General features: G+C 35.9%; 1 protein-coding gene across 1 annotated transcript; it reads right to left on the bottom strand.

Moving 5' to 3' along the window:
- Positions 1 to 13,350: 13,350 nt before the first annotated feature.
- tnfrsf21 (tumor necrosis factor receptor superfamily, member 21) lies at positions 13,351 to 49,309 on the bottom strand. Its single transcript, XM_015351341.2, has 6 exons — positions 48,959 to 49,309; positions 43,049 to 43,694; positions 40,209 to 40,736; positions 32,741 to 33,006; positions 25,461 to 25,674; positions 13,351 to 14,628 (listed from the first exon to the last, which is right to left on the bottom strand). Exons 1-6 carry the CDS (start codon positions 48,995 to 48,997, stop codon positions 14,399 to 14,401), a joined length of 1,923 nt encoding a protein of 640 aa, XP_015206827.1. The 5' UTR covers positions 48,998 to 49,309; the 3' UTR covers positions 13,351 to 14,398.
- Positions 49,310 to 54,188: the final 4,879 nt, after the last annotated feature.

The raw sequence follows: 54,188 nt of genomic DNA, 5'->3' as shown, positions 1-54,188 counted from the left end.
TCTGGCTTCCTCATTTTAACATCTTTGGGTATCACAATACAAGGCTTCAATCCAGATATTCTTTGTTCATTTAGTTTGGTCAACGGTCAAAAGAAAACCTGGAAGATTTTTCTGTAGCATAAATGTCCTCCACGATTTGTCAGCATCCTCTGTTTCATCTCGATGTGTGTGAAATAATCAGTTACAGAGTCCAACAAAATCTGGACTTGAGTCAAACAAAAGAGGGTCATTCCTACTTTATTTCTAACATTTCTAAGTCCCATATCCAATTGATTACATATAAGCTTCCTGCTGGAGTGCACCTGACACATAGTAACAAATGGCTATGTAGTCCACATAAGAGTAAATTATTTAATTTCCAATGACTTCACTCCACTGCTAAAGCCTCCCTAAACCCAACCATTAAATTCTCGTCGATACATGATGTTGCACTATGTAATCTGAAAGAAATAGACAATTGGGCCTTGACTTGAGCAGATAGAGGAAGTATGTCTGGGAAGGAGCACAAAATGTCAGAACGCGGAAGAATAGCAAGAGCTGAACACTATTTTGAAACAAATCATGACTCACAGGGTTCTTCCTTAAACTTTTGGAATGATAAAAAGACAACTGTAGGAGCTGGCTCTTCAGCTCTATTATACATCAAAAGAGAAGGAAACAAAAATTGGAACAGCTGACAAACGAATACACAGACCCAGAAAATAATTTCAGAGACAAGCCATGAACCAATTAAATTTACACTCAATTGTCTAAGAACTAATCAGAACCCCAAAATAGTTAAATATTAAATATATACTACAAAGATTTGTATTTTAGTATTTAGTATAGTAAATGAAAAATTGAGAATGTGATACATTTTAAAAATATACATATTTTGAAACAAGTAGTAAGTCTGGGAAGCTATTCGCTTATAGATTTCAAAGGCAAAAGCGTCATATTTCTAACTAGCAGTACTGTCAAAGGATAATCAGATAAAGAAAAACCCACAGAAAACTAATGAAAAACGTTCTATGAACTGCTTTACATAATTTAAATCATCCCATCTGCAAAAAGACTAGGTTATTTGAAACTCATGGGTGAGGAAAGGAAAAGGCTTGATTTTAATATCTTATGCCTAGTAGTCATTCAGACAATTCAGTGTCTAGCAAGAGGAAAGTCCTCTAGAGCAGCAGCATTAAATTATTTTCTTACTTTGCACTACAATTTTGGGAAGCTGAGGAGGAAGCTGGGCTGGGAACCTGCTGTTAAAACTCACTAAAAATCCCCTTGAATGTGGGAGTTATAGATGTGATAACCACAGTCACAAAAAATTTACATGTGTTCTATCTTGACTATAAAATGCAGTCAATCTGATATGCCCAGATGAAACAAGATTTGTTAAGCACAGGCAGATAGCAGGCAATGTGGTAGATATCATCATGACCCAGGGTGTGTGTGGAAAGTCTAACATTTGTTGTTCACTTGTTGATTGCACTACTCAAGGCCTTATTCTGAAACCTTAAAACAGTGGATGTTATTTAATTACCTGCATATTTTTTAGGAAAAGGATTAACTTCAGCCATTTTAAAGGTTATTGGTACCACTCTGGTGATCAAAAATTCATTTAATAATGTGCAGGCTAAGGTTGGTGCCAATAAAAGTGCTAAGAATCTAGATAAAATGTGTAACACCTGGCAGTTAAGTTCTGGGAAAATGATTGTGTCAATCAACAGTCCTGGAACACACCATATACAGTACGTAAAAGAAGGTTAAATTACACAAGATAGAGGAGACAAAAACAGACAGAACTTGAAGCTTGTACTAGATAAGAGTCTCTTCTTCATGATCATCTAAACAAACCAATTGGAGCTAAGTATTTGAATCTTGCTGACAACTTGCTATTCTAAATCTTTTAGGAAACTTGAAGTTCCGAGTAAAGAATGCTTCGGTTTAATACTGCCTCTCATCCTTCGTGGATATCCTTATATCCTTATAAGGATAATAAGGAGATAAGCTCCCATTTATTCTGTGGCATCCAGTTTAGAGAGAGGGTGATTTAATTGTAGTTTGTATTCAATTTTAATTCCGAAGACAACTTATCTCTTCTTTGGACCCTGTAAGCATTATTTAAGAGTCAAGTAGAGTCGAGACTCAAGGCACTCAAAAGAAGAATGCAGAGGTACAGTACCCAGATGCAGAAAAGAGAATTGTAAATAACGATTTGGACACCACCATGGACAGAGTGACGAGAATGCTCAACTAAACCAAAAACTGGTGGAACAATCTGGTTAAACAAAATACTGTTACTATCCCTGCCTACCAGCAATGGAAGAGGCAGAAGAAGGTGTAGTACTTCTTCATTAGTCTACCTATCAGTGTATGTATTCACCACCACACCCCGATCTCATCTTGTACTTAAGCACTAGTCTTTTCCTACCTCCTCGCTCAGTTTTGGTTTTCCTTTCGAGCTACTTAGTTGCGCTATGCCTTCTTCCTCTTTGTGACTTTCTTGGTTTTCGGACTATGGTTTTTCTTCCCTTTGACTACGGTTTTTCAGATCACGGCTTGGCTTTGGTACTCACTCCCTGTTTTGTATTACTGGCTTCCCCTGGACTCTCAGATTGCTTTTTCGTCTTCGGTTTCAGATTACGGTCTAAGTATAAAATGTTCAATTCAGCACCAGAGCGGGACATTTTAGTAATCTGGCACTGAAAAACAGGCACTGTAACACCACTTGAAGAGGTTGGAAGAAAATATTGTCCAGAGCTTATTGATCCCAAAATCCCAATATCCTGGCAATACTCAAAAGCAGATTTGATAAGGAAATAATGCAATTTAAGATGTAGTAATTGTGAGAAGGTGTACCTTACAAGTATTGTAGTGGAGTCTGGGAGGATGCACCAAAACTGGGAAAAATCTGAAACCAGGAGATTACAGATAGTTTGAAGAGCACCACGAATCAGCAGCACAGCAGGACAGCAGTAGAAGTCAGAATAGCTGTGGTAGTCTGATTTGCAGAGAAAGGGCAATGAAAATAAAAGTTTAGTGGTTACAAAAAAAGAAAAAACTACATGTAAAGTATACAGATAAAAAAATAAAAATATTTTAAATAAAAACTGGTAAGAGGAGCAGCAGCAAAATGCATCTGGAAAACACCTCAAATGGATTTAGAGGGGTTGTTGACTTATACTAATCCATAGCTCAAGGTTAGATCCTATTGCTGACTGATGGAGGAGAAAATGCACCTGAAAGGCATAGATCCACTGGTTTTAAAAGAATTGGCTTGAAGGGAACCCTGCAGTGTGTACGTCTTCTGGTAATAAGACAAGGGGTAGCCAGGGAACATGCCAGGAACTGGAGCTGAGTAAGAGATTGCTCCTGGAATGTGGCCTGGGAAAACCAACTCCTATATAAGGGCGGAAACTGAGTCCTCGGTAAGCGAAATACGATAATCAATGATCCTGCAGGGTGTTATGGAGAGAGAAAATAAAACTTGGTAATGAATGACACAATAATTTATGGTTATGATTAAATGAAAACTTATTAGAGAGATAACCTTGTGAAGCTCGGGGGGTCTGGTTCCTGAGGTAGCACGAATCTACAGCTTGGCTTTGGATTATAGTTTCCTGGAGCATCAACGCCCCAGGTCTGTGTAAGAAGAAATTGAGCTGCTGGTTAGATAAAACGCTACAAAGAAAATTTGAACAGTTGGAACATAGCTGGGATAGTGCAAGTTGCGAATGATTACTGACAGGTAGACATTTGCCGTGGTGCTCGCCCAGTGAAGATTGACTTCGCGCATTTATATTGGCTATGTCTGTTTAATCTTTGTGGTTTTATACCTACTGTTTGAATAAAAGCCAGGTACCAACTGTCGCCAGGTAATTGTTTTGTTTGTTTTTGGAAGACTTTCCTGTGTATCATTTACAGCCTTGTGAGATTCCTGGATTAAGGCCAAAGATGCAAGCCGTTAGAAGTAACAGCAATTCACTAGGAAAATGGAATACTTAAATTCAGAACTCTAGCTTTAACTGAAAAATTATTTTAAAAAATGAAATAAAGAACATCTGGCTTGCCTATGTGCCATAGTAAGTGGGTGAAGACATTGCTTTTGTTTGATCTCAACTTCTTCCAGTCCCAAGAAGCCACACAGAAAAGAGCCAAATGCTCATTGTGTGACGCAGTGGGTTTGCAATATTTTTTGAGCTCCAGAGGGTGACATTGCCATTGCTACAGACGTTGAAGTAGGATGTGAGAGCTTGGAGAAAGTGGGACCTTGTTAGCATGTACCAATGAGAAAATGTTAGTTTTTCTGTTACCAGCAGGTACCAGGTAGAGTAGCTCTATTTTAGATATTAATTGTAACCAACTATTTCTCAAACATTAAAAAATGAAAATGAAATGGTTAAATTTGATCCTATTTTTCTGTATCTTTTAAATCATGTAGAATAGAATTTCTTGTTTCTTTGTTATTGTATAGTTTATTTATTGCACTTTATTTCATTTATGCACATATAATTTTTAAGGAAGAAAAAAGAGAAATAGTAAGCAATATATTTTTAAAAACATTACCTTAACTTTAATTAATTAGTATCGAAAGTTTATTGATAGTTACACAAATAAATGTAATTTTTAATAGGATTATGTGTTTTCCCTGCATTCTTCTCACCATGCTTTTCCATATTATTTTAAGGGCACTTGTTTTCCCTAAAACCATGAATTAAAGGGAGCAGGGCCTTGAAAATATAAGGCTATAAGAGAAATATGCAGTAGTGCTATAGTGGTTGAGTAGCTCAAATATTTAGAGTATTAGCAACCTGGGAATACCCGTCACCCGTCATTTAAGGACAAGCCTAGATGAAAATAAAATAATTCTCTGTATGCAATTCCTAAGGTCTGATTAATATACATATTAGTCCACAGTTTTCATTTTGTCCACAATTTTCATTTTGTATAATCTAATAAAATGTGATGAATAAAGTGTAAAATACAAATAAAAACATTCACCTTTAGAGATATCTTTCAGAACAAAATACTTAATTTACATTTAAATGGAAATATCTATCCCATTTTTTTAATGTAATTTTATATTGTTAGTTTGGCACTTTGACTGTCACAGTGGTCTGGTTTGTTTTTCAGCATGATAATAATACCATCTGGAGATAAAATAAGAAACCATTATATTTAAACTGCTGAAATATTATTATGACCTTGGCACAACTAAATAATCTTTCATACTAATTTGTGAAAATTAATGAAAGACTTGAAAAGCAAAAGAAAACAAAGCATATATTATTCTTGAGGCAGATTAGGGCTGAGCCGGCATTAATGCATGTTATACTGCTTACATTGTCCGACCAAATACATATCATACACACAGTAATAATTAGGAGCAAGCAAGAACAGTCTACAAAAAAGCTCTGCATTATGACACTTGAAAACCATATTGTCTGTTTTATTGTCTTTAAGAAACTTAATGAAATGTAATGTAAATTAGAAAAAGAATAAATACCGAGTTCTGTTACACATTATACTACCCATAAAATACTCTAACAAACTGTCCTGAAACATTCTTCTACTTCATTTGTGCTTTTAGTGTTCTGAAAATCTCTAGGTTTTGTTCTACTGATTATTTATATGGTTTGTAAAAAATAATTTCTGGAAAAATATTTATTTTAAGATTTTAGTAGCAAGTGCTGCAAACAAGAACACATTTGCTATACGAACAAGTTTTTAGTTTTTTCTAGTTTTTGTCTGAAAGCAAACCATTTAATAAAGATGCAGACGATTAACAAAGACAGATCTGTACAAACCAGCTTTAATAAGAAAGACATGCTTAATTGTAAATAAGATCCTTATTGTACCAGTAACCATAAAGCCCTTAATGACTTTTTAAATGCCACATTATCATCAGTTAACAAACTCGTTTGACTAGCTTGAAATGAAAGTAACTTTCTGACTTCTGTTTCTCATTTTTAGAAAGAGTTGATCTCCTTTCCAGCTACTGTTAGTAATTTTCCTCAGGACGTTGTAGTGTGAAATGTACAGTATGAGTGTACATAGAACACAAAACAAAATATTTCAGGTCAAAATATTTCTATGTCAGAGTTTTTCTACCATATTGGGATGAACCGGACCATGTGCTTAAACTAATGCTAGCCTGCTTTAGATTATTTAAAAATTAAAAAGCTAGAAATGCCCTACTTCTATTTTAATGTTGTAAGTACAAAAACTAAAATATAGGTGGGATCATGTTTAAGTAATTCAAAGAAAAAAGTCTGTATCTGTATGAAAGCAAATAAATAAATGCTGTCCCTTGATAAAGTACAGGTTTCGAGCTTAGTTTTTCCATTTGCTTCTCCCTTCTTAGTTATTGTGTTTTCTTTGTCTAGTCAGACTTACTTTGATCTTTCTGATATCCATAGATCTTTTGTTGTCTGTCTGCCAGATACTGAACCCACAGGCTTCTCCGATTTTGGTTAGGGAATTGCCATCTTGAACAAAGGCACTACAAAAAGTTTTTGTTCATCAAAAGAAAATAAATAGGCTTTTGGTGTCCAGTCATTAATCTGTGTGTGTATGCCAACAAAGCATGAAATGTTTTTTTATTAACAAAAAATGTATACTGTCTTGAGAAGAAAATCACTTCACAGAGTTAAACTTAATACTGATACCAGGTTAGGAGTCATAAAGAGGTTTTTAACTGCAATAAATTGTGTAACTAGAAGCTGAAAAATATTGAGGGGGATAATCTGTAGAAATTATTGTAAGAGTGAATTTGATTTGTGAAAGTAAATTTTTATTCAATATGTCATTATATTGATGGTAAAAGTATAAGTTACAATGAAGACAAGATATTGATCCTCAATAAACTAATCCCTTTCATTATATTATGCTTTCGAATTTTTTTCTTTGGCCACATGCAGATGGTTCAATTTAATGCTGGTGTATTTTATGGTTTTCCTGGCACATCTGTATACACGGACACTACAGTGCTGCTGCAGGGATCAACCAAAGTGACAAAGTACAGTTTTCCTTTTGCAATGGAATGACAGACATTCGTGGTGAACTGGGCTGGACACTTTATATTTGCTATTAAGAAGACACCTCCTTTCATGGTTATTTTGTTGACTAGCTCAAATCACCTCAAGTCTTCAATCTGAAAGTCTTGACAGTGACTTAGGCTCCATAATTATGGTGTAACTTTAAAACAGGTCAGAGTTTTAAGTTTCATTTCAGGGAAACATAATAAATGATAGCACTTTAGGTTTTACCACTGCCCTTCTATCCATTTCAGTTTACTTGTCCTGGTGATGGTTGGGTAAGAAGGAGAAGACATTTTTTTTCCTTTGCTAATGATTTCAGCTCCTCTTGGGGGAATTCCTAATCTCCAGGCCAGCCAAGAGATATAGTCCCTCTAGATGTCCTGGGCTATTTGCAACAGCCTCCTATTGGGTCTCTTTACCAGGTGCCCGAAACACCTCACCTGACTTTGGTTTATCATGAGAGTAGCAGTGGATTGCTAAGCTTCTTACCATGTGATTCAATTTCTTAATTGTGATTCAATATGATGCAGGTGATGGAAAGTAAGCCCCACAGCCCTGTAAATAAACCTAGTATAAGCTATTTGTGCTTACAATATTTTATCATTATCCAGAGTTTATGACCATATAGTAGGTGAAGATGATAAATTGACTAGCAAACTAAAATCTTCATTCAATAACCCAGCTACTGCATTATCACTGTAGAACATCTTTATATCCACAACTTTGCAGATACTGCAGTAATCTGCCAGCACACCACTCCCTCTTTTAATTCTTCCACTATTAACAGCCGCTCCATTATCAACTGGAGTGGGGAAAATCAGATTTGGAGGTATAGTACTGATTGTCATTTAGCGTTTCTCATTCAGTAACACAGTATTTGAATTAAATAAATGAAATAGTTTTCATTCCTAAACTATAGTAAACATTCTTAATTTGTTCCAAGATTACTTTTATTTTTACATGAATAAAATACTAAGGGACATTCACCACTGTGTTATTACAACATCGTGTCTTTGAACATCAAAAATAGGATAGAAAACTAGACACATCTTGTGTGTAAGGCCACCTTTATCAAACTTGTTTAGTGCTAAAGAATACCAACACAGATCTCACTCCAAAAATAGAGAGAATATAGGTATTCTATTCCAGGTACTGCCATCTATATGGAGGACATGTCCAACAGATGAAGGAGCTCCACAAAATGCATCTTCCACGTCTGCTGTCTGTACCTGGTGCATTGAATGACTTTCCAAAATAACTTAAGGCTGTCTGGTAGTCATGTTAAATTACCTTTCTTTACTCCACCCAGACCCTGTGTTTTGCTCTAGTAACTGCTGTGACACAACCCTGCTGGCCAATGGATACCAGGTAGCCAAATTAGAAAAACTATGTTTAAGAATTGCTTGAAAGCCCCTGACAATTTGGAATTTAGAATTACAGAGAGGATAGCGGCATTCTAATAAACACCATCTCCATGACGGTTAACTAATTGAGCTGCTGTTAGGCGCTTACTGTAAGTGTCACACTCTGGTACATTCCTGCAGGCCGAATCTGGAGTAGAAAGCTAAATTTGTGAATAAAAGCTGTATAATTTCTGCTGGAATAGCACATTCACATTCAAAGTCACATTCCACATCCTAATACCCAGTTTCAATTGCCAATGAAACATAAGAATAAGAATAATGCAATAAATATTTTTTCATTATTTATACATTATATTTAATTTAGCAAATTGAAAGATCCCTGAATAAATAGTTGTAGTAGTAGTAGTAATAATAATAATAATTTCTAACAAAGTAATAATAATTGTAATTTCTTACAATTACCCACGACAAGCCCTTTTTATAGAGCAGTAAATGATTAATGTCAATCCTATACAACAAGATTTATATCCACCTTTCTGAAGTTGAACTTGTATGACGGTTGTATTCAGAGTCATTTACTGGTACTGTATTCCAGAAATTTTTGCCATTCTCTTTCTTGCTGAACCAGTCTTGCAATCAAGGGACTTTCTAAAGTGTAGACAGACCAACTACTGGGTATGCCAGGAAAAATGACAGATAAACAATAGAAAGCATTTGGAGCAGAAAGTTCTCTAATAGAAAAGATAGGCTGTGATCATGGAGAAATAAAGATTCACAATACACATTTGAGTAATTTATATACTCTGTATATAAATTAGAGTATAGAGTTAATTATAGTACATATTCATATAAAATACACTGTATAGAGTATATTAATTACTCTCTTGTGTTAATAAACAAGTTATTAGACCTTTTATATAATTCCTCTAGTTTTTTTTCATTTTTATGTACTTTAATCTGTCTTCAAAGAGCTGACACATCGAGTTATCAGCTACTGAAATTATGCCTTTGACTTTGATTCTGTAAAACCCAGAAGAAAGAATGAATAAAATATTTTTTTTCCTCTTTAGTGGAGTTATTGATAGTATTTCTATTTTATCTCTTTACATCTTTATTTATTTTTAAATAAAAAATATGATTATATAAAATATAATTTTATTGTATTTATTTTTATTAAAATTGTATTCCTACATTTCATATTCATAAGGAATTATAGATTTCCTCAAATGTACTGTACAGCACAAATAACACAGATTTACAATTATTGACATAGAAATGAGAAAAGTGCAAGGTAAAGTGAGTGTGATATAAAACAATGAATTAATAATAATTGCTTACACTTATATAGCGCTTTTCTGGACACTCCACTCAAAGCACTTTACAGGTAATAGGGACTCCCCTCCACCACCACCAATGTGCAGCATCCACCTGATCCCTTAGCTAGGTAGTGAATTGCAAGCACAGATTAATCTGAAAACTAAGGTGATTTAAAAGAAACTCAGGGATAAAGTTAAACGAAGGCACAGATCATTAGCAGATCTTAAGATCAGAAGTCAGTCATTAAAGTGAAAGGCTCCCAGGCAATGCCTAAATTAGGTTGTCCCTAAAAACTGAGCAGATAGGCAACAAGGAATCTGATGAGGAATAATAATAATAATGAATAATTGCTTACACTTACATAGCGCTTTTATAGACACTCCACTTGGGGACTCCCATCCACCACCAATGTGCAGCCCCCACCTGGATGATGCGATGGCAGCAATAGTGCGCCAGAACGCTCACCACACATCAGCTATCAGTGGGGAGGAGAACAGAGTGATGAAGCCAATTCAAAGATGGGGATTATTAAGAGGCCATGACATGAATTGCTCTGTTTATTAACAGTACCACTCCCTGTAACAAGGGCAACACATACATTCTGACTCTTTTCCGGTAACAGTTGATGAGCTTTCTGAGCAACCACCTGGGCTTGAAGCTCATGACAATCACACCCTAACTAGTAATGAGTGCTGACACAAAGAACAAATATTTTCTTGGGAAAAACAACTACCTACGAACAAGTGCCAGGGGCATGTCTTTTTGTTAAACAATCTAACTGCTAAGAATGAACTCTAAAAACTTTCTTGAAATTTCCCAGGGGCTATGAGGGAAGCAATCAAGTGTACTTACTGACTTGGGAGGGTGATATGTTTTATGTTTTTAGAATCTACAGTAGATATAAAAAGTCTACAAACTCTTATTGAAATTGCAGGTTTTTCCGATGTAAAGCCAGAAATCAAGATAAATCATGTCAGTCATGTTTTCATCTTTAATGTGACCTTGCAACCAACAAAATTCAAGAGAAAAACAAATAGATAATTATTAGGAAAAATAATTAAAATTAAAAGCCCTACAACACCCTGGTTGCATAACAACACAACACAGCTCATCATCCAAAGAACACCATACCTACTGTGAAGCATGGTGGTGGAAGCATCATGTTTTGGGGCTGCTTCTCTTCAGCTGGGACAGGGGCTCTAGTCAAGATAGAAGGGATAATGACTAGCTCCAAATATCAGATATTTTGGCACAAAACCTGCTGGCCTCTGTCAGAAAGCTGAAAATGAAGAAGAATTTCACTTTCCAACATGATAACGACCCAAACGACACATCCAAGTCAACCAAGGTATGGCTTTGGATACTGCACTTTGGTGGAGGGGAGTCCCCATTACCTGTAAAGCGCTTTGAGTGGAGTGTCCAGAAAAGCGCTATATAAGTGTAAGCAATTATTATTATTATTATTATTATTATTAAGATGGAAACATGTCTGACATGACTTATCTTGATTTCTGGCTTTACATCAGAAAAAAGTTCAATAAGGGTGTGTAGACTTTTTACATCCACTGTATGGCCTATTATTATTAAAGATGTAAGTAAAATGTTTTTTACATATGGTTTACATTATATTACCTGTCATCAGTGGTATGCAAATAAAACACTTCCTGTTCTGAAGAGGCAGCAACATACACTATGAGGCTAACTCTTTTGTGTGGCAGTACACAGGCACAATACTGTAATTTTACCTCTGTCAAAGCCAAACTTATAAGGTAAAACTTATAAAGCAATTTGAACTCCTAGAAGAATTAAAAATTTGTATAATAAAGTTAATTTACTCTGTAAAATAATGTATAAATTCCTTACAAGTTAAAATAATACGCCCGTCCATATATTTCCCAGCTAATGCTGTTTAGTTGCACAAGTACATTATGCCATCATTTAAGGATTTATTGAAGACAGTTTCTCATACACATTTATATTAAAAATCACAAAACAAATGTCTCAATGGGACTTTGTAAGCCAGTAGTTTCAATCAGCCGGGTAAACCGCTTAAACAAACAGATGATAGATGTACCTTTTAGTGGAACATTTAGAAATGTATCGCTGCAACAAGAATGCATATACAGTCGTTTGTTGCCTTTTTAGAAAAACAATTTGCAAAGTCAGATACATGCGTCCTCTTTAGAGCCGGTACGGACTTGAAGTGCGTGAGTATTTGAGGGGCACCGCTAAAAGGCTATTGGGACACCCTCGCTGACGTCACCCGCTGGTTTCACGGCTCACGGTGAATATGCTTCCTGTTGTTGATTCTCTTCCAGCGGCAAAGTGCATGTCGGCAGTTATTTTCTTTATATATATATATATTTTTCATTCTAGCAGTTTGATTAAATTGAATTTCATCTTGTCTATCCCTGCACAAAAGTAGTTTTCAATTATATTGAGCAGGCTCGACTCAAAACAGCCGAAGTGATCTAAACTTAATCTTGGTTTAATGAAAGCTTTATACTACTAAATACATTTCATCTTGTCTGTCCCTGTACAAAAATGACAGTACGAGGAACATAACGCGGTCATTCAAAGTAAACTAAGTAAGGTAAACCTCAAAGCTTTGTACTATGAAATACTTGTATATTAAATATTCTATGTACAAAATACACGACAGGTAAACGATTGTTCATCAGTGAATTGGGTTGACGTAATAAAAGCTTTATATCAAAACTTCGCTCCTAGAATATATACAGTATGAATCTAAAGTAGCCTAATTAAATTTTGTTTTTACATAAAATATATGTAAAAGAGTTTTAAAACTGTAAAAATGTTAAATTTTACTAACACGTGAATATTTTATTCTCTATGGTAACATTACTCCGCTTTGATAGGCTAGAACGTGAAACGTCACCATTCCGCAAAGAAATTCCCGGGTTTGATGAGGACTTCAGAGAAGGGCGCATTAAGGGCAATAGTGAGCTCCCTTGTGAAACACAAATTTAGAAATGGGACACCCTAAGCCCTTGCAGACTTGAGCGGGGACGCGCATATGAAGGGCGCAAAACCGCAAATGTGCATATTGGCACACAGTCCATGATGCACTTGCACAGAAACCAATAAGATATTTTTTGTTAAAATATTGATTTTGGCACGGCTATTAAACTTATTTTGGGATACAGGTCAAACATTAATGAATGCATCTACCAATGCCAAAGTTTAAACTACATAATAAATAATAATCCAGGGTCTTGGACCCCTAAACAGATTTTTCTTAAATTTTGATTATTAAAATTATTAATTTATAGTAACGATAAATGTACTGTAACAATAACATGATTTTGAATTGTTTTGGCTACAAAAATACAAGATACAACTGTTCTCGAATACTTGCAAGATATCAATGGAAATTATCTTAGAAGCTGCTAGTGTGTCAGAGAAAAGCCAACTTAAATGAACAGTACTATTACTATTCCCTGATGTGATATGCAAAGGATATTTTTAAAACATTTTTCCTTGGGTGAAACTGACACAGAGGATGGATGATGGAAAAAAAAATATCCTTCTTTAATGTGGTCCTTAAAACCTCCATACAATTTATACATGCATAACATTTGCATTGATGATGTATGGACTGATGTATAAGGAGTCGCCAGAACTATTATGACAAAAGTTTGACCTTTAATTGGTTTGATGTAACATGTTACAATAATACTCTCATTATCTGTTACAAGGGTTAAGTATTAAAAGAATATATGGTGCAAACCAATCCTCAGTAAGAAACACTTCTCATACATACTTCAATAAACTCATAATAGGCTAGAAAGCAAATCTATTTATTCTTCAGTGAATTCAAGAGTAATTTGTTTTTCCCACTGAGGGCAAATTAATGAAGTCAGTAACATCTCAAGTCATCAAACCATTCCTATAGTTTCAAGAGTAAGACTGGTTTACCTTGATATATGACTGGTTCAACAGAATGAAACTTGTATCATCAATATCTTCACCAAAAGCAGGCATTTTTAGACACTGTCCTGCAACATTTTATATTTCAATACTAAATACTTCTCAGTGCCTTTTGAAGTGTGATAAGGAAAGATATCAGGTGTACCTTTTTTTGAACAGTAAAGTAATACAATGCAAAAGTGTGCTAGTCTAATTCAAGTAGTGTATCTTGAATGAGAACCTTTTGTTACATTAAATCATTAACCCAAGAAGTAATCATCTTGAATGCCCATCAGATTTTGTGAAACATTGCGCTGTACAACATACGTGTATAAACTACAAGAATAAAAAAAGATAATACAAAATGAACAAATATGACATTAGTGAACAGCACTTCAAGGAACACTGGCAACTGAAGCAGAGTTGACCAGAGTACCTTAACATTTTTAAAAATGAGTGCATAAATTATTTTACATATCATTAGTCTTAAACAATAACATATATATTTAAATGTAGACCTTGTCTACATTTGTCTGAAGAATGAGAACACTAATAAAATGTACAGTAAGAGAACACTTTGTCAAAGCTACATTGATGCAAGTGCAAGGTATATTTTAATGTGCACATTAAGAAGTAATTGCCCCAAGAAAAAAAAACTTCAGGCTGCCACATGTTCCAGGCTGTACTTGCACATGCAATATTGCCTTTTATAACCTCACCAGCTTGGGATAAGAACAGGACAGGATTTCTCTGGCCATGCGCCTACAGGAGGTCAGGCAGATGGCTATACACAGAGTCTAAAAGCTTTTGGCTGGCCTCCTGGCTCTTGACACCAGCGATCTCGAAGAGTTTATCCAGCTTGTCCTCAGCTGAAGGAATCTCCTCAATTATGTGCAGCTCCTCCGGGTTCAGAATATGCAGCATGTCATCAAAGATGGGTTGTAGGTCACATGGGTCCAGGCGGACCTGGCGCAGCACTGTGTCCTTCTTTTCTGGAGGTAGAGGAATTCACACGAGATCAGGATGGGAAAGAAAAAAGTCCTACAAGTTACCACCATCCTGTTAATTCCCTAAACAGCAAACCTCATTAGAAATGTGTCTCCAATCAAAATACTGCTGTAAATCTTTCTTTCCCTATAGTATTGTACTGCTACCATATTGAAATCGGTCTTTTGCCATTTAAAGAACACTACGATGTGGCAAAATTAAGAACCCTGTACATTAGTTTCTTTTTATTCCCACTGGATTTGTTTTCCACTGGAACATATTAACTGCCACTTGCTATAATTAAAGTACAGCCTAATCACTTTATGATAAAAAATCAGTCAGATAAAAGCAGGCAACAGATCTGTTGTTTGAAAGTGACTAGATCAACTCATGGGATGAATTTGTGATATTCCCCAACAGATGGACATTAGAATACCTGATTGGTACTTCTGTTCTTATACTGTGTAAGGGTATGTATGCCCTTTCACATTCTGTGGTTAAATATATGTTCTATGGTTGTATTGACATTTATGGAACTATAACAGATTAAGCAGTGCCATAAAGCCCTGCGAAAATGACTACATTTACAGCATAGGAAAAGATAACATTTTTTTTCTCTCCAGAAAGGACTAATATGAGAATTAAAAAAAATCACTGAACTGAGATGTAACTTCAAGAAAATTACTGAATAATGTTTCAGGTCTAGAGTGCCAGTGTTGATGTCTGCAATGGGATACAGTTTATTGTAGCCAAAATTGCAAACAATTCATAGTAAAGACTGTACAAATACAGTATGGTTAGCACCAACATTGCTCCATCTAGTAAATAATTAAAATAATACAAAGAAGAATTAAAATATATATAATTATATAATTAACTATAATATAATTAAGTGTTTATAATTAGAGGGCTTTAACAATCTATATTTTTTCAATACACCTTTTATTTCAATAACTTTTAAATACTGTTTTACTACTGTTTTATTTTTAGAAACGTAAACGCAGAACATGCATTTCTATTGTGCAAATTTCACCTTTCAATGCCTTCAAAAGCTGACACAATTGAATAAAATGTGCTCTGGAGCTCAGTCTTTAATGACTCGTTTGAATCAAAATGACACTTTGACTGTAAGCATTGTAATAATGTGCTGAGAAATCGTGTTATACTTCTGAGGTGAAAATTACTATAATAAAAGAACAGTAATTATTACTATTATTCTTTTTAATTCTTTTTTTGGGGGGGATTAAAAATACAGTGTGCAGTGTCATGAGAGTGATGTCACTTGTATGATAACATTGCATGCTGATCTGATTAATGCTGGGATAGGAATTCCCCAAGAAAAATATGTTTGCTGCTGTAAGCAGTGCTTGTAATCCAGTAGATGGCATTCTTCCCACTTGGCCATACTTTCCAAACCAATGCCCCAGTAATGCATCAGTAACATTCCACTGTCCTTCATATACAGCATGAAACTGATGTCTTGACTACTTGGTCAATGCCAATGCTATTTTTGAAAGAGTAAGGTTGGTAACCCTTATCTCCTTGATAAATTATACTTTGAGCCTAAGCAATTTGACCTTCCTAAAGTTAACTTATTAATTGAATTCAATGTGTGAAGCGCTTTCTAATTTCTCTACCTGAACACTGAAACCCCTGCAGTACAGTGGGGCTGCTGGCACATAACGGATGCCATATCACTCAGATGGGAAATGGTGAACGTAAGAGTCCTCTCCTATATGTAAAATGGTTTGGGATCATGTGGCATGTAAAGCACAATACAAATGGAATTAATATGAATGTTACTGAATTCAATTTATAATGAATTAATAATAGGAAAGGACTGCACGAGCAAAGTAAATGTGCATTGATGATGATGATGTTATCCGGTCAGTCGGATCCGACTCTCAACTTTTACCCAACTGTTTTGTATGAATTAATCATTAAAAAATTAAACTTCTGAATATAAAAAAGAAAATAAGTAGCAATACATTGAATTCATAATAAAGAGATGGTTTGGTTTGTACTGTATTAATAATTGAGGTTTTATGTTAATCATGCTCAGTCCCTAAACAAAAATCCCTACATGCCCTGTAGAGAGCACTAATTCCTTGGGAACCCAACAAAAAGAATTGCTACTGAAAAATGCCATAGATACACTGTAATTCGTATCACGTCTAAATACTAAAATCAATTACGTCTTTGTGAAATACTGCAATTCCTAGACTAATGAGTTAAATATTTTCTTATACAAGCAGTGTTATATGACATTTAGTCTGCTAATGGATTTACTTCAACAAAATATCCAGAAGACATTATTCTGGTGAAAAAAAGTTTGATTCCAACAATCACCCAGCCAAAATGTGCATGACTTGAACAAGTCACATCTGTTTTGCAGTTAAAGCAGGCATGACATTAAACCGGAAGGTCGAGGGTTCAAAGCCAAAGTGGTGCATTGGTATTGCATTATTGATCAAGGTTATTCACTTCGATTGCTTCAGTAAAATATCCAGCTGTATAAATGAGTAAAAATGTAACTTGCTTAACATAAAAGCAACAACCAAAACAAAAAGTTATAATTTTTTTATTGATTCTCCATTTTTTAATTAGTCTTGTCCATATACAGATGCAGCCATTCAAAATGCGCGGGCGATACCGCATTATTTTCCGGTACGCTGTACGCAGTCTACCGTGAGTTATCGGTAAATACCGCGAGTTACCGGTAAATACCGCTAGCAAAATAATAGTATCCGGAATTTCCGCAAGGTGGAGCTAATAAAGCTCAACCTCTCATGTTTGAGCTGTCGCCATCAAAGTCTTTAACAAAGATATTACTAATAGTATTAATAATGAATGACCTTGGACAAGCTATAAGTGTAAACTCAAAGTATTGCCCTGGTCCACATTCCTTTTTTCATTGACCGTCTTTGTAAAAGTAACACCACAGCATTTCGCAATCACGCATTTGTTTCCAATCATGCAAAGTACAGTAATTTTTGAGAATCAATTCACCATGCCTTTCGCATGCTCATAAAAGAGATTGATTTAGGAACATAAACATATTACCGTATGCAAACTGTACTGTATACAGTATGTATATGTATATTTAATGTCTTAACTGTGCCCGTTTAACTATTGAATATTCATATGGAATTTTACCACTGAAGGAAAATCTTAGTAGCTGAGCATAAAAAGAATAGGAGCATACTGCAACGCGTGTGAAGGCCATAAACGATATTAATTTTGGAACATAAACATACAGTATATGGCTGGTCTCGGTACTTTAAAGAAAACATACACGAAACATGGTTTCATTATGACCAGAATCGGTCTTGAGATATTTTAAACTTGATTTACAGTATTTGAGAGGTATGTCTTAACACTGATACTACGTAAATACTGCTCACGTATATGTTTCTAGGTTTATATTATGCATTTCATACGGTCAAATTACTTTTGAGCAACTGATAAGAAGCGCGAAACGGTATGCCCAGGGCATTCTAGTGTAACGCTTATGGCCGACAAGCAGTGTGTGTAAGAGCCGGCGTACCAGAGCGGGTGACGTCACCGCCCTTCCCTGTGATAGCAGGACCACAGCTACTGGGCTGTGGAGAGATCTCTCTTTGGCTCACGGGGCTAGGTCGCTGCAGAGAGACGCGGAAGTCCCGGGTACGAGCCTCGGACGGTGCAGGGGCCGACCTGATGCGGCAAGGGCGCCCGCCTCGAGCCCAGTTGCGTTACATTGGTGTCAGAAGCGGGGCGGGATAGCCCTTCGCCGGGGACGGCGATTTAAGCGGGGGAGAGTGTAACGCTTACGGCCGACAAGCAGTGTGTGTAAGAGCCGGCGTACCAGAGCGGGTGACGTCACCGCCCTTCCCTGTGATAGCAGGACCACAGCTACTGGGCTGTGGAGAGATCTCTCTTTGGCTCACGGGGCTAGGTCGCTGCAGAGAGACGCGGAAGTCCCGGGTTCGAGCCCCGGAGGGTGCAGGGGCCGACCAGATGCGGCAAGGGCGCCCGCCTGAGCCCCCGTTGCGTTACACTAGTTTTCGTTTTGTTTTAATGCAGTGCAGTGGATTGATTGGAGATATCAAGTACATACAAGTCATTTTTTAAATGTTGTAGTTCGTCTTGTAAAAATGAGTACATCATCTGTCAACAATTACACAGGTTCTGTTTCCATATTGCGGATTTTGGTTACGTAATATTATTTTCTAATTTCACGTTGTGAATATATGATTTGGGCAAACAGAGCCGCAAAGAAGTACATTATGGGTTGTTGTTTTTTTTTGCAGTTTTATCTAGAACAAGTGATGCTTAAACCTTTGTCTGATTCTTGTAAAACTATCTACACGACAGTTACAGTACCTAGGAGGACTTCAGTGATGTCACTAATGGGATGTTTCTAAAAATCCATCCTCTGTAAAACGTCTTCTCTAGTTGTCCTGCATATGTATTCGCTAATGAAGCTGTGTGTTCTGAGCCTGGATCTCTACATTTCTGTATGAACCAGCTTAGAGGGCTAAAGACAGCTTGTGTTTAAATTGAGTGTAAGGTAATTTATGCTTCTAAAGTCATGGTCAGCATTTATTTTTGTACTGTTCTGTAAACTTGTTCTGTGCCTAGTCACATTATTTTATAGCGTTTTTATAGCATTATCAAATCTGGTGGCGCTGTGCGTTAGTTTCCTGACTCCCATGTCACATGGTCTGTGATTGACTCCCATGGAACTATGACTTTATTTTTTAACAAACATTTCTTTGAAAAAATGAAACGTTTCCCTTGGTCAGAGATTAAATAAAACCTCACTCGCACCAAACAAATTTATATTTCTAAATATCACAACATGATCGAATTTAAGTATTTTTAATAACAATGAATAGTCACCTATGCGTTACAAAATAAACATTTATATTGATTTGAATCCCGTTTTGATTTAAATCGTAAACGCGTGTTTAAATATATGTGTTTAAAGGCGATATACTGTATAAAAGCGCTGATTCTTATGGAATGTGTTCTGCCGGGGATTCAAAAAATTTATTTTTTTTAATCGCGTATCTAAGGAAAATTGCAGTATAACTTTGTTCATGCACAAACAGTGGCATGTTACATTGTAATTTGGGTGTCTCATCTTGCCAGAAAGCTCTAAATTGCATTTTGAGTGCGGTTGTTGACTTTTTCTAAATTGCAACCCATAAATAAAGCTGATAAAGTTTAGACTAACTGTATTCTAAACTGTATTACAACAGCACATTTGAGAGTGCAACGTAAATTGCAAAAATGCACTTGGAATCTGTCCAAGCCCTCCTATGAAAATTATTTAAACTCCGACACTTATCATTCATCTCTAAATAAACTTTATTTTATATAGCATTTTAAGCGAATAGGTAATTAGATTGCTCATAAACCTAATCGCTTTTTCTACATAAACACAGCGTGATTGCTCTCTGAAAATGCTTTTCCTTTATATTTAGGCTCAGATTTCAACTATAGATCGTATTATTATAAACTTTCTTGGAAAAATGTATTTTATGTAAACCATGTTTGCTATTAATTCATTTAGGGCTAAAATACGTTCATTGTCTTCCAATCGAGTCAAGTTGACATTGGAAGCTTGCCACTCCCGAACGGTTACACCAACGCATTAGCATGTTAAAGCGATTTCATTGAGAAGCCTAGCTACCAGTTAACACTGTACTTCCTACTTTGAAAATACCTGTGAAACCGGTTTAATTCATCACAGCCAGCACTCTGGCAGAGAGGGGGTTGTACTCGTTAATGTCCGATGAGATACAAGTGGAAAGATTACAGATTTTAATTGTCTTTTTTTCTGAACCAGGGAAAATCTGATCATGTTTCTCTATAACAATAATAAAAAACTTTATTTTACATTATTTTTCATATCCCGCTTACACATCGCACGACTTTAATAAATCTATTCTTTATTAATACTAAATAAATAATACTAAAGATACTACAGCAAAGAGGTCACTTGATTTTTGGAATAATTCCAAATAGCACAATGATCCACTGGCATCCCTGAAGTCTGTTTAGTACATAATCTTCCAAATACAATCACTAAGCAATTATAAGAATTATACCATCCTATTTCTTTGTGATGTCCTGTGAAAACTAAACCTATTTTTATAAGGCTTTTACTCAAAAGATTTCCAAACACACAAAGCATTTGTGAAGTACTATAGTATTTCTAAAGGTTACTGGGACAACATCAATAATTAAAGCTTAACAATAAAGTTTAGATTGCTGACTATGGACTAACTACATTTTACAAGTAAGAATATCTGGTTGAATTCTTGCATTTGTAGCCAATTTAATGCTAGAGATTTTAAGTTTTCCAATGCAGTTCACTATCATTATACACAAAAGCCAAACCATAAACTTTGAAGCTAGCAGACTTCAAGAAAACACCTGTTGGTGTTAAATGGTGAGGTTTTATTATAATCTTAGCTATGAAAACAAACTAGCTACATTTTTAACACACTTTATAATACACCACTTTTTTGTTGTATCCCAAGTGATTTGAAGCATTTCTGTTTTAATTAAACTTCTAGAGTTATTTCTCCAATGTTAAGGAGGATATCGCCATAATAAGGGCATGCTTGTCATATGCTAAAAAAATAGCTTATAACAGGAAAGGCAAAGTATGTTTTTTTAAAAAAGCTCCTTTAAAGCCTGCGCCCCAGAAGGTCCATTTATGTTGAGCTGTGAAAGTGCTTTACAGTAAAAACCTTGTGTAAATGGTTAAAAGCAATGATCCAGGGACCAAAGGTGATTCAGGAGCCTAGAACCAATATTTGTGTGCTCGGTGCAGTCAGATGTTGAAATTTGTTCCCCGTTTTTGAAAAAGTCCCACTGTATGCTGCTCCTTTTATTTACAATAAGAATCTAGGAACCTCTAGGAGACATCAACTGCAAAGTGACATGACTGAGAGCCTATTGAGTCCTGCAGATACAGGGTACCTCATAATTTTAATGAAATCAAATGTGTACTGTAACAACCATCCCCTTTTCTGCAGAGCGTGTTTAATTGTACTGTTTCAGCACATCAGTTGTTTTTTTTTAATTTTTTAAATAAAGCCTTTAGACAATTAGGAGGTACTGGTATTCACAAGGTAGAAGGTGGTGTTTTCAGAAGCCTAAAGGGAAACTGTTATACCTAATGATTAAATACTTGATGAGACATTTTTTTACTGCATTGTTTATGTATGATCTGTGTATCTCAGCTGAAAAGCTGAGATAAAATAAGATGTATGCATCTAAATAACTGGACCTCAAATAGCAGACCTTATGAGCAATACTGTGTGTATTTATTTAAAATATTTATAGCTCCTCTGGAAGGTTGTTGGGGGGAAAAAAAACCTCACTCGCACCAAACAAATTTATATTTCTAAATATCACAACATGTTCGAATTTAAGTCATTTTAATAACAATGAATAGTCACCTAGGTGTAACAATATAAACATTTATATTGGTTTAAATCAGGTTTAAATCGCCTTTATTTAAAACCCATAAATAAAGCTGATACTGTTTAGACTTTTAATTATTTAAAACTGTATTACAGCAGCACAATGCACAATGCAATGTAAATCGCTTTCTTTGTCTTCTGTGCAATAATGTTCACCTCTCTGTCCAGCAAATTAACAATAGTAATAATAATGAACTTTATTGTACATGGCGCCTTTAAAGGTGGCTCCTCAAAGCGCTTTACAATTTGAAAACAATAACAACAATACTGTTAGACTGGGCAAACGATTTTTTTTTATGAAATACAAAATGAGATATAATGATGTGTTCCGGCTTAGACATTAAGGAAGAGCATAACACGTGGGCGGCGTAGAGGTCGGCTCTGGCTTTCACATCTACTGTATACACTGCAAGTACAACCCCCTCTCTGCAGGAGTGCTGGCTGTGACGAATTAAACCGGTTTCACAGGTATTTTCAAAGTAGAAGCAGGCGAGATTTCCAGTGAAAGACACCCCCCCCCCCCCCATAAACCCAGTAAGTACAGTGCTAGTTAAGAAAGGTGAGGCTCCTCAATGAAATCGCTTTAACATGCTAATATGTTGGTGTAACAGTCCAGGCGTGGCAAGCTTCTAATTTCAACCTGACCACGGCGAAAGGAACCCTTCTTTCATTTGAAGACAATGAACATACTTTAGCCCTGAATGAATTAATAGCAAACATGGTTTACATAAAAGCACTTTTAGCCTTTGTCACTAATGAAACAAAGGTCACTAGCCTTTGTCACTAATGAAACCACTAAATAAAGACATAAATATAAAAATCTTAAGATTTTTAGAATACATGACTTTGCTAAAATTTATTTGAAAATAAAAACGATTACAAACGCCAGGGGAGAGAGAGAACAGGGGAGTGATGTTGGCTTTGCATAAGGGGCGGGGCTATGGAAATGAGGTCTGTTTGGGAATGTGGAGTTACATGTTCTGGCTGTTTGTGAATTATCGTTGTTGAGTATGGAATGTTGAGGTATTGATTTTGTTTAATGCTTTATGTTGAAAATTGAGGTGGATTTTGTTTATGATAAAGAGGATAAACTGGGATGGGAGGAGGGTTTGGTTTTGCATAAGGGGCGGATTATGATAATTGGAGGAATTTGCGAGAGTATAATGGTTTGATATATTTGATTTTGTAGTGTGGTCGTTATCTATGTTTTTGGTTGGTATTATGTTTATATGGTTGTTTTTGTTGGTTGGTTGTTATTATGGTTATTAATAATATGATCTATAGTTGAAATCTGAGCCTAAATAAAAAGAAAAAGCAAGTGATTAGGTTTATGAGCAATCTAATTACTTATTCGTTTAAAACGCTATATAAAATAAAGTTTATTATTAATTTGCTGGACAGAGCAGTGAACATTATTATGCATAAGACAAAGATAACGATCCTGATCAGTTTAGAAATCTGTGTACGCTGTAAGGTTTTTACTTCTTAAACTTTTAAAATACACGTTTCGAATAGAAAGAAATCCTCTTCCAGGTACAGTCGCATGAAGAGAGAGGCGAAACAGCCCTACACAGCCCTGTCGCAGTACACGAATATAATCATATCGTTATTAAATTCTTAAGATACGCGATTCCATATTATATTAGCAGAAAAGCTTAAAACTACCAGTTTTTCACACTCTATTTCACGTTAGTTAAATTTAATTTATTTATATATTATATATTTATATCTCTGACCAAGGGAAACGTTTCATTTTTGAAATGTTTGTTAAAAAAAGAGTCATAGTTTTAGTGGGATTCGATCACAGACCGTGTGACATGGGAGTCAGGAACCTAACACACAGCACCACCGGCAAGGTCACATGCAGACTGCTGAAAAAGCACTACAGAAACATTATCGACAGACAATGTACAGCGTGTACTATTCTTGTGTTGCGGTACATGAATATAATTATATCGTTATTAATTTCGTTAGATACTCGATTCCATATTATATTCCCTTTTAATCAAATTCTAAAAGTATGCTTGTTGACTACGGTATCCCTTTAGTTAAAGACTTCGATGCTTAAAATGTTTAGGGAGAAATGGAATACTGGTGTGTATTTTTTCTTTAAAGTACCAAGACCAACCATATACTGTATGTTTATGTTCCAAAATTAATATCGTTTATGGCCTTCACACGCGTTACAGTATGCTCCTATTCTTTTTATGCTCAGCTACTAAGATTTCCCTTCAGTGGTAAAATTCAATATCTACAACGGGCACAGTAAAGACCTTTATTGTAAGTCTTTCTACGACAGACCAACGGACCACGAGTGCCCCTGTCGGTCAACCAATCACGTACCGCGGTACCCCGTGTCGTCACGATAAGCGACGCCGTAGCCGATTACCTCCGGTACGTGTCTGTACCGCTCACTTTGAATGGCTGCATCTGTAGGACTTTCCACCTTAACTAATTTATTCATTATATTTTAAAAATTTCAACCTAATAACGTAAAATTAGAAACAGAACTTGCTCATTATTAAAAAAAACACTCCAGTAATTTACACAGATGGCTTAATATGACTTCTATGTGGACTATAAATGCATTTCTTTACCCAGATGCTATTTACACACTTTTCATAATATTTTTATTTTTTACAGTAGTTTATGTAAAAACTCAATCATAGTGAATATACTGCAAATAAAACTAATTAGTATTAATCTAATAAAAAAGAAGAAGATTAAAAAATATTTTCTGGGCAAAGAATATTGTTCAGGGTTGTGGGTTTCTTCACCTCAAAAAGACTTTAATAAATCATGATTTTCTGTGTCATAAACACTGGCAATCAGAATTTCCTTTACGCATGACACTAAACACAATTGGCTGTGATAAGCTGACCACTGTCATATATATATACTGTATATACTAATGAAACATCACATACTGTACAATGATTCAATGATCACGGCTGCTTTGTTATTGTAAAAAAACATAAAAGGGTATAATTACTATATATTTTTCCTTATGGGAATTGGTAAAAGGAACTCCTCTTTATTTCAGTGCTGGTGTGTTTGACTGTACTAATAGTAACAGAAATCTGGTGATGCCATTTAAACAATTTTATTTTATGAATTTTAAAAATATAACAACCTTCAAGTTATTTGTGTAAGAAACCATATAATTCCACATTATCACCATTTGTAAACGTATTTTAATCTGCATACCTTTGATTATTAAATCAGTCAGTTAGAAACACTATGTGAATATGTAAAGAAGTGGCAATCAGCTGTTTACTATCAATAGTATGGGGAGCTCTGTAACCTTTTAGTGATTCTAATTGTGTGTATCGAACAACAGGTTATTCACATACCTTTGGTTATAAAAGAACCTGTTCTGCTGAGGGCTGAGTTGTTGCTTGAAGTGGAGTCACAGCGCAGAAGAGGTTCGGATTCGTCAACAAAGAATCCCTTGGTCCTGTCCACAGGAGAGTGCTCCACTACAACACCCATGGACTCTGAAGGCTTGTGGGTAGGGCTGGGGCATTGGGCTACATTCACAGAGGTCATCAGATGGTTCAGATCAAACTGGAAAAAAAAGTACAAAATGCAGGGAGAAACTAAATCACCTAAAAATGTAAAGTTTTAAAATAACCCCATTTATAAACCACAGGGATCTTTAATTTATGGGACACCATATTAAGGAGTCCTGAACCACCGACAGCTATGCCCTCAATTTTCTCCATTCTACGTCAACATGTTATACAAGCAAAATCTATGAAAGAACTCTGTAGATTTACAGAGGAAGAGAATGTGCCACCCACATGCCACATGGCTCATATCAAACTCCCACATGTTCTAATATTATGCATAACTGTAATCTAAATCAAGTTAATTGTAATAATTGCGCAGTATAAAGGGCAAAACATTACAAAAAAATAAGAACTGAAACAGAAAAAATTCAATTTCTTGTGGGCGCTTACTCGAGTCAGCTATCTTATTAGAGACATACTGGTATCGACGTGTAAATTCACTCTGGTTTCTGTGTCTCATACACCGCAGCCAGAGGTTATTGCTGTAGCCTGCCAAAGCACAGACTCCGCAGAGTATCACTTAATTTAAAAGGTTTATTTCAAAGGAAAGGCCTTTTCATCTGATTGCTTAATCAGAGGTATGCAAACTAAAATTAAGTCATCTTATTAACACATAGAAACATTATGTGGATATGTAAAGCAATGGCACTTTTCTACCAATACTATGGGGAGATTTGCACATTTTCTAATTATATGAAGTTACTATTTTACCATCGGTAATAATAGGACAGGGAGACCTACTGTCTTTTCATCAGGGCCCTGTTATTTCTGCCTTTTTTTTCTTTTTTAATCTGTTTTAGTTTGTTCAAACACTGTTTTTTATTTGTATTGTTATATATGGAAAATAATTTAATCCTAAAGTGGTCATAGTTGTATGTTTAGTTTAAAGTTCCCACTCTACATAATCTCAAAATTATGTATAAATGACATAAAGGCAATTGCAAAGTGATGTACACCTTGACAGTCATGGCTATTTATATTTAATTTCAAACTTTAACTAATATGATCTTTATACATACATACAAAACTTAAAGTTAAGGAGAATGTGTATTTATATTTTTTTATTTCATACTATGTTGTAAATGTATAGTAGAATATTAAACAGTACATCTGGAAAATTAAATAAAGCATATATCTGATTCCATTAATGCGACAAAATGCAAAGCTGTACTTAAATGTACCCTAAAAACAATAGAGTATGACAAGAAAATGACCACTCATAAAAATAATGACCAATACTCATAAAAATGATTCAGGATGTGCATACAACATGAAGTCATCTAATATCATCATCGGTCATCTATAAAGATTAACAAAGGCATGTTCTATAGATGACTCTAGTGGCTAAGAATGCAACACATTTTTAAAGGTCAGAACCACTGAACAGTAGAGGAACTCCAGTACAATTAGCTGAAAAAAAAATGTAAGCAATATCCTGAATCCTAAAAACCCTAAAAACAAGAACAGACTCAAACTGAATAATCCTGCCAACAAATATGGCTCATTTAGTTATGCATGTTAGGCAAGGTTAAAACTGACCTATCAAGCATCAGCCACTAATGCAAAATAAAAAACCTTTACAATGATTTTCTGTGGTTTCCCATGGAGACTGTCACTGTATTTTACCGTGGTGAGGCAGCAGTGGGAGATGAATTAATTGGATAAGTGTTGAAGGGTTAGAAGATACATTCACACACGACTGTGATTAAAGGAACTTTGGTATATAAAGGCTTTATGCCATTAGGTAGTGGTTGGCCTTTAGAAGAGTAATACCATAACACTGACTGGACCTTAGCTGTGGACCCCTGGTTGTGGTGTTTGTGTTGCAAGGAACTGACTCATCACTGGGTGGAGTAAACTGACAAAGATCTAGATCGGTGAGGCTGCTGTGTGGAATTTAGACATCACTTGCTCAACTGCCTCAATCCAATAGATCCCAATACACATGCCTCACTAAGCAGGGAAGTGTCTATGATAAGACCAGAGTGGCCCATGACTGTTTTGGGGGTAGCAGAGGAGGTCCCAGGAGGAAAAGGGGTAGGAAATCCAAGATTGGAGACCAGATACTTCTTATTTCCAAAGTACGGGGGGAGCACGCACTAATCCAAGTGTGCGCTGAGCTTGAGTAAGCTTGAGTATGGTCATTTCGATTTGTGCTCAGACAATCTATTAGGGTTATAAAAGTATAACCTGCTTTATTATACTTTTCAAAAAGAGAGACTTTAGTCTCCTCCACTCTTCACCAGGCTAACAGTCACCAGGTTAAGAAAGGTTCCAGGGATTTCAAGGAGAAATCCAGGCGTGTTTAAAGGAGTTGGCATCAAGACACTTTTCAGATACATTTTACCATCTTGGGGACTGCTTCATCTCGGTGTATAGATGAAGTGTATAAGTGTATAGGTGGCTGTTTGTTCTACAGTACGCATGGTTAGCTACCCTGCCCCTGCCAAAATGAAATATTAATCATATGTATTTGCTAAAAAAATGCTTTATCAGTTGTTGATGTTCCTCTCTTTCTCACACCCAAAGGAGGCTCCACAGCTAAAACGTTGTGTTTCTCTTCTTCTCTTTTCAGCATGTAATACACCTTTACTTGTTCCTTTGCAGCCTGTGCATGCAGACACACCTACCTTTTACTAACATGAACAGTTTTGAATATTATGTTAAAGTTCACAAAAAGACATAAATAAGAGTAAAGTAGTAACTTTGTTTTTATTTTTATTGTATGTGCAATTACATTATAAAAGCCAAATGCAAATAAGGAAAACGTCTATGTTTAGGATGTCCTTCCATTATGCATTTGCTTCTGTCTTTAGGGTAATGGTCATGAAATAAACTAAAGCAATGTATTGTAAAAGCTGTTCCTTAGATACACTTCTTTTTTAACTTTCCTTATGTGTCAGCAGGCTGGAGACTTTGTTTACATCAATGTTAATTCGATTACAAAAAGGAGTCCTACGCTGACTCATTGAAAGAACAGGTTATTACAATGATCAGCTAAGCAGTAGGGAACATGCTAAGCCAATTAAAGACATCTTAACAAAGGCATATTCTTTCTGACTTGTATCAGTGGTATTCTAGTAGTACCTAGAAGGATCAGATACTTAAATGATTATATACTTAAAAGTGCTTCCCAAGTTCAATAACTTATTAGCATTCTATAATTGTTTAGTGTAATTGTGTAAAAATTGCCAGTTATTGTAGGGTTCCAGCACTTTTCACCCTGTATTACAAAAAATATTTTAAATTATGATCAACTGTGAATATCTGCAGCACCAAGTGGTACTCAGTCTAGATTTATAGTCACATTGCCTAGTACAATGCACAAAATACTGCTCTAATTACTGTATATTGTAATTGAAATCAAAAAGAAAAAAGCTTTGATAAGTATTTACAAAGAAAGATTACAGACACTTAATCTTTTAAGTAAACATGAAAAATAAATAATTTCAAACCCTTTTGCAATATTTTGTTTTGTAAACTTCAAACTCAAATGTTCAAACTTTTATGAGTAAAAGAAGTTAAATCTGTTTTCACCCCCATTACTATGGCAAACTTAAATTAGTTTAGGTGTGCAAAATGTCTTTGTCAACTTGCATAATTTATTGAACTCCATCTGTGAAATAATAGTAGTTCAATGATTTTGGTACAAATATGCCTGTCTCTGTAATGGTCTCTCAGCCAGGTAGTAAATTTCAAGCAAAGATTAAATTATGAAGAACAAATAGCTGTCAAAACAACTCAGGGATAATACTGTAGAAAGCAAAGATCAGGAGAAGGGTTTAAATAATTTCAAATAGCCTAGGCATACCTCTGAGTACACTGAAATGGATCATTAAGTAGGGGAAGGTGTATCATACCATCCAGATGCTGCCTAGATCACGCTCTCTCTCTAACCTGAGCAGCTGAGAGAGGACAAAACTAGTTTGATCTCCGTTAGGCCAACAGTAACTAGATGAGATGGGATTAATGTCCATCAGTCTACAATATCACTCCATGAAGGTGATTTGGTAAATTTATCTCAAATTAAACATGAAGTTTGCAAGAAAGAATATAAGAGATACAGCAAACAAATGACAACATGTTTTGTTTTAAGACAAAACATTTTTGGAACTTTCTGGTCTAAACGCAAACAGGTACATTCCTGCTGGTATATTCCTGCTGTCAAACGTGGTGGCAGCAGCATTGTGTTTTTGAGCTGCTTCAAATATTGGTCAAGACAGAAGAAAGTGAAGCAAAGTCCCTTCACCCAGAATATTGACTCAAGGAGGTGATGTCATGTTCCACATCCCTTCTCTAGAGGGCACTCCTACTCTTTTCTGTTATCAATTAGGTTCTATATTTCCTGGTGTGTCTTGTTTGTATTTTGGTTTATAAGCCTAGCGTTTCCGCAGTTCCTGGCTCAGCTTTGGAAGACGGACGTCTGAAGGCCTGCCTACCACCAGGCTTGGAGGAAGCCTGAGGGCATAGGCCTTCATCCCTGACGTCCTGACCTGTGAGCCCGGGGCTCGGAGCGCCTGGTCCTGGTGTGCTTTTATCTCTCTGTGTTCCTGGTCTTGGTTCCCCTTCCCGGGGATTTTAATCTTGGATGGATCTCCGAGCTTTTGGATTACGGACTGCACCCTGACTACCCCATTTGGACTTCCCTGGATTTGGTTGCTTTAGCACCAGGCACCTGATCACCACAGTCACCACCCCTTGTCAGTCATCCTGTCCTAACCCTGCTGTGTCTTCCCTGATGTTCTATTCCAGTCACTTCCGGACAATACCGTGTTGCATAGGGTCTTAAACTACGCATTTCACGGAAGTCAGAACAGACTCCCGTGACAGGTGAATACTTATGAAATCAACATATTTTAGTTTTCGACTGGGTGTTGGTGAATACCATTAATAAAAGGCATTATATTTATAAGTACTTCTACTTAACTACTTTATATTAGATCTGGTTGATAAAAAGTAAATAAGACAAATGTGTTGAAAATTTGATTCTTGAATTAGAATTTATCACACTGCCAAGGATGTATGACTCCTCCACATATAAATGTAAAATTCACACTAAAATACTTCTAAAATGGCAGTGGCAGCCATAGGCGCATGTGAAAGGAAGCAGAAAAGGAGTTTCAAAACTTCTTCCAAATATACTAGAATAGCTACACCAATTTCTTTTTTCAAGTCTACTCTCTTCAGCTTGAAGTAGTCTTCCTCTCACATCTGATGACAAGTTAGGTTTTTAAAGCTGATCTCAATATTCAATTATTTAATTTGCTTCACTCTGTACAAGACACAAGAGAGGAAAGTCTCCAATTACAGTACACTGTGAAAACATCAAATCAAAAATAATGTGAGGCTGATAGGAGGCTAAAGAGCACTACAAATGTAATGCCAGGATATAATTTGTGTATATTTCAAAGATTTATAATTGATATAGGTTTAGAGTATTGCAATTTCATCTGGGTCACTTCCATTTATATATCAACTTAATAGGAACAAGTAAAGGTTTATTATAAGCTGAAAAGTGAAGAAAAGAAACAACGTTTCGGCTGTGGAGCCTTCTTTGGGTGCCTTCTTGAACTACTGTATATCAACATAATTGTTTATAAACCACTATTCTGTCCAGCTTTGTAACTTCCATCATTAAGAATGTGTAATATTCTAACAGATTAATTACTTATAATAAATAATGTAAAAAAGTTGTTATAAGAAAGTACTAAAAGAACATAGACAGGGTCTCATTATGTTTTTTTTGGGAGATCGAAGTTAGCATTGGGACATACAAGTTTTATCTAGCCAGCACATTTTTTGAAAACTTGAGTACAGCATGTACCCTTTATACTGTAATGTGCTGCCTTCAATATCCAGTCCAGTAATTGGCATCCATGTTTATTTGCAGTGATCCATTACAAGTACCGACAGCAAGTCTATTAGTGATTTCATAAAGATAAAGCCATTATTAAGAGGTGCTGACAAGCACGCTCTGTGTCAGTGTAGTATTATTAAGCGAAATGAGAATTCCAAGTAAAAACAATGAGGCTTTAATATGTAACCTTGTAGAAATAAGGATACTCTGAAATATAATCTCATGTCTAGATGAGAATAAAAAAGAATAACTTGCTCTTCAAACACTATTGGAGAAGAATGATCTACCTGTATTTTTATGGCAAATAGAGTACATACAGTAAGACATTATGCGGAACATCACTATTCTCTGAGGCAACACTACAACTAAACTGATATTAAACAGGTTTTTATATTTTGGAGTTGTTACAACTGATAGAGTAATCTGCTCACAGACATTTAATATATTAATGGAGTATTTTTAAATGACAGCATTAAACATCATGCTTATACAAGTGGTGTTAACATGCAAATTACATGATCAAAAACACCTGACTAGCATGAACTCAAAAGGATTAATTAAAGAGAATATTAATACAAACTACCTTAAAAGCAATCAGTAAACACAGGATTCACATAGGTTTGTGCTTTCTGGTATGCAATGAGGTATAGACATAACCAGCTTGCTCAGAGATAAGCTAATGACCGACTTGTAGCAAAGGTAGCCATTCTCTGCAATCCTGGTGACCCCCAGTCAACTGTGGAAACAGCCACTGAAACAAGATGGTGTGGCCAACAGCCTTTCTTCAACTTTCTAAAGAACTAACAGTTGGACAGGATTATATTTAATTTAGCCAAATTAACTAATTAGTGGATCAGGTCAGGCCTGAGCTTGATTTTGTGCAAAATGCTATTTTCATATTTCAATATGAAATAATTGACTAAATATTGCTCCAAAGGAACAAGTAATAGGTTTATTCCATGCTGAAAAAAAGAAGAAAGAGAACACAACGTTTCAGCCGTGGAGCCTTCTTCAGGCCTTCTTCAGTAACATTGCTCCGTTACTGAAATGTTATTTTCTTAGATCCACACTGTTCATGCATCCATAAATATAGAAGAGAATGAATAGCAGAGATCAATGAACTACAATGGACCAAGCACCAACATAAACTATTTTGCAGAGAATATGAATTAATTTCAGAGATTAGGTCAATCTTGATGCTTACCTGAGGATTATCTTCCATCACGCCCCGGATCTTTTCCACCACATCATTGCGTCTGTGCCTTCGAAGGGCATTAATAAGTTTGGCGAGATTGGCATCAGCATCTCTGATAGTCCAGTGTTGCAAAGCAGCATAGGCACGCTCGTGGTCTGCTGTGTACCCATTAGAGAATGCTGCCACCTCCCGCTCAGTTGCGTTTGCCAGATATTGGTACATGTCAATCCACTGGCTACCCATTTGCGCCGACACCAATTTGAGGATATCCACACCTGGAAATGGACAGCATGATCATAATGACATACTTGTTTATTTGTTTAAGAAAAAAATACACAGCAAAATATATTGCACTGTCCATAGTATAACTTATAAAACATACTTCGTGGGAGGCAAACATTTCTGCTGGACACTACAGGACACAAGAACACTTAATAGCCAATAAAATGTGTGTCTACTTTGCCACTTTCTCTTTTCTCTTGTGCTGGGTATTTGACCTGAGTTTCATCACTTAAAGGTTTCTTTTTTGGATATTTTCTCCTCTCTACCTGTTGATGCAGATTTAAAACTTTCTGGCATGGTCTTTTAGCTATCAAAAAAGTGGTTCCAGGATTCTTGCTCATGTACATTTAGAGGCTTTGCTTTCAGAAAGAACAGTCATGACTATTATAAAAGTGAATTGTGCTGCAACAATGACTGAGAGAACCATGCTGGTAAATGAACAAGACATCTCTGTTCATCTTTAGATATCTTTCTGTAATACAGCACAATTCCTTGTAACAGTTCCATATGCTCTTTGTTTGACTGCATCATTTTTTCACAGAAACTCCATTCATTCTGCATCTACTCAATGTCTCAGTAATGACCTATTCTTGTACACCTATCGCAGAAAACACATAATAATGTAAAGTCAATCTGAAGGGAGGGTTGTGCTATTTTTCCATTTTCTGGACCACACTCAAATTAAAATGGTGATGTATATGTCTTTCTCTGCATAAACTGAACCTTTTTTCAATATTTTGCATAGCTCTAAGCAGTCACAGCATATGCATGGGTGATATATGGTAATGAAATTAATCTAGATACAATGGGTAACACCTGGCTGGTGCCGATATTTCCAGCTTCAAAGCAAGGGGGAGTTTACTGAGTGGTGCTCCCAGATTCAGTGATCAAATCATAAAGTCTACATTGGTTTAGCTTAATTATGTTCTGGGTAAATGATTAAGTTTCAATTAAAAGTAAAAACCAAAAACCTCCTTGTTCCTGATCATGCATAAATACCAGACTGGAGATAAGTATTTGAACGTTGTTAAGAGAGTTTGCTCCTTTTTTTGGATTTCTTTGTGAAGAAGCCCCTGGTTAAAAACAGCCTCTCCTGGTTAGTGAATGGATTTTTAGAATAGGGAGATAGGTTCCCATTCATTTTGTGGCATCCAGGTATGCAGAGACAGTTTTAACCGCAGGCGGTATTCTGTTTGGTTTAGAGGCAGCTTTCTCTTTTATGGCCTTGTGTGTTGTTTAGTGTGGGTATTCACTGTTAATAAATATCTAACCCAGTGTGCCTGAATTATTACTCTTTTCAACTAGGCTGTGCCAGAAAACGAAGAACTCACGTGCCTCTAACTACACAAACCGCTTGGGTATATTCCTGGAAAAGACACAGTATTTGCAAGTTCGCGGTTTAAATATGATTATTTAATTTACGTATTGATATATCCATTCTGCTCATTTCTGATTTTCTCCATTCTCATACCACCCTATTTGTAACAATATAGAATTGCAAAAAAAAACAATTAACTGAGCACAACACAGCTGCAGCTGCTTCCAAAGCCTGAAAACTATGGAATTGTGTATTCATTTGTAAACAAAAAGAAAATCACCCTCCCATACTGCATATGCTCACCATATCAGTCCCTTTCAAACACAATGCTCTAAGCCACCTGTTACACCACGCCCCCGAGGAGCGCGCCTGTGTTCCTGAGAAGGACATTTTGGATCCTCAATTGATTACCAATTTCTGCCGGCATCTCTCCAATCGATCCCCTAGGGCGTCGGGAGCCGCCCCTGGGGAGGGGGGTAATGTTACACCACGCCCCCAGAGGACTCGTTACTCCACCTTGCACCAGCACGGTTTCCAATTAGCCTTTTACCGCAGCCTGTTTAATGCTTTACACTCTCAACTGTGCTCAGTATTAGGTTTTCCTGGCTAGAGGAAATCATCTTCCTGCGATTAATTACGTCTTGGTTTTTGTCTTCCTGACCCTGGTTTGTTCTCCGACTACATCTCCTGGTTTTGTTTTGGTACTTTGACTATTGTTCTGGCTTATACTCTCAGCTGCCTCACGGCTTACAGCTCTGCTTCTGATTTTGTACTTTCGTACCGGTTTGTTTCCCTTTGCCTTTCAGACCTCGGACCGTTTAATCGGCTAGGCCTCTGAAGTTCATCCTGATTATTCTGCATAGGGTCCTCATTAATATTCCATAACACCACCTGAGAGTATCAGGGGTTTAGTGATATGGAATTTACACCAAAAAAAAACATAATATTCTAGTTCTCTTGAAATAATGACATCTGTTAACAAGACCTAACCTCACCTACCTGTAGATTGTATTTAGATTCTGTCAGAGAACAGAGATATTATTCCATACTGTAATTCAATGGTATAGTGGTTTAGCAGGGAATTTATTTTGGGGCAGTTTCAAACCTTTAATTATGATTTAGAGTAATGCATGAATATGATTTTTTTTGTATTATTGTTTCATTCAAAGTATTTTTTGGCAAACTATTTTTAAATTTGAGGACATTTTCTTCTACATTCTGCTTAAATGTGCTATGGTGAGTTAAAGATTATTATTTAATTTTCCTGGACATTTCTTTTGCTATGCTTATAATACCTGATGAGCCACACAGCTCATTTCCCTGATGATGTGGCCATTCTGGGCTAAAATAGCTGTGATTTGACTGGACAGGAAAAGTAGGTCATGGGTAAGTTACCTTAACCAACCAAAAACTAATAATGATTATCATCATCATCATCATCTATCCAAAACCACACCCAGCTAACAGTAAATGCCCTTATTCCAACACACTCTTTTTTAGGAGCTTTGAAGGAAGACTGGAAATTTCTAAACTGCAAGGCTGGGTATCAAATTCATTTTGAAGAAATGCGTCACAAGACCTATGTAGGTCAACAAACCATTTTGAACAGTATGGGAGTTTTGCCTGCTATTTGTCACAGCTCATTATATTACAGAAAAGGGAGATGAAAGCACACAGCCAGAGGTCTAAAGAGGCTACTCACTATGTTTCCCTCAGAATGCAGTTCTCAGAAGCTAAAAGAAGCCTACATGGAAAAACTGGTACTTTACAATACCGTTTGAAGAAAATATGTTTCAAAACACAATTATTTCCAATTTGAAGTCAATGTAATTCAGTAAAATTCAATCTTACATCTGAAAAACAATGCTGCTGAATGATTAATATTTCTTGTTATTTTTAATTCTTAGAATAAAATATTAAAGCATCATAAAAGTAATAGTTTTTATTTCAAATATTGAAGACAACTAATGATTTTTAAAAAATAGAATCTGTTAGATACACAACTCTGTTGCAACTGGTGGTGATCATCAGACAAACATCTGGATAACATAAAAAACCTAAATCCACAGGAAAACTGCAAGCGGAAAGCTCCGTGCTTGTTGATGTAATTCCAGCAGTTAGAAGGATGCCAAACAAAAACGTGCCATCTAGTACTGGGGCTTTAACTTGTCATAGGTGGGTGAATTTAGATTTTCTTCATAAACTTTGATTGCATCTAGGTCATTTATACAGTTGCAGAATACTACTAATTAATTAATGTACTTAATTTAATTAATTTAAATTTACCTTTGTACAAATCTAGACAGCTGGGCATTTAATTGGAGCTATTCAGGTGAAGAACCTTGCTCAAGGGTACAGGCGTCTCACCTAGGATTTGAACCAACAATGGTCCAGTCGTCCAGAACCCTAGCCTCTACTCCAAATGGCTGCTCGAATACACCTAGAGCTAGTAATAAGACTGATGGCAGCTGATAAACTAGGATTTAAACAAGGAGAATGTGAGTGGTCCAAAGTGCAGGCATGCACTGCCGGAAGATCTAAGATTTAAGGCTTAAAAACAATACAAAATCTACAATAATATTTTATATTATTTCCAACTAGAGCTTCATTAAGAAAACAATGTATTGAAGGTGTGCATACAAAAGAGTAAATAAGTGCTAATAGCAAGTTTCTTTAAGTTTGAGAATTAAAAATATTAGTGCAATAGAAAGTAAGATATACTGAAACATCTACAGTAGCTCAGTTAATAGATCACCAACTGTGTGTAAGAAGATGAGTCAGGATATCATGACATTTATAGACTGAAGTAGCAAAAATATTTAATTTGTCTCCTAAGGAAAATAGCAACATTGAAAAACAACAATGCTCATTTGACTCTGTATTTTCTTTAGAACATCTAAAATTACTGAACGGCTGTAAATGACACTACTCTCTAAAATGAATTCATCTAGAATAGGTAAAGATCTTTATCATGACAAAATCCAAAAAGCCCTTTAGGAGAGGAGCAGAGTAGAGAGGAGTTCTGCTATAGCTGAAAGTACGCCACGTGCATGGGAGTTTCTACAATAGCCTCTGAGACTAGATCCTCCTATGGCCTTTGTGCAAGTGCTATTTTATTTTCATGCAGTAATCCTAGTCAGGCACCAAACCAGCTGCAACAGGTTCTGAAAACAAATCCTTTCACCGTGAGCAGAAATGTCCCCTTTCTTCTCTGGTCTTTATTACAGCAGAAAAAAATACCATTCGGTTCAAATGGCGTCAACATAAGGTGTGTGTTCAGTGTAATCATCCGAGATTTGCAAACAATTAAACAAATATTTAGATACAAAGCCTGCTCATCCACTGGTGATGGGACTTCTTACATTGTTACTTCTGACTCTATGGACATCACAGAGCAAAGTAATGTCAAAACCTCTGTTTTAAAGAATTAAAGAACTTCACTGCACATCACTTCATTCCATATACAATTTTCATTTGCTGTTATTCTAGCACACTGTATGTTATCAAAGAGTATCAATCATTTGACAGAACAGTATGACAAATATATGCAATTAATATATCTATTACAGATTATATAAATCATATCTATAATTTAATCATTATTACAGGAAATTCTCACAACTCAAAACATGCAAAATGAATAGAAACACAAGTACTTGTAGGAGTCAGAAATGTGATAACTGTGAAGGAATTGTAAAAAAAGACTAGTTAGTGAAAAACAATAGAAAAACAATCACCAGGATAAAGCTATAATAATAGGTTTTGTCTATTGGCTTACCATGGTTATAACATGGTAAATTGTAGAATACAATATTTATGATTACACCATACATAGTTACACATTTATTTTAAACTTAATTTCAGTTTTATTTACTACACTTTATTCTGCTTTTTCATGCAGTACCACCCCAAACCTTCATAATTTAAGTAATGGGTGTGGTTGTAAAAAATAATACCCATTGTGAATTAAGACAGAGTATCACAAACATTCTTCTATGGATGTGTTTCTCTTGCAACATGTTTATTACTGAAGGTCATGATGTCCTCATGGTGGAACAAGTCTGAGTTTAATAAGTAAAATGAGTTTCAGTGCCCTGGGTGTTGCTCACTAAACACCCTGAATTGATAAAAACAGTATTTTGTTTATGGAACTCCAAATAGCTGAGTTTTACTTGGATATTTCTATGTACATACAGAAAATGCTGCCAGAGCAAAACTGCATATCCATTCAACTAAAAATTGTGTAGCTTTTGCTTAAAAACATTAAATGTAGTTGTTCTTTAAAGTCTGAAAATAATTAAACTTGAAAAATCCCAACCCATAACAACAAACTTCTGACATTATACTAAATGATTGGAAATGTTAACTTTCCTTTGATTTTTAAATTCTCTCACTACACGTGTAGTTCCCCAAATTGAAATTATTTTATTAATTTAAAATTAGGATTGTGAAATAAAAAATATCTTTATATTATTAAATTTTTTAAATATTCTTTATATATTATAAACTCTATATCTTTAAAATATCTTAATTCTTTGTATTGTATTCAGGGCCCCAGAATTTAAACACAGCATCTGTGCTGTTGTAATCATAATGGGTAAGATGTAAAGTAATCATATGTGGCTGAAATGAATTGTGGGGAATTTTCAAATCTAAAAGTATTTTCAAAATACAATCAAAAATCAAAAAGAGATTAAATATTCTTAATGAACTGAATAAAGTTACAATGACTCTGACCAAAAAACAAACAAAACATTTCAGCAGTGAGAAAGAACGGGCAGTACAACAATATCTTAGTTTAAATAATGAATTTGTATAAGCACAACACACACAAAAAACAGACTGCTTTGGATACATATATTTACTCATAATATTTTAAGTGTTATGAGCCAATTTCACTTTTGGTGTTGACAGTTTTGCTCTGCTTAGTTTCCTTAGTTGTAGACACAGACTTCAATGAGACACTAAAGTGTGGGAGCCTGTTTCTAGATCGCATGCATTGGAACAATGATAAACTTTACTGACACTGTAAAGTCCACTCAGAACTGGATTAATCTGGTTCAAACTGCACAAGGTTGGAGCTCGCAAAACCGGATATCTGAAGCTGACATCTAGAAGCTTAACACTGCAGTACTTAAGTTTCGGTACAGTAACCTAGCAGCTGGCAGCTGCACTTCCCATTACAATTAGACAGCTCAGACGGCCACCTTACTTAATTCTTTTTATCTATGTACAGTACTTACAGAATGTTTTGCAAAATTTTTAACAAATAATACACATTACAGCAGTGAATGTGCAATTTCATAATGTAATTTATTAAATGTATTGTATTTTGTTTCCATACGCATAGAGTATATGTAAATAATACAATCCTGTATGTGAGTAGTAGTATATTGTAGAACACTAGTAGTATATTGCAGAGTATATAGTATACTATATACTACTACATATAGCAGTATATGCTGGACATATAGCAGGAGTGAACTCCATAGTAATACTTTCCCAAGAATGGCTTGAAATTGAATATTTCAAATACACTACTAATCTTTGCAAAAAAAAAATCCTTTGATAATGAATCTTCCCTCTTAGTATATGCAAAAATAAAAATCTATAGGAAAAAATAACATATATTGTAATACATACAAAAAACACATCCAGAAGTATCTGATAACTTGGTCTTGCACATCATAAAGCACCTAAAGAAGGGATTCATACAAAAGGCTGATTTTCATGCCACTGATGTAATAATACAGTATGTGGGAAAATCGTCATGTACTGTAATTCTCTAATGGAAAAATACTACTACTGTACTTCTGCATACTTACTTGGATAACACTGTAAAAAATAAACTCTGTGGGGAGTATGGTCTTTACTTACCTTGTCCACTGGAATAGTATATCCACTTCTCTTTATTTGGAGTCGGCACAGCAGGTTTCTTTTGGATTGCCTTTTCCATGATACTGCTTGGGTCCTGTCTGGGCCCTTTCTTCAGCACCCTGGAGCTCCTCTTCACACTGCAGACCACAATAATCACCAGCACCAGCAGGATAAAAAGGACAATCATCCAGGGTAGGTGCTCATTGATGTCAAAGTGCTTGTGTGCACTGGGTCTGGGGGATCCCCTCCTAGTGGGCTTGTAGCCCAGTTTCTGGACCCTACTGTCCTCCAAGGTTTCCATCACTGGCTGTAATTTTGTAGTAGACTGATGACTGTGGTAGTCCCTGTGATGCTTGTGATGCCTCCTTGGTGATTCAGTAGCCTTGTCTTGCTTTGTGGCTAGGGATCCGACATGCTGTGAGTCATTGTCTGATGTGCTCACAGTTGTGTCACTTGGTTCTGTCACTGTGCTGGTCAACAAGCTTTCTGAAGTGCTGTCCTGACCACCTGTTGTTGAGTTAAAGATATCTAACATAGCACACACACAAAAAGAAAAGAATGCTAGACTTAGTCCAAAGACAGGAGTAACCCAGACAGCAAAACAGACAGAAGAAATTCTAAAACTTTAATCCACTAACAACTAATCACAGAATACCCTCATTGGCACTGGAGCAACTGTGCAGCATCTTTTAATCTGACATTGAATCTAAAAGCATTTGGCCGCTCATGTTCTGAAAATGATTTTGTTGACCTAATTTTCTTAGAATTTATAACATTTTATAAAGAACATACCACTATTTGAATTAAAATAAAAGAATAAAGATTATTTAATTTTGCATTTATAGCACATCATTCACGTATGCCTGCACTTGAGAGAATAGCATTCTCTAACAATTTAGCAAACGAGGACAAATATCCCCCCACTTGTATAGAGTTACAAGTTTTACAGTTTTTGGAGCTCTTTCACGACTAATGTGTAGATGTTGCTAAATCTTTTTCCATTCAATTTAGACAAAATACACAGAAACCCCAACACAGCAATAAACACTTTGGACACACAGCTCCTGAACCCATTTAATTTAAGGAAGACGTGCTTACAAAGCATCAAGTCATCAATTGACCACCAAAAACAACACCGGTGGCATCAATGGGCAGTTAAGAGGGAGATAAAAAAGAACGATTTAAAAAACTTAAAAGAACTTATAAAAAAGAACTAAGTTCATAAGTGATTAACCAGCTAGCAATACAATTTAATAGTGCACTTTCTAGTACAATTAATGAGTACCACATTTCAGTGTTAAATTCCCATACTCAAATGTAAAATTATACATGCATATTATGTATACACATTACTTCTTTTGAGCCTATTGTTAAAATTAAATATGAAAATTAATAAAGGACATAATAACTTTCGTTACTGTGACTTATATCCATCTTTCTATAAATTACTATGTACAAAATATATAAGGACCTTTCATTTTCAACTTGTTTTATTGTAGTTTCTGACGCCCATGACCCTATTATGACTCATGTCAGGAGGACACAATGAAATATGAAGCTTCTATAGCCCATTGCAGTATTATTTCTTCTACAGCCCATTATCTTCTTTACAGTTCCCACCAAAGAACATGTTATTCTTTGGAGAAAGACAAATAATCTTAAAATTTGTTCCCATAAGCCTTATTACACAAAGGCTATAAACTAAAGTGTTACATAAAACAGGCTGAGAAGTTCAAACAAACTACATCAATGCAATCCCATCTACATTAGTACTAATTTAGATATTCTTTACATTTTGACTGTTTTACATTAATTTATCTAACCACTATTTTATCAACCATCCGTTCTCTCCCACTTATACTATCCTCTATTTTAGAACAACATAAGGTCGTCCTAATGTTGTTTTTAGCAGATACTGTTCATTTTATCATTTAAGTCTGACTGTAATTGAGTGGTTTTAGTAAGTTTAAATTTTTATTATATTGTATATAGTACATCCTGGCTTAACCAAGATATTCACAGCAGAAGAGGCCAGAACAATTCTTCCAAATACGCGGTCAACACAAAATTCAAGTGTAACATGGGAGATTATGCCCATGACCCAACCAGAAAGAGACCAACACTTTGAGATCTCAAGATATTACATGGAAGAAAAGTGAAAGTGTTGAAGAGAGTTCATAACGTTTGGATTGCAGAGAACACATATTGTATCCTAATATCTCCCAGTACAAAATTTGTGCATTCTGCTTGAGAACATGTGGATCTCAAAATGGCTTTATCAGTCACCACAGGGTTGATGGAAGACAACTATCGTCAACAGCGAGGAATAGTTCATGAACAAATATCATGTACTATATACAGCCATTTTGGTAGGGTTATAAGCAAAATTAGAACTGATTTTTATTATTATTTCTCATCAGTCACGGTCAGTGTAGAGAAAAGAAAATAAACTATCAAACAAAACCATAAAAACATTAGTCTTCTATTAACTCTAATTCTCAACATTTCCCAACAAAGACATCCAGATATATGAGGTAATTTGGCCATTATTTAACTTTTAAGATATAAAGGTTCCCAAATGTATTACGACTAAATAAAGGTAAGAAATTGGTATTATGTAAATTTTAAGATCTTGCTTGAAAATTTTTAAAAAGCTTTCTGATTAAAGGTAAAATGTTACCCAGAATATTACTGTTCTGGTGAGTTATGAAGTACAAAACTGGCCAAAAAGTAACATCTTTTTAGCTTTGAGCGGGTGACAGGAAATTGACACCAGTGTTGACACTACTGTCTTTAGTTTATGTACACCACTGGCAGTTGCCCACCCTGTCAATCTTTACCTTTTTGTGCAAAGTCCGCAGAAGAGGCTTCCAAAAAAGCTGAACTCACTGGAGCCAGACTGGTGAAGGAGTGTGAGGGATGAGCACCACAGCTGTTATCAGTCTCTCTCGTTCCTGGAAAGATGATTGCCAGTCCCTGGGCTGTGCAGTTCGTATGAGTCCGGCACTTTAACACACTGGAAGACACATCAGAGAAGGTACCCCGGGGGCATGTTCTGCATTTGACATCTTCTACCTGACTACCCTTTCTCCTAACACCCCAGCCCTTTGAACACTGTGAGTGGGGTCTGCAGGTTTCATTATTTATGAAGAAACCAGGGGAGCAAGTGCACTCGCGGTCAGACAAGGCTGTACAGGGTCTCTTCTCAATAAAAGGTGCCAGACATGGTTCCTGACAGCGGTGGCATCGCTCTATTCCATTCACACGCTTGGTGTAGGTACCGTTCTGGCAGGGACTGCACTCCCTCAGGTTCGTATCGGTGCAATGTTTGGAAACATAGGTCCCCGCAGGGCATTTGTCACATGTCACAGTAATGCCTGTTCTGTGGTCAGTGTAGTTATAGGTCTCAGCAAGAGGGACGTCTACAGCAGGATTGGACGTCCATTTAACCTGAGCAGAATCACCACAGGTGAACAGGAACAGCAGCTGAAAACAAACAAGCACACAACAGTTATTTAAATGTCTTACTTTACTTGGCATTCAGTGCACCAATGTAACAAAAGCATTTTAAAAGACTAAACAGACAATGACACAAAATCGTTCAAAACTACTAAATTGTTCAGTCATCACAGTGAAGTCATTAAGAAAAAAAAAATCTGAGGTTAATACAACACCTTTGAAACCATACCATGGTTAACCCAAGCTGGACTGAATTGTTATGTCATTATGAAACAGATGACTGTCTTATCGCTTACATCACAAAAACGACTACATTACTCTTTGCTTTATACGCAGTTACAGTAACTAGGCAATAAATATAAAAGATAATTACTAACTAATGTTCTTACTAATTTAACAAGAGATTACAGTAATTTAATTTTTAAATAGCAGTTTATTTCTTTAACCTCAGTGAGATAAACAACATTCAATAGCCCATTGAATATACTGTATAATAAAACCATTTTCAAAACAGTTGACTGCTGGTTGCAAATAAAGCAAAGGGTGATGAGAACTTATGAATCAGACAAGAGTTTCATATCCATTTATGAAAGTCCTTTTTTGTGCTCCCTGCAATATTGGCAGATGGTACAAATAGCTGCATTATCAGCTTTTTTTTAGCCCAGCTTATTTCATGCTTTGTAAAATTAAGTCAAAGTAATAACTTCTTCCCTTTGAATCTCACTTTCAAAGGGATTCTATTAAAAATGTATCTGAACATGTTACTGTACATGTAGGAGGAAAACCCAAATTTATTGCCAAGGTATAAAAACTATCACTTAAAAAATAGTAACATACAGTAGACTATGTAACCTCATATAAAGACGAGCTGTCTAAATTACTGTTATTATCATTAGGTATTTAAGAATATAAGGTACTTTTCAAATGCAATTATCCCAGAATCTGATTTACTAAAGCTGCATGCTTTATTGTACACAGATGAAAGTGACTGAATCAGTTTCAGTATTTTCAGAGACTCAAGTCTACTGCACATGAATAGTGATTAGACAAAATTGGGCTTTCGAATGGAGCAGCCATCTACCCACCAGTCTCCAAGTGAAGGAGACTGGAATACAGAACAAAAGTTCCTATTTTTTAATTTGTAAAGGCATCCTAGGCAAGTTAACATCATTTTACAAATTTGTATTTTTTTCTTCAAAAGGTTCTTATATAGTACCATAAAGATGGAAGAGTTGAGTATTAAACAAAAATTCCTTTAATTTTTTAAGAAACTCATTTGTGTTTAACTGTTCCTTGTATAAAGACTGAGCTGTGAGTGAAGAGAGGGGGGCTAGAAATGTGTATGGAGGTCACAGATTTCTCACCTATCCCTCAGCAACACTTTTTGAGAAGTAAATTTGTACAACAATGATTATTTAGAATGGCAAATAAAGTGGTAGTCATTAGCCAATAGTCTAAAACATAACTGCAGAAAATACAGATAAAAAGTTTAATACATTTTAAAAAACACACTCTCTTTACAAAATTATATGTATTGTAACCTTTTTTAAAAATGTTGGAAATCTTTATAAAAACACAAGGGCAACGGGATGCAATTACAATAGCTACAAGACAGGCATGTGTAAGATCACATGTATCGCAGGAAATATCTTGAAGGGAAGATTTATCATCTTCCTGAAATATGTATATGTAAGGTATATAGTATATAGTATATAGTATATAGTAAGTCATACCGTTGCCTTTGCAGCTCAGTTAAACATATGCGACGCTGACATATTTCAAGAAACATGGTACGGCTCAGGAAGCCTTTCGGAATGTGAAAGCGTGAAGTGGTTAGGAACTTCACACTAGGAACAAAGATACTGTATCCAGAGATTTACCATCTTTCAAAACATACATTAGAAGACAAAGACACGACAGTGACATCCCTCAGGGTTATTTTTGCAATCCTATGACCTGCAGAAAACCTGGGGGGACCCGTCCATTTTGTCTATCTACTGTAGTTACTGGCAGTTTGAAGATACAAGATACAAAATCCTGGTCATGCCCTTTGTCGAGGATTTTACAGAGTCAGCAACCACAACATGCTGCGTCAATGTGTTCCTCATATTAACACTTCCCTGTAGGAATAAGTCCCTCCTGCTAACTGATCTGAATCTACTTCAAATGCACAGAAATATGAATGAGGTAACATGAGTTTAAAATAACACCAGCACATTCTGGGTTGCGTCATCCATCTTCATTTCAGTTCACAGATTAAATTAATCAATTTATTGTTGTTACACAGCAACAGTAGCATAAGGAACATTTGCATTTCCTGCCATGGGGAAGTTTAGTTTCTACAGAAGAAAAAAAACATTTTAATTTGTTTTTTCAAAACTGTCATGGAAACCAATGATGTCAGATTCTAAACTGATAAAGTAAGGTGCACCAGTGTTTTATCAGGGTAGCTCACTGAAACCAATGAAAATGACACGGCATAACTTTACACATGGAAACTGATATGATGTGCTATACTGTATGTTACGGGAACTGTAACTGCACTGAGGAGATCCAGTTCCCCACACAAAAATCCAGTAAAACTTGACTGAATTGTAGCTGTGTAAATCTATACCCAGCATCAGACACATAGCACTCATATTTACAACAAATATTGCACTATGATAATGTCAAAAACATAATGATTATTTGTAGCAGGATTAAATGAATTTTATTTAACAGAAATGAAAACCATATTGAATGTATTATGCGAATCAAAATTTGTCATCAATAGTGATCAGCATCACTAAGTTGCAGAACATGTCTTGTTGGATTCTCTCCCATTCCTCTTCTACAGCCTGGGTAAGCATGTGCCACTTTACATGTGGGATCCCTGTCCCACATCATCTCAGCAGATCCCACAAATTTCCAATGGGGCACAAGTTGGACATGTAGAGTCCCCTCGGTATAATTGTCACATTTTAATCTTGCAAGAAAGCCAACACATAACAAGTAGCATAAGGACATATGTTATCCTACTAGAAGAATGTCACACCAGGATGAGCTTGCAAGAAGGACAAGTGGGCAAGTGATGTTCCAGGACTTGACAAAATTTGTATATTGAATTTCCCTACATCCCTACAAGAACCTACATGGATCAATAGAGTGCTAAGTTTGTTCTGATACATAGTTTAGTTGGTAAATGTTGTAGCTGCTATGTTTCAGTGGATATCAATCTACCTATTTGGCTGAAGAACAAAACACATTAATTTTGCAAATGAATATTTTGACAGCCATCTCTTTGTGTTTAAAGCAACGGATTGTTTTGGGAGTAAGCCTTTCAGTGCTAGACATAAAGTATTAAACATTGTGGGTTTGATATTGTGAAAGAAAAGAAGGTTACTTTGATTATATTAGTTAGAAAATTTTAAATTTCATAATCCTTCAAATATTTTACCTTCTTCTAAACCATAAAAACAGCATAATAATTGATGCAGAATTAAGTCATTGTAGCACGCCTAAACAAAATGGCCTCAGTTATTTAAATCAAATATCTATTTCTAGCTCTTAAAATTCTATAATTAATTACTGAAACACTGCAGCTAGCCCCAGGATTTTGGTACAAGCTAGTTTTTTTTTTATTTGGTATATATACATAACACCTGCTGCGTCTTGTTACACTTCACTGAAAAATAAAACAAACAAGATGTTTCAATCTGGCTTAAGGAAAATGCTTTACCTGATTTCTCTATAACAATTGCAAGTAAGGTTGTCTTTTTAAAAAATAAACAAAAAAAAGTTAATCTATGCCATATGAAGTACAATGCAAACCATGCTTTAATGATTCTGTATTAAACCCCCACCCAGAGTTAGGTTGGTGGAGCTTAACATGTTTTCATCTATCCCAAATTGCTATTTTATGTTTTTAACATGCCTCTATTGTTTTAGCAATCCACAATTTTGCTACATACTTATACAGTATATACATGCTGAATAACAGTTTTGAACAAAATGACTAATTGTACTGTAATTAAATACAATACAATGTATACAATGCTGTCATCTACATTGTTTTAATATAACTTACATTCATATTTTAATAAACATTTAAGTATATGAAAGCTGAAATATCAGATATATACAGAATTATAATATTGCTAGGTTTTAAAAAATATGTACATTTATAACTAAATTTGGAAGTATTATTAAGTATTTTAAAGTGGGTTTGACTAGATTTTCTTTTATCAGTAGTACATGTTAAAGGTCAAACACTAAAATATTTTCAACAGTAGCTAGCTTTAAACTATAGCCTACCTCATCAGAATTTGGGACATACTGTAGGCTACAATTTTACAATTTAGGATCTCTTTTAAACAAGCGAGTTATCATATATAGTAAAATGTCCTTCATGCCAATATTGTTGCTCCTTACAAAACTAATTCAAATTTAAAATAAAAGTGCATTCTTAAAAATATGTTTTGGCACTGTTCTATTATGATATACAATGAAAAATTCTCACTGTAAAAATAATGACCATTGGTTTTCACCAGCTTTTATTTTCTTTTATTTTTACTTTAGTGTTGAATATTTGTACTCCATTTTGCCAGTGTGCATGAACTAGTACTGTATTTAACTGTATCAGCTATTACAATTGTTATTCACACCTTTCAATAGTTTTTCAGTTAGGTTATCTTACCTGACACATTCAATAAAGACAATCACAGACCTAACCTCTGATAAAGTCTTTAAGTGCTCTCAGCATGCACTTTGTTCTTATGTTAAAAGTATGTTTTGCTCTGAAACAACTGAGAAACACCAAATTACTCTCTGTGATGTATCAGTCACATCTTGTTTATACTTACAAAATAATGGCACTATCCAAATTGAAGTCGTAATCTCATTCTTTCTGTCTGTAGATCATAGACATATTTGACCCTGGTTATAAATGACATTTTATTCCATTTTATTCCTAAATCCTGAATCATTCAATTGCTTTTTATTTCTGTCAGGAACCATTTTTATTTCGATTATTTCTAGCGGGAGACTAAAAATAATCCATAAGGATTAAGAAATATGTGTCATATCTAGAAAGAAATGTTAAACTAATAATAATTAAGATTCTCCGTAGATGAATTAAAACACCTCACCATCAATTAACTTCCATTTAAACAGCAGCATCACAAAGCAAACGCAAAAACACACACTGTCACTTTAAAACGTTTAGAAAGAACCTTAAGAAACCTGCGGGGAAAAACTGATGATGAGAAGCCGAGTTGAACAAAATTATTATTCACGGGAATTCTAATACTCACCATCAGAAAAACTGAAATCCTTGACATTTTCCGAAACATTTTACAAAATAAATACACGGGTTCAAAATATGCCCATTTTTAGGACTGCAGCTAATATCTCTCATATGATATGTGGCACATCTTCCCCGCATCAAGGAGGAACCACGTTACAATTACACTTAATACTGATATTTATTCCAGCGCCAGTCTTTTAAAGTCATTGTATCAAAATGAACTGGTTTAAGATAATATGGGATAAGAGCTCGGTTTTGGAAGAAAGGTATAATTCCCATAGCGATTCCGGAGTGCGAATTCATACAGTACGTATGTTTGCCTATTCTTCTATGCTGAGTACCCTCTCTGCAGCAAAGCTTTAGCACTGTGGTGGGCGGGTATCAGCAGAATGACGTCACTAATGAAATTCACAGGGATGGACACCCTGCCCCTCAGTGCTGGCACAGAAAGTACCGGATTTTCATGTCTGTTTCCGGGGAGAAATATTCTACTGTTTGTGACGGTAATTAATATATACCGTAAATCAAACATGTGTTTTTCATTTATTTTCAAAATACATAAAATAGCTGTGCAGAGTAATAAAAAGCAGTGGTCTCAGTAAAGATAACTGTGGTAGTTCACCCCAAAAATCAAAAACAGTCTAATTTGTTTTGGCATTGACACCTCTTACACAATTAAGAGATCCTAGTCCTCTTTAAAGCCAGATGAAATAATCAAGTTAAATATGTCCTTTGCTATTAAAAAAAAATCCAAAACTACATCGCTACCTACATCTATTATAACTGTTGATTATATTTAGATGTATAAGAGATGTCCATAGAATTGAATATATTGTAACGCTACGGGGGATCTGGTGGGCGCCCTTGCCGCATTAGGTCGGCCCCCCACCGTCGGGAGCTCGAACCCGGGGCTGTGGTCCTGCTATTACTGGGAAGGGCGGTGACGTTACCTGCTCTGGTAAGCCGGCTCTTATACAGTACCTGTCGGCCGTAAGCGTTACAATATATTAACCTTCAAGAGCTAAAGCAAACTAAGTGAAATTGTGGAAAATAAGACTCAAAGAAATTGCTGAATATAGTCATCTGTTTTTCAACTTCTTCAGTAGTGCACCTTATAGTCTTCAGAGTTAAAACCAGATCCCATGTGTATTAAAGTTATTGAAAATGACAGGTCTTTTAACTATCTACCGTCATGTAATAAAACACACAATTTTAATTGGATTACATTCTCTGTGATACAAAGGCTAGGTAACTAGAGTGAGATACTTCTGATTCTATGTCCGATAATGCATTTTGCAATGATAATGGTTTTTGATGCACTTTGAGCATTACAACGTTCCTTACTACATTTGCCATTAGAAGAAATTAAAATGAAAAGAAAATGTGAAGATTCAGCCCTCTTTATCTTTACTGGGGGGATCTTATCCTTGTCTGTTTCTCTTTTAGTTAAGTTGACTAGACCATCTACACAGCTCTTTCCTCCACCATCAGGCCAAACAAGAGGTCTAAGTAGTCACAGGCTCCATATGAATGGAGTGAAGAAAAGTCAGAATCCAGTGATGCCAGATAGGGAAAGTGGAGTCTGCCAGAAAAGCACTAATACTGCTTCTCAGCCACTCAGATCCTTTTTTGATATTGTGAAAGACCAATATTGGAGTCATGATTTAAAAAGAGGACCAGGTGAAAGACAGGAATATCCCCATCTTCAACATTGAATATACAGTGCCTTGCGAAAGTATTCGGCCCCCTTGAACTTTTCAACCTTTTGCCACATTTCAGGCTTCAAACATAAAGATATACATTTTTTATTTTATGTGAAGAATCACCAACAAGTGGGACACAATTGTGAAGTGGAACGAAATCTATTGGATTTTTGAAACTTTTTTAACTAATAAAAAAATGAAAAGTGGGGCGTGCAAAATTATTCGGCCCCCTTGCGTTAATACTTTGTAGAGCCACCTTTTGCTGCGATTACAGCTGCAAGTCGCTTGGGGTATGTCTCTATCAGTTTTGCACATCGAGAGACTGAAATTCTTGCCCATTCTTCCTTGCAAAACAGCTCGAGCTCAGTGAGGTTGGATGGAGAGCGTTTGTGAACAGCAGTTTTCAGCTCTTTCCACAGATTCTCGATTGGATTCAGGTCTGGACTTTGACTTGGCCATTCAAACACCTGGATACGTTTATTTGTGAACCATTCCTTTGTAGATTTTGCTGTATGTTTGGGATCATTGTCTTGTTGGAAGATAAATCTCCGTCCCAGTTTCAGGTCTTTTGCAGACTCCAACAGGTTTTCATCCAGAATGGTCCTGTATTTGGCTGCATCCATCTTCCCCTCAATTTTAACCATCTTCCCTGTCCCTGCTGAAGAAAAGCAGGCCCAAACCATGATGCTGCCACCACCATGTTTGACAGTGGGGATGGTGTGTTGAGGGTGATGAGCTGTGTTGCTTTTACGCCAAACATATCGTTTTGCATTGTGGCCAAAAAGTTCGATTTTGGTTTCATCTGACCAGAGCACCTTCTTCCACATGTTTGGGGTGTCTCCCAGGTGGCTTGTGGCAAACTTTAGACGAGACTTTTTATGGATATCTTTGAGAAATGGCTTTCTTCTTGCCACTCTTCCATAAAGGCCAGATTTGTGCAGTGTAAGACTGATTGTTGTCCTATGGACAGACTCTCCCACCTCAGCTGTAGTTCTCTGCAGTTCATCCAGAGTGATCATGGGCCTCTTGGCTGCATCTCTGATCAGTCTTCTCCTTGTCTGAGCTGAAAGTTTAGAGGGACGGCCAGGTCTTGGTAGATTTGCAGTGGTCTGATACTCCTTCCATTTCAAGATGATCTTTTGCACAGTGCTCCTTGGGATGTTTGAAGCTTGGGAAATCTTTTTGTATCCAAATCCGGCTTTAAACTTCTCCACAACAGTATTACGGACCTGCTTGGTGTGTTCCTTGGTCTTCATGATGCTCTCTGCGCTTTCAACAGAACCTTGAGACTATCACAGAGCAGGTGCATTTATACAGAGACTTGATTACACACAGGTGGATTCTATTTATCACCATCAGTCATTTAGGACAACATTGGATCATTCAGAGATCCTCGCTGAACTTCTGGAGTGAGTTTGCTGCACTGAAAGTAAAGGGGCCGAATAATTTTGCACGCCCCACTTTTCATTTTTTTATTAGTTAAAAAAGTTTCAAAAATCCAATAGATTTCGTTCCACTTCACAATTGTGTCCCACTTGTTGGTGATTCTTCACATAAAATAAAAAAATTATATCTTTATGTTTGAAGCCTGAAATGTGGCAAAAGGTTGAAAAGTTCAAGGGGGCCGAATACTTTCGCAAGGCACTGTAGACAAAGAAATGCATTTTCAAAACCTAGCCACATCTACACATTTCCAAAGCATCTATAAAAATGCTATAGTGACCCATTATGTGATAGCATCTCTGAGGGGTCATTTCTGCTGTGTAAAGCAAATGTAAGTGAATCATTAGGCTTCTCAGAATTTTAATTAGGATTGTTAGATTAATTTGTGTTATACAAATATTCTCCCAGGTGATTTATTTTCTTTAGAAATATTTTCATCCCTTGGTAACAGGCATTGTTAATCTTGTTGAGTAGTAAGAATAAATTATGTTTTAGAATGTACAAGTTGAAAATTACTAATAGTGCTAAAAGAAAAACAAACATTTTAAAGAAGTTTCTGAAATATCATGCATAAAGGATACATGCATATAATGTAGACATGGCTATTTTCACTTTCAGTGTTTCAGACTAAAATACTGATGTGAATATTCACAGAAAAAACTGCACATTAGCAAGTGAACAGGGATTTCCCAAAGAAAGCCCAGAGCTGGTTCAAACAAGATGGCGGTCTTCTTGGATCACACTCCCCCGAAAACTTTGTTCTCTTTCCCTGCAGCTGCAGCTGCTGCCTCAGTCACCTGACCAGGTGAAGGAAGGCAATTGGTCAGGTGATTGTTTAAAACCCAGAAAGTGGCATTTGTGGGGGGTCAGTTGGTGGGTTTGTTATGTGTTGCACTCTGTGTGTGTGTTACTTGCCGGAGAGGGAAGATCTCACTGTTTAACTGAAGTTTTGATAAGAGTCTTGGTGACTGACTCTACTGCTTAGCTCCCCAGTATGATAGATATGGACTTAGTGAAGTTTAATCAGGAGCTCAAAAGGGATCTTAGAATTTTTGTTTTGATGTTTGGATTTACGGGGAGTCTTTTGATTTTTCCTCACTGCACTGTAAATAAAGAGCACTATTTTTAGTCTTATAGCTGTGTATATGTATGTCTGGTATCCTAGACCTGCCTATTTTCAAAATCCTGTCATGGCATGCCCAAGCAGTGTCAACCACATTAAAGTTCTGTAAATCAGCCTGTACCAGTGTTCCAGGTGCCTAGTCTGAAGAGGTGTCTAATTTACTGAAGCATAAAGGATGTGCAGACAAAATTGGTCAGAAGCATTTAAACAAATCTAGTAGATTAAGCTAAAATATTAAGTCATGTCACTAGTCAGCTGTGATAAAATTTCACAAAGCAACAGGGCACAATTAATAAAGCGCTACCTGAGATAGGATTGGGATTAGGAGTTCTACTGTAGTCTGATGGTGAAACTCTTGTGATTTCCCTGGTAACTGCAGCAAAGTCAGAAATGATGGTAAAAAATAGGCTGCTCCTCCTACCCCTTCCGGTTAGAGCAGGAGTCCCCGGTCCTGGTCCTGAAGGGGCCTGTGTGTTGCAAGTTTTCCAGGCTTTTTAAAAATGCCACCACATGGTCAGTATTAAACTGCCCCAATTAAGTCAATAATACGTTGTTTCAGATTAAGACTCTGCTGGACTGCAAACCTATTAACACACCAGCCCTCCAGGACCCCTGCTGTAGAGAATGCAGCCTACCAAAAGATCAACAGGTCAAGCAGGGACAGATCAGGGGAGCTTATCTGTCCATCCTCCTTTTTCTGTGTAGTCCTGAAGTTGCCACTGTTAGCCGAAACATGAAGGAAACATTTTGCAGTTTCATACTGAATCTAAGCTGTAGTATTTATTAGATAATATTTTTTTGTGTAAAACAAAGCTACACAGCTATGTTCACCAGAAAGTGTTTTATCTTTGACTATTTGCTCCTGTATCTGGGAAACAAATTATTGTTGTAATCAATGACTGACATGGTTCATATGATGAATTGATTCCAATCTCATAGGGGAGCTTTTATATCTCTAAAGTATACAG

Source organism: Lepisosteus oculatus, chromosome 2, assembly GCF_040954835.1.
Source record: "Lepisosteus oculatus isolate fLepOcu1 chromosome 2, fLepOcu1.hap2, whole genome shotgun sequence".
NCBI classification, from domain to species: domain Eukaryota; kingdom Metazoa; phylum Chordata; class Actinopteri; order Semionotiformes; family Lepisosteidae; genus Lepisosteus; species Lepisosteus oculatus.
The sequence above is the reverse complement of the archived record's forward strand: the minus strand, read 5'-3'. Positions and strand labels throughout refer to the sequence as shown.

Excerpts from the sequence above, each read along its gene's own strand:
- tnfrsf21 (XM_015351341.2), bottom strand. The coding sequence starts at position 48,997 with ATGTTTCGGAAAATGTCAAGGATTTCAGTTTTTCTGATG. Across the intron at positions 33,007-40,208 it reads ATACTATTCCAGTGGACAAG|GTGTGGATATCCTCAAATTG; the intron begins GTAAGTAAAGAC and ends GTCCATTTCCAG. Across the intron at positions 14,629-25,460 it reads AGGTTCTTTTATAACCAAAG|AAAAGAAGGACACAGTGCTG; the intron begins GTATGTGAATAA and ends CTCTACCTCCAG.